At 43.1% G+C, this 72,089-nt stretch overlaps 2 protein-coding genes across 2 annotated transcripts; both read right to left on the bottom strand.

The window, feature by feature from the left end:
* Positions 1-20,581: 20,581 nt before the first annotated feature.
* On the bottom strand, positions 20,582-26,384 carry IL17F (interleukin 17F; the record flags this gene model as incomplete). The annotated part of the gene is made up of 3 exons (XM_082664612.1): positions 20,582-20,846; positions 22,031-22,236; positions 26,358-26,384. The coding sequence occupies 3 exons, from the start codon at positions 26,382-26,384 to the stop codon at positions 20,582-20,584; spliced, it is 498 nt and encodes a 165-aa protein (XP_082520738.1).
* Positions 26,385-41,772: 15,388 nt separating this feature from the next.
* On the bottom strand, positions 41,773-59,449 carry MCM3 (minichromosome maintenance complex component 3). The gene is made up of 17 exons (XM_082664398.1): positions 59,180-59,449; positions 58,068-58,180; positions 57,434-57,642; positions 56,833-56,963; positions 54,408-54,646; positions 53,836-53,944; positions 52,995-53,148; positions 52,524-52,655; positions 51,713-51,921; positions 49,556-49,730; positions 49,088-49,214; positions 48,134-48,284; positions 45,556-45,696; positions 44,961-45,064; positions 44,369-44,454; positions 43,870-43,939; positions 41,773-42,488 (listed from the first exon to the last, which is right to left on the bottom strand). The coding sequence occupies exons 1-17, from the start codon at positions 59,255-59,257 to the stop codon at positions 42,290-42,292; spliced, it is 2,427 nt and encodes an 808-aa protein (XP_082520524.1). The 5' UTR covers positions 59,258-59,449; the 3' UTR covers positions 41,773-42,289.
* Positions 59,450-72,089: the final 12,640 nt, after the last annotated feature.

The raw sequence follows: 72,089 nt of genomic DNA, 5'->3' as shown, positions 1-72,089 counted from the left end.
TGTCACTCGAACAAGTTTGGGAACATCTGCCCAGGCAATCCCTGTGTCTATGATACCAAAGTTTACCTTCTCTTCAAAGTATCAACCCTACCCTCATTCCCCTCCTACTCCCAGAACCTGCTTCCTGAGCCCAAAGCCTTCAACATCCACCCTTTTCCTCAGTTATAAGCTTTCCTTGTGCCTCAAAGATAGTGATAGCAGTAGGGAGGGGGGGGAGGGGGAGAGAGAGAGAGAGAGAGAGAGAGAGAGAGAGAGAGTGAGAGAGAGTGAGAGAGAGAGAGAGAGAGAGAGAGAGAGAAGTATTTGGTGCCCAAAGGCAAACCTTTCCAGTCAGTTCAGGGCAGAGCCACCTGGAAGAAGGAGATAGGCCATGAATAAGATCAGAAGGTCCTGAGAGCAGCACCTAAGAACACAGGGGACTGGATGAACCTAAGATTCTCTCCAGGAATCTCCACAGGGAGGAGGGGAGGGCCCTCTGGCTGTCTGAACCAATTGTCATCTAAATTTCAATAGACAGGAGGACCCCAGCTGACCGGGGCCATCTTTGCTGACTTGTTTCTGTCCCCCTTGTACACCATGAGCATCACAGTGGAGAGAATGGCACCTTTGTGATCTCTGATTCCCCAGTAGCTGACACAGTACTAGACCTTAAAAGGAGGGTTTTCGGAGGATGACTGGAAAATTGAACCTACCTTACCAGTTCAATGTGTCAATCTCCCAGAGGTGTGTATTTTTCAGTAAAGTCCTCAAAAGTGATGTTTCAAAGAGAGGGTTTCAGCAGAGCACAAAGATATAGTTTGCCGGCAGAGTCTCTTCCCATGGCCCACAAATTACAGCACAGGGAATGTAGTCTGTCTTGCTAAGCCTGAGACCCAACCATAGCTGACATTCCTGGAGGAATCCCACATGAGGATGAGAATGAAGACTGAGAGGCTGTGGAAGTGGAGGAACCAGGTTTTCCTAAAAAACAGCATGCCCACAAAGACTAATAATCATCCCCCCAACCATGTTGCCCTACTGCCCTTTAATCTATCAGATTCAAAGAGTTGGATGAAACCAAAGGATTTCAACTAATCCTTAGATTAAATGTGATTGTCATGCACTGTTTACTTTTGTTTAAACTTGAACAGCTACAGGTATAGTGAAGGTCATTTGGGAGGCTGAAAATGTAGGTCGGGTTCAAGTTCGTGGAATGAGCACCCCACCAACACTGACTTCCTTCCCCTGAGGTTACTGTAAGAAGTTGCCTGTTTCAGTCAGATGGTGAGAAGCCAACTTCAGGTCCCAGAATGCTCTTCATGCATCTCCCACACAGGGCACTCAGCAGTCAAACTGAAACAGCATCCCTCTGCATCCTTTCAGACCTACCACATGAGTGAGTCAGAGGCATTTCCCTCCGAGGCCTCCACCTCCTGCTCTCATGGTTCAATAGAACGGGCCACGGGATAAAGCAAATTGTCCAGAATACACTAAAAAGAGGTCTAAGCACATGAACCTCGATTACTGCTCTGAGGCATGAACAGTGGCCAGGAGATTAGAAATGTCTAGATCATAACCAATAATTTCTAGAGTGAATGTTCTCCCAGCCCCGACATGTAATTCTTATTTAGGCTAATCAAACATCCAAGTTGATGAAGAATTAGCCATGCAAGAAAGATGTCAAAGAAAAAGAAAATCCAATTCGTTTCCTATCACTGCTATAACAAATTACCGCGTGCTTGGCAGCTTAAAGCAGCACACATTTATTCTCTTACAGGTTCACTGGGTCAAAACCAAGGTGTCAGCAGGGCTGTCCCTCCAGAGGCTCTAGGGGAGAACAGTTTCTTTGCCATTTCCAGCTTCTAGAGCTGTATTCCTTGACTAGTGGCCCCTTCCTTCATCTTCAAAGCACATCACTCCAACCTCTGTTATCAGTCATCACATCACATCATCCTCTGTTGTCAAATCTCCCTCTGCCTCCCTCTTATAAGGACATCTGATTACATTTAGAGTCCACCATAATAATGCAAGATAATCTCCCCATCTCCATAGCCTTCATGTAGTCACATCTGCAAAGTCCCTTTTGCCATTTAAGGTAACAGTCACACGTTCCAGGTATTAGAGTGTAGATATCTTTGGGGGCCATTATTCAACCTACTATTCCATGCAAGAAAGATTTTCAGAGAAGAAAACAATCAGACACACCCTACCGCACTCTTAACACAATTGAACATAATATCTCTTGATTATTTAGGAAACAATATCTAAGAACATTCTCATTATGAACATCAGTTCATCACCATATTCTAGGAGCACAGAAATGCTCGTTAGTATAGAGTTCTGGCAAATAAACGAAACCAGAGATTCAGCTCTATTTGACTTCAGAATAAATTATGAGGTATGGAATCATTTTCGTTCAGTAAGAGTGCCCTAAAATCTTTGAAACCTTAGAGCAAATAGTAGAATTTGAGAATTTATTTCCAAGAGGCAAGCAAATTTTTTGCTTTGCACTAGAGGTATCTTGAAATCCCCTATTTTTTTCTGAGAAGTGCCAACAGTTGGGCCATTTAATTATGCAAATATAAAATACAGCAACTTAGGAACTATAGTTCCTGGGGATTAACTTGCTTTTTGTAAAAGGTGGTGGTTAAGACTCCACACTTCCACTGCAGAGGGCACGGGTTCAATCCCTGGTCAGGGAAGCTCCACATGCCACGTGGTATGGAAAAAAAAATGTGGCTGGGAAAATTGGATAGTCACATTCAAAAGAATGAAACTAGACCCCTATCTTATACTGTTTACAAAAATAATCTCAAAACAGTTTAAAGACTTAAATATATTATAAATTTTTAAAAAGTTTAAATGTAAGGCCTGAAAGCATTAAACTCCTAGAAGAAAACATAGGGGAAAAACTCCTTGACATTGATCTCGGCAATGAATTTTTGGATATGACACCTAAAGCACAAACAACAAAAGCAAAAATAAATAAGTGGGACCACATCAAACTAAAAAGCTTCTGCACAATAAAACAATCAACAAAATAAAAAAGCAACCTATAAATTGAGAGAATATATTTGCAAACCACTTGTGTGATAAGGGGTTAATATCCAAAATATATAAGCGACTCATACAACCCAATAACAAAAACAAATAATCCAATTTAAAAATGGGTAAAGAACCTTATTTTGTGTTCCAGTACCACAACTGCACCATCTGGGCATGGGGGTTTCCCCCACATGTCTAATAAGCAATTCTCAGACACCAGCTGGTTGTCCTATAATTCAACTCAATACTGACAACACCTACCCCGAGATAGCATCAGATTCCACAGGGTAGGGGTTCAGTTCTAAATGACTCCCCCCAACCCCCCTTCAGATGACAGTCACAAGCGCTGGTTGTTACTTGTGCTTCAGACCAACTAGCTACAGATTGGGGGTTCCCATGACCTCCTTCTAGGGTTTGATTAATTTGCTAGCGTAGCTCACAGAACTCAGAGGAACATTTAACTTACCAGATCATCAGTTTATTATTAAAAAAATGTAACTCAGAAACAGCCAAATGGAAGAGATGCATAAGGTGGAAACAGGGCAGAGCTTCCATGCCCTTTCCAGGCTCGCCACTCTCCCCAAATCTTCACCAGTTCACCAGCCCAGAAGCTCTCCAAAGCTAGTCTTTGGGGTTTTTTATGGAGGCTTCATTACATAGAATGGATTCAATCTCACAATATATACGTATATCAAATCATTGTGTTGTACACCTTAAACTTCTACAATGTTATATGTCAATTATATCTCAATAAAACTAGAACAAAATAAAACAACCATTTTATTTCAATCACAAAAATTTAAGAAGGGCTCAGCTGGGCAGTTTTCTCTTGGGATCACGAGCAGGCTGATTTCCTGGGTGCACAACCTGTATAGTCACATAGGGCCCTCAGCTTAAACAGGTCCTATTGTTGGTTTAACTCTCTGCTCAACATTCTGAATTTTTTAATGAGGAGTTGTGCACTTTGTCACTAGGCCCCATAAACCATGTAGCCGGCCTTGCTCACGAGGTGCCTTCAGATACTGGCTGGGGCTCCGGCCTTTGAAGACTCAGCTAGACAAAGTGAGCAAGATGGCTCCCTCACATGGCTGTCGGCTGGGAGTGCCCTGGGACAGTCACCCAGAGCATCTACACATGGGCTTTCCGGCATGGCATCCTCAGGGTGGCTGCGCTTCTTGAATGGCAGTTGGCTCTCCCCAGAATGGGTGTCCCCAGAGAACCGGGTGGAAGCTGCATAACCTCTTGTGACCTAGTCTGGGAAATTGTAGAGCCTGACAGAAATGACCAGGCCTCCACCTGCCGGTGGCTGGGCGGGGCAGAGATTGGCTGTCAAAAACCAGAAAGTTGATCAAGGTAGTGAGCATCCTCGGGGAAAATTGGAGGGAAATGAGGATGTTGCTCAGAGATTCCCAGAAACCTGTGAGGAAGAGGGCCTGGGAAAGAACTGGCCTTCCTATACACAAGCAAGATGAGGGCCACTACAATCTGAGGTATTTATGGAAGCTGGCACAGTTGAGAATCTATTGGTTACATTTCCAATGAGCTTTCCATAAGCTTAAAATTCTGCAGTTGCATGACTAAGCAAATACTGAAATTAACGTGCTCTCTCTGAACACTCACAGTGAGAACGATCCTCAGAGAAGACGCTGTGATTCAGAGATTCCAGTACAGGCAAGGGATTCCCAGTGGACCGCCTACAGCAAGGCAATGTAGCTGAGGAACAAAAGACAGGATAAGTATTGTCACCCCAAGGAAGGCACTAACTCAGTCTCTGTCTCAGTGTTCCCATCTGTACAGTGACACGAATTAATAATTCCTAATTGTAGAGTTATTACGACAAATGAGTGTGTGAATGCATATAAGTTAGAAGAGGTCTATTCTATTGTAACCATTCAACAAGTGTCAGCTTTCATTAAAAAGGGTTTCAATACTAATGAGAATACTAGGGAATCCTTTGGTATTCATCACTAAGAGTAATTAAATCAATTCTGTTTTTACTTTTATTTTATTTAATTTTTTATTGAATGATTCTTTAAATTCTATAATGCTTTACAATTTTCAAAAGTTTCACACACATGATTCTATATAATCCCATAATAACCCTTTTATCCCCCTACTTCTATATTGCCCCTCCCCCTGCCCCTCTCCCAACTGGTAACCACTAGTTTTTTCTCTGTATCTGTGAGGCTGCTTCTTTTCTGTTATATTCACTGGTTTGTTATATTTTTTAGATTCCACATATAAGTGATCTCATACAGTATTTGTCTCTCTCTGTCTGACTTATTTCACTTAGCATGATGTCCTCCAAGTCCATCCATGTTGCTGCAAATGGCAAGATTTCATTCTTTTTTATGGCTGAGTAATATTCCATTGTGTGTGTGTGTGTGTGTGTGTGTGTGTGTGTGTGTGTGTGTGTGTATACATACATATACCACCTCTTCTTTATCCATTCATCTGACGATGGACACTTAGGTTGCTTCCATATGTTGGCAATTGTAAATAATGCTGCTATGAACATTGGGGCGCATGTATCTTTTTGAATTAGTTTTTGGATTTTTCGGCTATATACTCAGGAGTACAATTCTTGGGTCATATGGTATTTCTATTTTTAGTTTTTTTGCGAAACCGCCATACAGTGGCCGTACCTAGTAAAATTCATTCTCATATGACAAGAACTTCAATTCATCTAAATTCTCAAACCCAAATCATAGTACTTAGTGGATTTCACAAAGCTAAGCAACATAGAAAGAGAAAAGACTTGTTTGCTTTTATACTTAATTCAATGTCTATGTGTTTTCAAGTACAGTCACCAGAAGTTTGGCATCCCACATGCAGACACAGTCAAAAGCAAGTGGCTTTCTTAATGGACCTCACTTGAGGTTTGAGGTAACCACAGAAGGCAGTCAGGCGTTTGACAAGTGGTCTGTGGGAAATCTGGGTCTTTTTTCTCTTAGAGGTCTCTTAGGAACCTGGGAAACTCTTGCCTCATGGATTAGTATTTTCAGAATTTTTCATGAATAGCGTGTCCCTTCCAGGGAGGCTCATCGCACACAGACCCCACTCCAGCTTCAGCACTCACAGCCCATCCAGAGCTGTGCCTTCCAGATCTGGTTTCTGTCAAAATCACGAGACCATGGTTGTGGGAAATGGTTACATGGCTTCTGGTGGTGTTACCACCACAAACAAGGTCTGATCCTTGCCTTCAGGCCATGCAAAGGGCTGTGGTATGTCACCTACAGACAGCATGTAAGGAAACCACAGAGGTAAGCTAGTGGAGTAGGAAGTCTCTGAGAGAACAGAGAGAACGCACATAGAATTTTAACATGGAAGGCAGCTATACATATATAAAGACGTACACTCTTCTGTCTGTAGTGTATATATCACATTAAAAAGTTATTAAAACAGGGCTTCCCTGATGGCGCAGTGGTTGAGAGTCCGCCTGTCAATGCAGGGGACACGGGTTCGTGCTCCAGTCCGGGAAGTTCCCACATGCCGCGGAGCGGCTGGGCCCGTGAGCCATGGACGCTGAGCCTGCGCGTCCGGAGCCTGTGCTCCGCAATGGGAGAGGCCACAACAGTGAGAGGCCCGCGTACAGCAAAAAAAAAAAAAAAGTAATTAAAACAGGTATAAGCATTATCTAATTTTTCTAAGCAAAACTAGTTAAAGGTTCACAAATAAGGAAATACCCAAATTCTGATTTGTCAACTTGAAAGAGTAGTATGTAGCCACTAAAAATCATTGTGAACCATATGGAAACAGAAAATGTATAAAATATAATATTAAGTAAAAACTATAGATCACACATATGTTGCAGTTACAGCCTTATATGAAGCATGTATCTGTGAGATGTATGAGCAGAAAAGAAAGCAAAATATTAATCTAAAAAACTACAGATGAAGTTGTTTACAAAATGAAAACAGACTCACAGACATAGAAAACAAACTTATGAGTTGGGGGGGCTTCCGGGAAGATGGCGGAAGAGTAAGACGCGGGGATCACCTTCCTCCCCACAGATACACCAGAAATACATCTACACGTGGAACAACTCCTACAGAACACCTACTGAAGGCTGGCAGAAGACCTCAGACCTCCCAAAAGGCAAGAAACTCCCCACGTACCTGGGTAGGGCAAAAGAAAAAAAAGAAAAAACAGAGACAAAAGAATAGGGACGGGACCTGCACCAGTGGGAGGGAGCCGTGAAGGAGGAAACGTTTCCACACACTAGGAAGCCCCTTCGCGGGCGGAGGAGAGTGCAGCAACAGGGGTGCGGAGGGCAAAGCGGAGAGATTCCCGCACAGAGGATCAGGGCCGACCAGCACTCACCAGCCCGAGAGGCTTGTCTGCTCACCCACCCGGGCGGGCGGGGATGGGAGCTGAGGCTTGGGCTTCGGTCGGAGCGCCGGGAGAGGACTGGGGTTGGCGGCTTGAACATAGCCTGCAGGGGGTTAGCGCGCCACGGCTAGCCGGGAGGGAGTCCGGGGAAAAGTCTGGACCTGCCGAAGAGGCAAGAGACTTTTTCTTCTCTCTTTGTTTCCTGGTGCGGGAGGAGAGGGGATTAAGAGCGCTGCTTAAAGGAGCTCCAGAGACGCGCGCGAGCCGCGGCTAAAAGCGCGGACCCCAGAGACGGGCCTGAGATGCTAAGGCTGCTGCTGCCGCCACAAAGAAGCCTGTGTGTGAGCACAGGTTACTATCCACACCCCGCTTCCGGGGAGCTTGTGCAGTCCGCCACTGCCAGGGTCCCGGGATCCAGGGACAACTCCCCCGGGAGAACGCACGGCGCGCCTCAGGCTCGTGCCTCAGGCTCGTGCAACGTCACGCAGGCCTCTGCCGCCGCAGGCCCGCCCAGCACTCCGTGCCCCTCCCTCCCCCCCCCCCCCCCCCGGCCTGAGTGAGCCAGAGCCCCCGAATCAGCGGCTCCTTTAACCCCGTCCTGTATGAGCGAAGAACAGACGCCCTCCGGCGACCTACACGCAGAGGCGGGGCCAAATCCAAAGCTGAGCCCCGGGAGCTGTGAGAACAAAGAAGAGAAAGGGAAATCTCTCCCAGCAGCCTCAGGAGCAGCGGATTAAAGCTCCACAATCAACTTGATATACCCTGCATCTGTGGAATACATGAATAGACAATCATCCCAAATTGAGGAGGTGGGCTTTGAGAGCAAGATTTATGATTTTTTTCCCCTTTTCCTCTTTTTGTGAGTGTGTATGTGTATGCTTCTGTGAGAGATTATGACTGTATAGCTTTGCTTCCACCATTTGTCCTAGGGTTCTATCCATCCGTTTTTTTCTTTTTTCTTAATATTTTTTTATTTTAATAACTTTATTATATTTTCTTACTTTATTTTACTTTATCTTCTTTCTTTCTTTTTTCCTTCCTTCCCTTCTTCCTTCCTCCCTTCCTCCCTCCCTCCCTCCCTCCCTTCTTTCTTTCTTTCTTTCTACTTCTACTAATTCTTTCTTTCTACTTTTTCTCCCTTTTATTCTGAGCCGTGTGGATGAAAGGCTCTTGGTGCTGCAGTCAGGAGTCCGTGCTGTGCCTCTGAGGTGGGAAAGCCAACTTCAGGACACTGGCCCACAAGAGACCTCCCAGCTCCACATAATATCAAATGGCGAAAATCTCCCAGAGATCTCCATCTCAACACCAGCACCCAGCTTCACTCAACGACCAGCAAGCTACAGTGCTGGACATCCTATGCCAAACAACTAGCAAGACAGGAACACAACCCCACCCATTAGCAGAGAGGCTGCCTAAAATCATAATAAGGCCACAGACACCCCAAAACACACCACCAGACGCGGACCTGCCCACCAGAAAGACACGATCCAACCTCATCCACCAGAACACAGGCACTAGTCCCCTCCACCAGGAAGCCTACACAACCCACTGAACCAACCTTAGCCACTGGGGACAGACACCAAAAACAACGGGAACTACGAACCTGCAAACTGCAAAAAGGAAACCCCCAAACACAGTAAGATAAGCAAAATGAGAAGACAGAAAAACATACAGCAGATGAAGGAGCAAGATAAAAACCCACCAGACCAAACAAATGAAGAGGAAATAGGCAGTCTACCTGAAAAAGAATTCAGAAAAATGATAGTAAAGATGATCCAAAATCTTGGAAATAGAATAGACAAAATGCAAGAAACATTTAACAGGGACCTAGAAGAACTAAAGATGAAACAAACAATGATGAACAACACAATAAATGAATTTAAAAACACTCTAGATGGGATCAATAGCAGAATAACTGAGGCAGAAGAATGGATAAGTGACCTGGAAGATAAAATAGTGGAAGTAACTACTGCAGAGCAGAATAAAGAAAAAAGAATGAAAAGAACTGAGGACAGTCTCAGAGACCACTGGAACAACATTAAGTGCACCAACATTCGAATTATAGGGGTTCCAGAAGAAGAAGAGAAAAAGAAAGGGACTGAAAAAATATTTGAAGAGATTATAGTTGAAAAATTCCCTAATATGGGAAAGGAAATAGTTAATCAAGTCCAGGAAGCACAGAGAGTCCCATACAGGATAAATCCAAGGAGAAATACGCCAAGACACATATTAATCAAACTGTCAAAGATTAAATACAAAGAAAACATAGTAAAAGCAGCAAGGGAAAAACAACAAATAACACACAAGGGAATCCTCATAAGGTTAACAGCTGATCTTTCAGCAGAAACTCTGCAAGTCAGAAGGGACTGGCAGGACATATTTAAAATGATGAAGGAGAAAAACCTACAACCAAGACTACTCTACCCAGCAAGGATCTCATTCAGATTTGATGGAGAAATTAAAACCTTTACAGACAAGCAAAAGCTGAGAGAGTTCAGCACCACCAAACCAGCTTTACAACAACTGCTAAAGGAACTTCTCTAGGCAAGAAACACAAGAGAAGGAAAAGACCTGCAATAACGAACCCAAAGCAATTAAGAAAATGGGAATAGGAACATACATATCAATAATTACCTTAAATGTAAATGGACTAAATGCTCCCACCAAAAGACACAGACTGGCTGAATGGATACAAAAACAAGACCATATATTTGCTGTCTACAAGAGACCCACTTCAGACCTAGAGACACTTACAGACTGAAAGTAAGGGGATGGAAAAAGATATTTCATGCAAATGGAAACCAAAAGAAAGCTGGAGTAGCAATTCTCATATCAGACAAAATAGACTTTAAAATAAAATGAAGACTATTACAAGAGACAAAGAAGGACACTACATAATGATCAAGGGATCGATCCAAGAAGAAGATATAACAATTGTAAATATTTATGCACCCAACATAGGAGCACCTCAATACATAAGGCAAATACTAACAGCCATAAAAGGGGAAATCGACAGTAACACATTCATAGTAGGGGACTTTAACACCCCACTTTCACCCATGGACAGATCATCCAAAATGAAAATAAATAAGGAAACACAAGCTTTAAATGATACCTTAAACAAGATGGACTTAATTGATATTTATAGGACATTCCATCCAAAAACAACAGAATACACATTTTTCTCAAGTGCTCATGGAACATTCTCCAGGATAGATCATCTTGGGTCACAAATCAAGCCTTGGTAAATTTAAGAAAATTGAAATTGTTTCAAGTATCTTTTCTGACCACAACGCTATGAGACTAGATATCAATTACAGGAAGAGATCTGTAAAAAATACAAACATATGGAGGCTAAACAATATACTACTTAATAACGAAGTGATCACTGAAGAAATCAAAGAGGAAATAAAAAAATACCTAGAAACAAATGACAATGGAGACACGATGACCCAAAATCTATGGGATGCAGCAAAAGCAGTTCTAAGGGGGAAGTTTATAGCAATACAATCCTACCTTAAGAAACAGGAAACATCTCGAATAAACAACCTAACCTTGCACCTAAAGCAATTAGAGAAAGAAGAACAAAAAAACCCCAAAGTTAGCAGAAGGAAAGAAATCATAAAAATCAGATCAGAAATAAATGAAAAAGAAATGAAGGAAATGATAGCAAAGATCAATAAAACTAAAAGCTGGTTCTTTGAGAAGATAAATAAAATTGATAAACCATTAGCCAGACTCATCAAGAAAAAAAGGGAGAAGACTCAAATCAATAGAATTAGAAATGAAAAAGGAAGTAACAACTGACACTGGAGAAATACAAAAGATCATGAGAGATTACTACAAGCAACTCTATGCCAATAAAATGGACAACCTGGCAGAAATGGACAAATTCTTAGAAATGCACAACCTGCCAAGACTGAATCAGGAAGAAATAGAAAATATGAACAGACCAATCACAAGCACTGAAATTGAAACTGTGATTAAAAATCTTCCAACAAACAAAAGCCCAGGACCAGATGGCTTCACAGGCGAATTCTATCAAACATTTAGATAAGAGCTAACACCTATCCTTCTCAAACTCTTCCAAAATATAGCAGAGGGAGGAACACTCCCAAACTCATTCTATGAGGCCACCATCACCTTGATACCAAAACCAGACAAGGATGTCACAAAGAAAGAAAACTACAGGCCAGTATCACTGATGACCATAGATGCAAAAATCCTCAACAAAATACTAGCAAACAGAATCCAACAGCACATTAAAAGGATCATACACCATGATCAAGTGGGGTTTATTCCAGGAATGCAAGGATTCTTCAATATACGCAAAACAATGTGATAAACCATATTAACAAATTGAAGGAGAAAAACCATATGAACATCTCAATAGATGCAGAGAAAACTTTCAACAAAATTCAACACCCATTTATGATAAAAACCCTGCAGAAAGTAAACGTAGAGGGAACTTTCCTCAACATAATAAAGGCCATATATGACAAACCCACAGCCAACATCGTCCTCAGTGGTGAAAAACTGAAAGCATTTCCACTAAGATCAGGAACGAGACAAGGTTGCCCACTCTCACCACTATTATTCAACATAGTTTTGGAAGTTTTAGCCACAGCAATCAGAGAAGAAAAGGAAATAAAAGGAATCCAAATCAGAAAAGAAGAAATAAAGCTGTCACTGTTTGCAGATGACATGATACTATACATAGAGAATCCTAAAGATGCTACCAGAAAACTACTAGAGCTAATCAATGAATTTGGTAAAGTAGCAGGATACAAAATTAATGCACAGAAATCTCTGGCATTCCTATACACGAATGATGAAAAATCTGAAAGTGAAATAAAGAAAACACTCCCATTTACCATTGCAACAAAAAGAATAAAATATCTAGGAATAAACCTACCTAAGGAGACAGAAGACCTGTATACAAAAAATTATAAGACACTGATGAGGGAAATTAAAGATGATACAAATAGATGGAGAGATATACCATGTTTTTGGATTGGAAGAATCAACATTGTGAAAATGACTCTACTACTCAAAGCAATCTACAGATTCAATGCAATCCCTATCAAACTACCACTGGTATTTTTCACAAAACTAGAACAAAAAATTTCACAATTTGTATGGAAACACAAAAGACCCCGAATAGCCAAAGCAATCTTGAAAACAAAAAACGGAGGTGGAGGAAATAGGCTCCCTGACTTCAGACTATACTACAAAGCTACAGTAATCAAGATAGTATGGTACTGGCACAAAAACAGAAATATAGATCAATTGAACAGGATAGAAAGCCCAGAGATAAACCCACGCACATATGGTCACCTTATCTTTGATAAAGGAGGCAGGAATGTACAATGGAGAAAGGACAGCCTCTTCAATAAGTGCTGCTGGGAAAACTGGACAGGTACATGTAAAATATGAGATTAGATCACTCCCTAACACCACACACAAAAATAAGCTCGAAATGGATTAAAGACCTAAATGTAAGGCCAGAAACTATCAAACTCTTAGAGGAAAACATAGGCAGAACACTCTATGACATAAATCACAGGAAGATCCTTTCTGACCCACCTCCCAGAGAAATGGAAATAAAAACCAAAATAAACAAACGGGACCTAATGAAACTTCAAACCTTTTGCACAGCAAAGGAAACCATAAACAAGACCAAAAGACAACCCTCAGAATGGGAGAAAATATTTGCAAATGAAGCAACTGACAAAGGATTAATCTCCAAAGTTTATAAGCAGCTCATGCAGCTCAATAACAAAAAAACAAACAAGCCAATCCAAAAATGGGCAGAAGACCTAAATAGACATTTCTCCAAAGAAGATATACAGACTGCCAACAAACACATGAAAGAATGCTCAACTTCATTAATCATTAGAGAAATGCAAATCAAAACTACAATGAGATATCGTCTCACACCAGTCAGAATGGCCATCATCAAAAAATCTAGAAACAATAAATGCTGGAGAGCGTGTGGAGAAAAGGGAACCCTCTTGCACTGTTGGTGCGAATGTAAATTGATACAGCCACTGTGGAGAACAGTATGGAGGTTCCTTATAAAACTACAAATAGAACTACCATATGACCCAGCAATACCACTACTGGGCATATACCCTGAGAAAACCATAATTCAAAAAGAGTCATGTACCAAAATGTTCATTGCAGCTCCATTTACAATAGCCCGGAGATGGAAACAACCTAAGTGTCCATCATCGGATGAATGGATAAAGGTGTGGCACATATATACAATGGACTATTACTCAGTCATAAAAAGAAACGAAATTGAGCTATTTGTAATGAGGTGGATAGACCTAGAGTCTGTCATACAGAGTGAAGTAAGTCAGAAAGAGAAAGACGAATACCGTATGCTAACACATATATATGGAATTTAAGAAAAAATAAATGTCATGAAGAACCTAGGGGTAAGACAGGAATAGAGACACAGACCTACTAGAGAATGGACTTGAGGATATGGGGAGGGGGAAGCGTAAGCTGTGACAAAACGAGAGAGAAGCATGGACATATATATACACTACCAAATGTAAGGTAGATAGCTAGTGGGAAGCAGCCGCGTAGCACAGGGAGATCAGCTCGGTGCTTTGTGACCACCTAGAGGGGTGGGATAGGGAGGGTGGGAGGGAGGGAGACGCAAGAGGGAAGAGATATGGGAACATATGTATATGTATAACTGATTCACTTTGTTATAAAGCAGAAACTACCACACCATTGTAAAGCAATTATACTCCAATAAAGATGTAAAACAACAACAACAACAAAAAACTTATAAGTTGGGGCAGGAGGAGGAATAAATTAGGAGTATGGAATTAACAGCTATACACTACTTATATAAAATAGATAAACCACAAAGACTTACTGTATAGCACAGGGAAATATATTCAATATCTTGTAATAACCTATAATGGAAAAGAACCTGAAAAAGAATATATATACATACATACATATATATATATATATATATATATATATATATATATATATCTTAATCACTTTGCTATATACCTGAAACTAACACAATATAGTAAATAACTATACTTCGAGAAAAAAAGTGATATGTTGTTATTGTGGGATAATGGATGGTTTTTCCCTTTCTTAATAACACACCAGACAACACATGCCAGGTACTATGCTAAGCACCTTATATATATTATCTTATTCTAGCCTCTCAACAATCCTGTGAAGTAGGCACGGTGATCATCCCCATTTTACAATTGAGAAAAGAGGAACACAGAGAGGTTAGGTGACTTGCCCAAGATTATTAGTAATTGGTGCAGCCAGTAAGTGTCAGAGCTGGCATTTGGCTCCAACACCTACATGCTTAGTCATTATGGTGTGGTTTCCGATATTGCTATGATGCTCATACAACTTAAAAGAAGAGATGAACATTTTGCAGGTAAGAAGTCTTCGTGCTCTTTTTTTTCTTTTTAGTTTTGAAATATTTTCTCTTCACTACTGAGCAAAATTCTCAAAATCAGCACGGGTAAGTAGCTGCTAGTGTGCCAGCAGTAGGTCACAATTTTTAAAGCATACATTTCACACAGCCCCTGTTATAAAATTACAAGACCGAGGTCACACACCTGCTACTAGCAAACAGAGGTGTGTTTCTAGAAGGACATCAAGAAGTGCTATTTGTAGATCAAGGGTTAATCCTGAGACCCTCCAGTGACCTATGTAAGAAGCATGTTAATCAGTCTTCATTTCCAGATAGGAAAAGATTCCAGTGAAGAAATATTAATACACTTACCGAAGTTTACCCAGATAAACTGATTAGATGATCAGGCAATAGGAGATCCGATCTGTTGTCCAAGATACCGGAGTTTAAACCTTGAGGCTAATATTTTACTAGCTCTTGTGACCTTGGGTAAGTATTTAATTCCACAGTTCCCTCATCTGTAAAACGAGGATAATAATATTTCCAAACTCACACCACTGTTGTGAGGACTAAGGTGCGTGTAAAACAGCACAGTGACTGACACACACAGCCAACACTCAATGTATACAAGCTGCTGTCATTGTTATCATTTTCATTCTTTTTAACAACCCTCGATAGAATTGTTATTGGGTTTAGCTTCCTGGGTCATATTAATACTCCAGATACGAAAAGTAAGATTCCGTTACAAATACCATTAAATCCTATCACAAACATAAGAAGATGCAGAATTATGACTTGGTAAGTACAACCCCCCTGATTTTCAGATTCACAGATATAAGGGATAAGCGCTTCTCCCCACTACCCCACACCTGATCTCTCACTGACTGGAGGGACTCGGTTTTCCTGGGTACTCTTTAGGGAAGAAGGAATGTTTTTGTAGTCTGTTATGACACTTGGAGATGCACAAGCAAGGCTTAGAGCTCGTCAGCTTCAGAAGCTACCTTTTTTCCAAAGATTCTTTCCTTGGCACCAAAGAGGGTGCCAAAAAAAAAAAAAAAAATGATGTCTCAGTGTTTGAGAAAATGTGTGCTCCTTTGTAACCTGAGGGGAGTCAGGCTGAACAGGTACCCTTTCCGCAACTTACTGAACCAAAATGCTTTGTATCTGTGGAATAGGCTACAAAGTCCATTTGGGACAAAGGGGAATTTTTTTAATGTATTAAATCTATAGCTTCCTCCATGGAGAAAGAGATCAGATTTGCAGTTACCAGGAGGCGGGGGAGAGGGTGGGAACTGGATGGTAGTCAAAAGGTATAAACTTCCAGTTATAAGACAAATAAGTACTAGGGATGTGATGTACAATGTGATAAGTATAATTAACACTGCTGTATGCTATATATGAAAGTTATTAAGAGAATAAATCCTAATTTTTTAAAAAATTTATTTATTTTATTTATTTATTTTTTGGCTGTGTTGGGTCTCTGTTGCTGCGTGTGGGCTTTCTCTAGTTGCGGTGAGCGGGGGCTACTCTTAGTTGCGGTGCGCGGGCTTCTCATTGTCGTGGCTTCTCTTGTTGCAGAGCATGGGCTGTAGGCATGCAGGCTTCAGTAGTTGCAGCACACAGGCTCAGTAGATGTGGCTCGCTGGCTCTAGAGCACAGGCTCAGTAGTTGTGGCGCACGGGCTTAGTTGCTCCGCGGCATGTGGGATCTTCCTGGTCCAGAGCTCGAACCCGTGTCCCCTGCATTGGCAGGCGGATTCTTAACCACTGTGCCACCAGGGAAGCCCTTAAATCCTAAAATTTTTTATCACACACAATTATTTTTCTATTCCTTTAGCTTTGTATCTATCTGAGATGATGGATGTTCACTAAACTTACTGTGATAATCACTTCGTGGTGTATGTAAATCAAATCTTTATGCTGTACACCTTAAACTTATACAGTGCTATATGTCAATTCTATCGCAATAAAACTGAAAGAAAAAATCTATAGCTTCCTCTACTCTTTTCAACTTAATTTAAGGTGTTTAAACAAACCATCTTTATAATAATAACATACTAACAATATATAGCTCATTGGTTTAAACTACCTTAAATTATATATTGAATACATGTGTACACAGAGAGTAAATAGTATAAATTTAATAACCACGAGGAATATTATAACTGTGGTGTTTAAGCATAAAAGTTGGTTGTGAGTTTCCTGGGGCCAAGCAAAATGGGAAACATAAGTTCTGTGCCTCTTGGGGTAATGACTACCGGTAACTAGGTGCCTACCATTTCCTGGGTACTCAATTGTCTTTTACGTTTTTTGTTTCGATTATATTACACTACTCTTTAAAATAGCTATTATCCCCACTTAACACATGAGGAAACTGAGTCTCAGAACCACTAATTGGCCTAAATTTATACAACCAGAAAATAGTAGAACCAAGATTCAAAATCAAGAGCTGTCTAAATATTAAACGCATTTTTTCTACCTCTCCTATTAGAAAAAAAGACAAACCAATTTCATAACTGTTTTCCTCACTGTAAATTACAAGCGAAACTTCTCCCATGTGACGTCATAAATATAGGTGACTTCTATCCATGTTTGGGGAGGAAGAGAGAGGGAGAGAGAAAGAGAGAGGTTGAGAACGTGTTTTTCCCCTCAGCCAAGACTTCGTAAGTATGAACTGGATATCAAAAGAAAATTCTATATGCTTTCAAGCTGCCATGTGGAAAGAAAAGTTCCTCTCTCCACATACTATATGGTGATTGGATTTGGACGCCTGAACCATTCAACTTGACCACTTCTCCTACAGGCAAAACAAGACACCTCCAAATCCCAGAAAGCTGGGCGCAAAGCTAAGGAGCACAGAAGGGTCTCAGGTGGCTGCCAGGTCCCCCAGGAGGGAGCCATCATTCCCTAGGCACCTATGCTTAGGGAATCTGGGGACAAACTGATGCAGTGTGCCACTCTGTGAGTGGGAGAAGACCTGCAATTTCCTGAACAGCAGCCAACCGTGGAGGGAAACTGTAACTCAGGGCTCCAGGCTCCAGGAGGCGCCATGTACAATGTACCTGGAGATGTGGGCTGGGGAGGTCCTTCGTCAGGGATCCCAGAGTCCTTATTGGAAACGCTATAGAACCAACATGAAAAGTCACGAACTTGGAGTCAGTGAACCTGCTTATGTCACTAACTACCCAAGTGACCTTGAGCAAGCCATCTAATTCATCTGGGCCTCATCTGCAAATAAAAAAGGTTGACAGGTGATCTACAGGCGCCCCTCCAGCTCTAACTACGTGTATCTACCACAGGAGAAATTGCCTTCCCTCTGACCTTGTAACCAGCCTTCTGGTTTCCATCCCTTTTATACACTTACCACCAAAATTCTCTTATGAAATACAGCTGTGCTCTTATAACATCTGTAATGGAGCATACAAAACCATCCACAAGGGGGCCCTCTGCCTACTGTCCTTTACCTACTGCCATGTTCATTCATTCACTCATGTTTTCAATCGTTCTCTCAAGAAATATTTATTATGTATCCTCCACTGTGTCCCCGTGTCCACATTATCCCAAGCATATGCTGTTCCCTTAACACACCAAGCTTTTTTGTGCCTCTGCACTTTTGTTTATACTGTTCCCTTTGCTAGGAATGCCCTTCCATCATTTTCCTCTAGAGCAACTCTTATTTAATCCAGTGCAAAAGTCATCTCCTTTCTGAAATTTCCTGGTGAGCTATCATCCGCTGCGTCTTCTTTAAATCTCAGACCTTGATCATGGTACTTAGCACATCGTTTTGAAATTACATGTGACCACATGTAACAAGATAATATCTTGATACATTCAGAGGCACAATTATTCCTCTGCAATGTCCTTCACCTCTATACTTCTCTCACCACTCAGATTGAGGCTTTTCGTGTGTACTACCTTCAGGGTAAAGCTATTACTGCCAAAATGAACAGGGAAAGGAAGATTCATTGCATGGATTTCTGCACCAGTAGACTTATGGGATTCACAGCAAACTTACAAAGCTGATAACTAGGAGAGAAAATGGTTTTTAGATTCCAAGAGGCTGAGCATTTTAAGTACCAACGTCAATGTTTATACCATAAGTGAAAGACTCTGAAGCAAAGAGAAGAGCCCACTTACAGCTCCTCCATCCCCACCGTCACCTACAGACTAGGTAAAAGTTGCCCCCACTAAAGAGTTAAAAATGGGTGCCAGGCTCCTGCCCGCTGCCCATCCTTAAGCCAAGTTGCAGGTGGGAGTGAGAACTGATGCCCCATCCCCTCTCCGGAACTGAAAGGCAGCAGAACACAGATGTGCCTTGAGCCGGTAGTATAACAGTGAAGGAGAAAATGTGGTGCATCTGGGCGAGAGAGGGACCAGTGAGCCTCTGAGTGGTAGGGAGACCAAAATCTGGAAGCCCCTGTGTCCTCAAGAAGCACAAAAGATTCATGAAAGACCACTAGTGATTCCAGATGCAGAGTGACTGCCATGGCCCTAGTGACCAGGGGGTCTGCAGGCGGCCACTACCAAGACCATGGCCCCCGCCATGTGCATGTTACTTTTCTTCGTGTCTCCAGTAGCTACCACAGTGGCCAGTAGATGTTCACGTTGTAAAATAATATAGCCAGGAAGACAGAGCAGTAAAGAGTCATAGGGAACACGAGCCCTGTTTGCACCATTTTCTTTAACTCTCCTCCTAACCCCCAAGAACCATTAATAATAGAGGAACCCTCCAAGGCGTGGAAACAGAGATGAGATTGCTGGTTGCCAGGGGCAGGGTGTGGGGGAATGGGGAGATGTTGGATGAAAGGGACACACTTTCATTTATAAGATTAATAAGCTCTGGGGATCTAACGTACAGCCTGGTGACTATAATTAACAATACTGTATTGTATTCCTGAAATTTGCTAAAAGGGTACATCTTGAATGTTCTTATCACACACACACAAAAAGGAATTATGTGAAGGCATGGAGGTGTTAAGGAACCTTATTGTGGTAATAATATATACATGTATCAAATCATTACATTGTTATCACTTAAATTTACACCATGTTATTTATCAATTATGTCTCAAGAAAGCTGGGGGGGAAAAGCTAATATCACCAAGATCACACACAAATAATAATAATTCTGACACTAGCACTCTGATGAAATACGAAAAAACAGATGACAGGTGTATAGAACTTCATAGTCTTCAGGTCCACAAGGTTCCTGAGTACAAGCTGAGACTGGAAACAAACAACTAAAGTATTTTTCAATCATCAATACTTTATTAATTAGTACTTGATATATTAATTTTTCTCCTACAATTTCATATAATCAATATATCATAAATACATGAACAGTTTCCCTAGAGGTATAAATATCAGGCCAACCTCATCTATATTTAGCAAATGCTTAATAAACAGGTGCTGGATCCTTATCTCCATTCTTCCCGCCCACCCCATCCTGCACAGACCCTCCCACACACTCTTACATTGTGCTTATTTTATTTGTTGCCTTTTGTGGAGCAGAAGCCCATTTTACCAACAGGGCCCCCATCCAATGACGGCATGGCTGGTAGGTGGTCATGATAGCACATAAGCAGAGTAGGTGAGGGTCCTGCATTCTCCTCCATCTATTTTCAGGGGGGTGGGACATTGGAACATCTCAGGACCGTATGAAGATTCTGAAGCCCCAGAAAGTTACTCTATCTAATACAGAGCTTTGAGAGTCCCATGCAGATCTTATGAAGAGACCTGGGAAGTGGAGAGAATTGGGAACCACACAGGACTCATGGCAAAGTGCTGGGTAAAGAGGGGCGTTTCTACATCTTCTTCAGCTGAGCTGATCTGCCGCCCTCAAGCCACGCACGTAGCGGACGATGGGGGTGACACAGGTGCAACCAACAGTCACCCGCACCTTCTCCAGCCGGAAGGAGCGAGAGCAACCCTGGGACTCCCTCCGGAGGACCAGGAACTCTTGCTGGATGGGGACGGAGTTCATGGAGCTGTCTTCCTTCCCCTCGGCGTTGATGCAGCCCGTGTGCCTGCACCGGGCCTCTGCGATCTCGGAGGGGTATCGGTGGGGGTCCCGGGTGACGCTGCAGGAGGAGCAGGGAGAAGCCGATGGTGAGACCGGGGGTGGGAGGCGGGGAAAGATGCACAAAGGATGGGGGCCCCGCGGCACTGGGCGCCCACTTGCAGGGAGGCGGTGCCGTGCAACTCAGAGCGGCAGCGCAGGCGCGGAGCAGACAACCTGGACTCAGACGCAGGCCCGTGGCGGGTGCTACACTCCTTAGGCCTCAGTTCCCTCAACTTTAAAATGGGGGTTCGCAAATTCGTTTCCTGTGGGATTGTTACCAACACTCGGTGATACAAATGCGTATGAAACGCCACACCGTAAAACGTTGGCATTCCATACATGTTAGATCTTTTAGTTCATTTTCCTTTTCCTTTTTATTATTATAATCATCATTCATCCTTTGGTTAGAGGCTGAACATCACTAGGAGGTCCCCCAGTACACAGTCTACAAAGCCTGCTGCTTGGGAAAGAAAACCAAAGCCCCGGGGGGTTGGTGAATCCAACGCCTTCTTTCAATTTCTCCCTGAATAGCCCCCTTGCCGGGGGGAATAAAGGCAGCAAAGCCAATCAAGCCAGCTGGCAAGCGTACACTCTGGCTTCCCAAGGCAAGCAGTGCGGGCAGCCCTGGAAGCACTGCTAATGGCCCTCGGGCTCTGTTTTCATACTTATATTTAGAGCATATAAATGAGTGCTTCCTCTTCCGAGAACCTCCATGTGAGACAAAATCCCAAGTCTGTACCCTGACCATCCTCAGCTAGCATCCCTTTCCCAAACTGGCCTTTCTCCTCCACTCTGGCCTCCTCCACACTCCTTGAAGACTGAAATCCAATCTGAGTGGCTCTCTCTGAACTGACTTTTCTGGTTCCCACTTATCTCCATGCAGAGACCATTATGTGAGCTGCTTTAAAGAGTCCTCTCTTCCAGCACAGAAAGTTTGTAAATTCCAAATCCAGGGCTGCATGAAGCAGAAAAGGGCAAAGCGTTGATGAGAGTTTGGAAGCAAAATAGACCTTCGACCACATAGGAGGACTTAGCCCAAAATAGCAAGAAAATGTGAGCACCCAGGGAAAGGGGAATTTCCATTTTTCAGAGTGAATGTAAGGACTATTATTTTTTCTATATTTTTGAAATTTTCTACTTATGGTTAGAATAAATTAACATGTTTTTCAAAAGAACGTGGAGGTCAGTCTCCTTGGCACATACTTGTAATCCCAGGGGGTGCTGGAGCGGTTCTGGAAGCCGTGTGAGAGGGGAACGCCCTGATTCTGCCTGAGGATGCGGATGTCAACCCTCACAGTGTGGTCCTCCGGAGGGGGGCAGAGGGCAGGATCCCCAGCTTTGGGGGTTTTCCGACCTGCCACCTCCCCCAGGAGGGTCAGCCCCAATGTCAACAGCAGCAGGGACTTGACCTGGAAATAGATGAGAATGGAACTGGTTAGGGACTCTGGTGCCACTTGCTGACAAGAGACAGGTCATGCTTCAGCTGAACTCAGCATCCCTGGGATGGGATCAGGGCTCCTCTCTGAACCTCAGATCCTCACCTGACAACAGGAACAGTCATAATAAGATACCAGCGTACCAGCCTGAGAACTAAACTCATTAGCCTGGTGATTGAGCCCTCCACAGTCCGAGAGCTCCTGAACAGGGAGAAAGACAGATGTCAGGATCTGGGACTGGGTTTAAATCCTGACCTGGTCTCCTCACTGAGCCTCTGCTTTCTCTTCTTTCCAGCCAGAGCATAACACTTGCTTCATAATAATATTCCCAAGATTAAATAAAACATTCTTTGTAAAGCACCTACAATAAAAATAGGGGCTTAAGAAATGATAACTCTTGCTTTTAATTTCCAACCTCACATCCATGAATCCTCCACAAAACTCTTTGTCCCAGCCATCCCTCCACCTGAAATACACTGCCCCACCCCTATCCATCCAAATCCTCCCCTTCCATCAGGGCCCCACTAGGACTCCGTCTCCTCCAGGAACTGTCCCGAAAGTAGTTCATTCATAAAGCTTTTACCATCTAGCACTCAAGCAGCCCTTCTTTATTGTCTGAACATGCAGTATTTGTGTTCATACAGATCTACACTTATTAGATGGTAAGTTCCTGCAGGAGAACATGCCATAGAACAGGTGTTCCAAAATACTTTCTGGATGAATGAAAGAGCGGGTGAGTGAATGCATGAACAAAACAATCCATTTAAATTAACAACACAGTTAAGCTCAATGCATTAAGAAAAACACCATGCAAAACCAACTATAGCAGAGTTCCAGTGACCCGTGCTGACTGAAGGAAGCAGAGGCACTAGGGATGCGCAAGAGAGAAATGGAAACTATTTCTCTTTAGCTCCAGAAAATATATTTTTTATACTTACATTGAAATACCCATTTATCTGGTATTACAGGAGTGCACAAAGAAAGTGTTCAGTGAAGACCTAACTAAAATAAAGGAAGAGCTAAAAATCTCTCCAGCTTCCCTTTCTCACGACCTGCTTTGCTCACCCCACGGTGACCACCGACCCTCTCTGGGGATGGACAAGCCTCATCACCAATACTCAACATAATGCAGACCCAGGGCTGAAAGTGAGTTACTTTCATCCTCAGGGCTCAGTGTCGTTCAGGCTCACACCTTCCATGAGTTAGGGTTGGGAAGGTGCTTAGACATGTTGATTTAAAGGACCTTCTTTTTATCTTTTGCAAGTGCTGGAGGCAAGAAATGATAAGAGTAAACAAAAAGGTCATGGTGTCAAGTGCTGTACTAATGTAGCTGATACTAAAAAGAAGCTGAAAGCAAGATTGACCCAGATAAGCCTGAAAGAGGCTGATTTCCCTCCAGATAATCAGCAGGTGTCTACCTTTGTCTCTTGCAATCATTCATTCATTCAACAACTCTTTCCCGTCTCTGGAGTCAAAAGTCCTGGGTCCATAACTCAGTTCCAGGACTCTTACTAGCTGTGACTCAGTTTCCTCCACCAGCAAATGTGGAGATTAAATGGTAGGACCCATATATAGCATGAAGAGCAGGGCTGGGACGTGGAGAGTATTCAGTATAGGTACTATTGTTAAGTCTACATTGTCCTAATGATACACAGTGGACGGGAAAGATGTGGAATTTGCCTTCACGTAACTTCTGTCTAGACAAAGCACTATGACATTTTAAAAAGTAAAAGGATGCCTGCTTAGACAAGACAGTCCTTAGCTTCCCAACATGCTCAGCTCAACCTTTTACTTACTGCACTGTGAACTCCCGTAAAGAGAACATCTGAACACTTGTCTCCTGAACTCACCTGTGATTCATGCTCACCCCATGTAGGAACATGCTCCAGAACCCGGGCAGCTCCTAGCCCATAAGAGTTTGCCTTACCACCGTATTGAGGAGGTCCTGTGTGCCTGCACCTCCAATTTCTAATCCTATTCTAATGTCCTTTGCCCTGTCATGTTTCTTGCTGACAGTACAACAGATTTCTTCAAAGAAACCAAAAATAGACGTGGCTTTAGAACACAAAACTATCCAACAAATTTGTTTAAACACAATGGCTTTAAATTCAGAAATCTTGCTTCTGAACCATTCAAGGAAAAGAATATTACTTGGAGCCAGTAAACCTAGATTCATGTCCTCATTCTTGGGCATACAGTATCCAGTGATGTTAAATCACTTAAATTCATTGAGCTGTTGTTCATCTGCACAATGGGGAAAGTCGTCCCAATCCACTCCCCTGGATTGGTGCAAGACTCAGAGGTAAAAATAATGACATCATTAATATTAATATTTAACATTCTAATTCGAAAAGATACATGCACCCCAATGTTCACAGTGGCACTGTTTACAGTAGCTGAGACATAGAAGCAACCTAAATGTCCATGGGCAGATGAATGGATAAAGAAGATGAGGGGTGTGTGTGTGTGTGTGTGTGTGTGTGTGTGTGTGTATATATATATATATATATATGTATGTATATATAGTGGAATACTACTAAGCCATAAAAAGAATGAAATAATGCTATTTGCAGTAAAATGGATGGACCTAGAGATTATCATACTAAGTGAAGTAAACCAGAAAGAGAAAGACAAATACCATATGATATCATTTATATGTGGAATCTAAAATATGATACAAATGGACATATTTACAGAACAGAAACAGACTCACTGACATAGAGAACAAACTTACGGTTACCAAAGGGGAAAGCGGGTGGGTGAGGGATAAATTAGGAGTTTGGGATTAACATATAGACACAACTATATATAAAATAGATAATCAACAAGGACCTACTGTATAGCACAGGGAACTATATTCAATATCCTGTAATAAACCATAATGGAAATTATGGTTTATTTATTCACTTATATATAACTGAATCACTTGCTATATACCAATGTTGCTAATACAACATTGTAAATCAACTCTACTTCAATTAAAAAAAATTTATTGAATGCTTTCTCTATCCTTATTGGTTGTTATATTAAAATGGCCAAGTTAACTAAAAGCCATGCCTGCATATATCTGCTATTTCAGAGAATAGGTTTAGTCATTCTCAATGATATCAATTAATCCTTCCATAAGGGAGATACCGTTATTATTCCTCTGTACAGATAAGAGGAATAAGAATGCACAGAGAGGCTAAGTAACTTACCGCAAACCCCACACTTGGTAAGTGGTGAGGCCAGGTCTGTCTGACTCCAAAGCCCATGCCCCCTAACTACTGCACTTGGCTGCATTTCTTACCATCTCTAAAACAATATATGAATATAACATAGTATTATCATCACCATATGCCATGACCTCTTATGAAATCCAATCTCTTTTAAGTTGCATGGCTTGTAAAAAGAGAGAAGAAAAGGAGTATTTAAACCAATAATATGGTGAGTGGTTTCCCAAGCCCTGCTTTCATGCTGCTGTATTTTAAATTCTTCGAAGGTCTTACCTGACGAATGCCAGGTGAGATTCTAGACCCAGGGGATGCAGATTTCCATCACATTAACATCTTCCTCTCCTCCAGGAGGAAGGAGACAATGCAAAAATGATCAGCTCTCAGAGATGTGTCGAATGTCTCTCCCATAGGAGCTGTCCAAGTGCATCACCAGGTGGTTTCACTCCCTGCATCCAGGGCACTCCTTGTCATCTGCTCATCTTGGGGGAATCATTACCCCTATTGGGGCCCCAGCTTCCTTGGTTAAAATCAACATGTACAGATCCTAAAAGTCTGGCTAAGCTCCCCCATGAGATGAGGGCCAACTTAACTCTACAATGGTGGCCACAAGAGAGACCATGTCCAGTTTGTGATGTCAAGAACTTCAAAAGCTAACACCAACTATGCCAGAGCCATCGGTGAAGAGCTATGGTTTTACACCCCATTATAATTTCTGGTTATTTTTTCTTTTTCTCCACCAGACAAGGATCAGCGTTAAAGTCAGCTCTGTTTTTTAAAGAAATGACCCCCCAAAAGACCCCAATCTAGCATCATTCCTTATAAATCTGCTTTCCTGAAATCCTAGGGATGACCAACACAAGAATGATCCTGACTACTCACCACGGCCACGTCACGCAGGAATGTCATTGTCACTTTGCTCTGGTCACCTGTTTCGTGCAGGAAGCTCTTTCTGTGCTGTGTTGCCTTCTGTGTGCCCGTGTGGTGTCAACGAGAGCACTGTTGGTTTTATAGCAATCTCTGTCCTTGTTTCAGTTGACCTGCTTACTGTCTAACTTGTGGTTGCCCCAGAGTTACTGACGAATGTAGTGTTTTTTTTTTTTCTATTCCACTTCCTGAAGGGGAATCGAAGGGGGACCCTAAAAAGGGATGATGAAAAAAGAATCAAATCTTCCTCTTCTTCTGCCCCACTCCCACCCCCATTGTCCTCACACTACAGCAAATTTTCTTATGTACTACAGAGATGAACCAAGTGACAAACTGCTGTCATGATCTTTCATGTTCTTCCACAAAATGGCTAAGAACTCTAGTCACGCACCTTACATTCTACTTTCCAGTCATGCAATGTAAACTGAGATTTAAGTGGATAAGTCATCCTTCGAGGAGGCTCGGTATTAAACAGAGGACTATCTTTAGCTCCGCTTCATGAATGGAAAAAACAAAACCAGAGAAATGAATGGCATCAGTGAGAGATTCAGAAATTATATCCCAGGCAGTTAGTTTCATGGTCTCCCTGAACTAATTCTGTTTTAACCCCATGGTTAGACTCCTACCAGTGTTTGATAGATTGATAATCATTACTTATACAACATATAAACAACTATTATCTTGGCTGTGTCTGACTGAAGATGGTTTGATTTTTTAAACTAAATGGATTAGCAAGTAGAACCTTTAAATGCTCTGATGTGTAATTTTAAATGACTTGCAAAAATGTTAATTTATCTTAGTTCAGTTCAGGTCAACATTTATTAAGCACTTGCTGTATGCTGGGCATTATAGCCTAGGGATACACAGACATTTCTGAAATAACAATAACTTACTCTTTTTAATGCCCATTAAGATCAGGTAAAATTACCATGCTCTGTTAATAAGGCAGGGCACATTCTAGCAGGGTGAGGTTACTCTCCTCCATCACGTGTTTGAACAAGTTTGCCCCATTTTCTTTAAATGTAGGAAATAAAGAGGAAACAGCTCTTGGGCTCATGAAGCCCCTCCAAGATTGATCAAAATTCTTCTGTGATCATGAGTCTTTCACCCGTGTTTCTCCTCCCCATGCCTGTGCGTCCTTCTCTACACCTCTCCTCTGGGACAATCAGAAATGTAACCCCCCTAAGAAGACCTCCTTGAATCACCGTTCCCTCCCTCATTACTCTGTGCTCATCTTTAGTCTACCTCACACTTGCTTATATGTTTTAGGATGGTTCTCTGGGGTCTTCATGGACTTGGGGTAACTTCAGTTCCCCCCAGTAATCTCTGCCAGCATCCTTCTCTAAATATATATCCCCAAGTATACAATCTAAATTAAGACAGTGTATATATACAACAGAATATTACTCAGCCATAACAAAGAATGAAATAATGCCATTTGCAGCAACATGGATAGACCTGGAGATTGTCATACTGAGTGAAGTAAGTCAGAGAGAGAAAAACAAATATATGATATCACTTATATGTGGAATCTAAAAAAAAAAAAAAGTGGTACAAATGAACTTATTTACAAAACAGAAATAGAGTCACAGATGTAGAAAACAAACTTATGGTTACCAAGGGGGAAGGGAAGGAGAGATAAATTGGGAGATTGGGACTGACGTATATACACTACTATATATAAAATAGATAAGTGGTAAGAACCTATTGCATAGCACAAGGAACTCTACTCAATACTCTGTAATGGCCTATATGGGAACAGAATCTAAAAAAGAGTGGATATATGTATATGTATAACTGTTTCACTTTGCCGTACAGAAGAAACTGACAACATTATAAATCAACTAAACCCCAATAAAAATTAATTTTAAAATTAATTAATTAAGACAGTACATTTTCTATGCATACACCAATTCAAGACAAGTCCCCTAGGCAACCCCTTCAGGGGGTTTCCCTGAGCCCATCTTATAGAGAATTTTCAAGGCCTCTCTGGATACATTCTTCCATATACTCCGTGAAGCTGACACCGTGAAATCAAGAGTCATGTTTTCAGATTTGCTTGTATCACACAAGCTATCAAAGCAATATGTGCAATAGACCCTTAAAAGCCTATTAAGTTGAGTGGGCTGAATCACTCACTTTCTGCAGCAGTCTCTTCTCCATGCAGAGCCATACCTCAATGCAGAGAAGACCACAGCAGCTCTCCTGAAAGAAGAAACGAGGAAATCACCTTGAATTAAGAATGCCTGATTCAATACAGAAGGATTTGCTGGTTGCAGAGAAAATTAAATAATTTTTTTTTATGTAAGAAGGAAGCAACATTGAATTTTTATGTGCCCAGTGGTCACAAAGTTTTCCCCCATCAAGGTAAAACTAACTAACTTATCAGGATGTCAAACTAGTAATCAACCATCACCAAGTTTGAATTCCATCAGTGGATCCAGATCATTCTTTCTTCTAACAATAATAAACCCTTCTTATTTGGGGACCCAGTAATAAATATACGATGAACACACAGCTGATTATGGTGGAAGCCCTTCACTAACTGGCCCTGTACCACTTGTGGCCCAAGCTGCTTCTGGCTTTAAGAGTTTCAATAATCCAAGTGGAGCTATCATTCAACACACCAACAGCTACCGCACTCTACACACAGTTCCAAGGGCCCACAGAAAAAGACAGCAGGAAGCTCCGTAGCGGTATGAATGAGCTACACACAGCCTCCATGTCGTAAAATATTACAGCTGTTCAAACATTCGATTAAGCAAGATTTTTGTATGCCCTCCCATGTTCTGGAAGCCGTGCTGCATTATAGGTAATAGACTGTACTAGTAGAGTCTCTACCTTAATGAGTTTAAAATATAGTTATGGAACGAAAGCAAACACACGTATATTAACCAATAAGATAACGACACGGGATTGTTGGATATACTGAGAGCTAAATGAACACATTTAGTTTTACAAATCCAACCCTCAAGAGGTTTCATCTTCACTCAAGAAAGGGGAGTCTAAACATTTGCAAATATTTAATTTAATGAGGACATACATTCATAATTAAAATCTTTTTACACCGTAGTTTGAATTAATGTATTTTATATTATTTTGCAGTAAAACATAATTCAGATTTCTATCGGCCTTAAAACCACAGACAGTGCTTCCTATTTGAATTGTCTTCTGTAACAGATTTCACTAAAATTGGACCAACTTGAAAGAAAGAAAGGAAGGAAGGAAGGAAGAAAGAAAGAAAAGGGAGTCTAATCAAGAAGTGTTGGCACAACCTAGCAGTATACATGTGGATACAGAAATCAATGCCTAGAAGTGAGGGGCTTCCACAGCAAAAGGCTGAAATGGTGGCATTGTCCATGGTGGTCAGGTGGTAGGCTGTGATGACAATGAAATTGGAAGCTAGATAAATGATGACCAATGTTATGAATGGCAAAACATTTGGTAACCCCAATAAAGATGTTAAAAAAAAAAAACATTTGGTAAAATTATTGCCTGCAGTAACTTGAGAGGCAGATATTGTACCTAGAGGTCCAATAAGAGCTCTAAAGGAGGACACTGGGAACAGAATGCCAGCTATGTGTGTTGGAGGTTATTGTCTGCATTTGGTGAGGTAACACAAGAAAGACATGAGCTCAGGAAAGAGTAGGCAGGTTTGCAAACAAAAATAAAGAGAATGAAGAGAGTCCAGAAATTCAGAGCCTTGCAAGGTTGGAAAAAAACCAACTATTTCTATCCCCCCAAAGCAAAAGATACGATTGGAAAAGCCTCTGAGGTAGAAGTGCCCAGTAAAACCTTTCAACCAAATACATTTCCTACAAGCGGGAATCAAAATGAAGCATCTGGAAATCCCTTTACGTAGGTAAGAGGACTCAGGAAAAAACAGTGTAAGGGTAGAGTTCTGGTAATCTACCATTAAATCAAGACAGGGAGAGTTATACTTGCCATCACTATTTCAGATGCAGCCAAAGAGCATATTGGGGGGGGAACCTCCCAGCTGGGTGGAGCCAGCAACCACAAAGAGTACTGGGGAGGTGAGCCCTGCTCAAAAAGCGGAATCTGGGTCTGATCAAAGCACATCCCACATGCCCTGGCTAAGGGAGCCCCACAATGTTAGCCAAACAGGATTCCAAGGTTGTAACAGATCAAACCTACTGCATGCACCTCCCATTCTTTCTCTCTCTAAATGGAAGTGTTTCATCCTAGTCTAAACTGACTGAGAGAGACCTTAAAATTTTTACAGGATTTTCTGCTTATTCTCACTGTTTATCAGAGCTCTGACTCCTTATTAAAATAGCCAGTTAAACAATGTTATCATATAACAGGTTTAAAGAATATTGATAAAGAATTAAATGCAAAATATAAATTATCACTATCTCATTATCATTCTTATTATCATTCACTATCTTATTCACCAAACAAAAGCTATTAGTATATAATTTACTTTAACTCCAGTCTTTTTTCTAAATGAAATTAAAACACGCCTTTCTAATTTCCCTGAAGCACTGATTTATGTTAGAGTCAGACCTTCTGAATATGGGTTAAAACATTAGGTCAGAATGGCCTCAAAGCATTATGGCTTTTATTCCCAACCTTCTTGCAGCTCTCCTCATCATCAAGCACAAAAATTCTTCCCCCTTTTAGGCTATTCAAACTAATTAAATATAAGGTTTATTTGCCTTTTCAGTCCCTAGATCATTTAGAAAGTCCATGTCCCATTCCCTTTCATAACCCTACTTCTCCGTCCCCTATTGAAGAAAAAACATGGAGCATCCTTAAAACTATAAAGCCACAGACCCTACAAATCCACATAATTCTTTTTTTTTCCCCCTTTTAATACAAACGACTGTTTCCAGTTTCAGGATTCTTTGCATCCATTACTTCATGTTTACCTATTTGTTTGAGTCAAATATTCAAACCTATTATGTACTTAATAGAACCTCCATAAAATCACACTCCATAGCAACCAATTCTTTTTTTTTAAAGGTCAACATATTTCCACTGTGAAAAGATTTTCAAGAACAAAACAGCTTTACTTTTGGGTTAAAAATCAGAGTTCATTACAATGATTATTTTTCAGATGAAAATGCTGCGCCAGGGTCTTCACATGCCGAGGTTTGTGGGCATAGGAATTATTTGGGGCTTAGACACAGAAGCCTTCTCTCTCTCTCTCTCCCTCCCATCCTCCCTCCTTCCCTCCCTCCCTCCCTCCCTCCGTGGGGGTGTGTGTGTGTGTATCTGTCTATCGTCTAAAAAACAGTGTAATTCCTGATCTTCTGATGAAAAGGTGAAGAATCTATGAAAGAGTTACAGGGAACAGAAATGAAGGGAGGGGATTGGAGGCAAAAGCTGAAAAAGAAAAAAAGTATCAGGTTGGGGGAAGACTTAGGAAAGCAGTTTCCCAGAGTGCTGTGTGAGAACCCTGGATGGAAGAGGGTTGAGGTCACTGGAGAAAGTTCCAGAACAAAAGCAGAACCCCTCAATTCTGAATCTATTCTATGAACCGTGGAGCTGTGTGCACCAGAATTTTATCTCCTTATTAACAAAAACACCATTTATTAAATGCCCACTCTGCGCCAGTCGCCATGCTGGGTACTTAACATGGATAAGAAGAAGAAAAATAAAAGTACTATCCATAAAAGAAGAAAGTCATCATGACAGTGTCCTCCATCCAGCAGTGCCGTGAACTTCATGTTAGACAAAATGACACTTCTGTTTTGGAGAGAACTTACCTTAGGCCTTTTTGGAAGCACAAAGATAGAGCCTATCTCTATCCAGGGTAAACACAGAGAGGGAAGTTCTATTCTTCCACGGTGGAAACACAGAAGGAAATCACTCTACATACAAATAACAAGAACTTGAGTTATCATCAGAGAGAAGAGAAATGAAGAGAGATACCAGTTAGAAACTTCAGTAGCTGACACAGCAAGGGAACTTTAAAGAGTCATGAGCCTAGTATTCAAATTGTTTCCATGTCTACATTGTGCCTTAATTCTCTTCCATTATTACCACATCTAAGATAAAATTCTTTACATGCAGAACAGTCCTATGATGTCCACACAGCAGCAAAGAGATGTGGAAAGAAAAGGCAGCCTCAGGAGAGGAAGCAGCAGAAATGGGTCAACAAGAATTTGGAATGAGAAAGTAAGCACCAGCCCCACCCCTGCCATCTAGCTTGCCAGAACCTGGGAGCTTGTTAAAAAGGCACAATCGCAGTTGATGGTTGTTAACCAGACTTATCGTGGTGATCATTTCACAATATATACAAATATAGAATCATTGTTTTATACCTGAAACTAATATAACAGGTCGGTTACACCTCAATTTGAAAAAAGAAAAAGTAGCAAAGTTTGCATTAGAAGAAAATAGATAATAAATATGTGAAAAAAACCCCAGTTTAACCTCAAAAGCAATCAAAGTAATGCAAACTAAAATAGAATTCCATATTTAGGCTATCAAACTGGCATAGATTTTTAACCATGAATATTAATAGGAGAATAGGAAAAAGGGGCACTTTCAGGTATTACAGCTGGGAGTGTATTGGTACAACTTTTGTAAGGTATTTAATAATATGAAGCAAAAACCTAAAAAAAATGTTCTACCCCTGGGAATTGTTCTGAAGAAATAGAGAAGTACCCAAAGACCCACACACAAGGACATTCAGTGTGGGAAAATTGAAAACACCCTAGATTTCTAACAGTAGAATAATGTCGATAGTTCAGTGAATTGTTAGCATGTATATATGATAAAACCTATGTAGCCACTAGAAACTGCTTTCCAAGAAAATTTAATAACTTTAAAAATACCTTTTTTGTAACAATTTTTGAAAATATTAAGATACGGTTCTTCATATAAAGCATGACATTCCTTTGATGTAGATACAAACACACTATGTACATGTATATGTATATTTGTATGTGTGTGTATATGTGTAAATAAATGTACGCTCAGAAAAAAGCCTGAAAATATATGCAAAAAATAAATGCAGAATCTCGGGCCCTCACCCCAAACCTATTGAATCAGACTCTGCCTTTTTACAAGATTTCCAAGTGATTCTCATCACATGGAAGTCTGGGCTGCGCTGCTTTAGGGAACATTAAAGAAAGTGCGGGATTTCCTATAGAATTACAGCAGGGCTCACTGGACACATTCCGTTTTCCGAAGCTGAGAAATTGAGAGTCAAGTACACTTGAAAAGTGATTGGGATAAGAAAATCAGAGCCTTAAATCTCAGAGCTGCACTCCCTCGAAGCTAAGAACCATACCCCTCTTCTACTCTGCAAGGTTCTTTGGCAAGGGTGGGGACGGAGAGACCAGGAAATTGAGGTCTTTCCATGTCGAAATTCAGCAGCAGCTGCTTTGGGTTGACCTGATCGAGCCACCCACAGGCGAGCTACAGGCAACTCAGGGTTTCGTGCAGACTTTCACTTACTCATCAGCCAAGCTATTCAATAATTTCCTGCATCAAGGTGAATGGAATTAGTCAACTGATGACCAGAGCGTCATGCCCAGGGAAAGCCCAAGTGGGTGTCTGTCAAATGCTGTCCCGTGTTACTGGCTTCCTCCCACGAAAACCCTCAGCTGTTTCCACCAGTGTTGTACAGGAACCAGGGATCAGCAACGTTTGCTCCTGGACTTTCCCCCAGTCCCATGCTGACAACCCACAAAGTTCTGGGGTGGTGAACTGGGACGGAGGGTCTTGCCCCAGAAAGATGAGCTTGTACTCTACTCTTGCCTCTGGGTTGGATGACCAATTCCTTAGACATTGGCCTAAATCTGATGCATGGCCCCAACCCAGTTTGTTAAAGGAAGTCACCCTCCCAAACCTTCCGCATGAAAGAACCTCATTTTCCAGCTTCTGCTCCACAAAATGTGTGGTATTTCTGAGGCCTCATCCTCTGCAGGCCAGGTCCTTTTTCCTGGAAAGTTCATTTCAGTTCTTCTGCTCATTTAGGCTCTACCCAAACTCCTGGACTGTTCCTCAAAGTCTGTGTCCTCTGACCCAAAACCCACTAGTGTCTGTCCCTCTTCTGAACTCTCCACTTGCTCTCGTGGAATTTCATTTAGCAATTACTAGAGACAACTTTTCTACCATCCACTTGAACAGCTATTTGTGTGTGCTTTGGCTTTTTACGTTTTCAAATGCTTGTTCCTAATCTGCTCTCTGGATCTTAAACTCTTTAAAGGAGACAGCCGTGGCTTCTGCACACCCCCATCCCAGCAAGTACACTACCCATGGCTGGTGCTCAGTGAAGACTTACTCACTTGACCCGATTTAATTTAATGTTCATACTAAGTTCTTAGTATGAATATTAATTAATTTCTTCTTCCACCCACTTTCTCGCTAAAGAGGGGGATCAGAATATGCCACCACAACAGGCGCCACTTTGGCATAAGGATTCATCTGAGCTGAAGGCAATTGAGAAACAGCAGACTCAGGAAAAGCTCTCGGCCATCCCCCTTTCTGTCTAAAAACCAGGCATAAATTTCCTTTTGTAAAGGTAACAACTTTCCATTTGTAAAGGAAGTTTACATATTAGAAAGAGGGGGACAACTCTTATGGATGGAAAAGGCACTAACTTGAGTCTGCATAATAAACCTTACTAAATAACCCTTATCTTTGATTAGCTTCCCCCATATACTTATCTTCCCTTAATCTACTTCCCCTAGAAGTTCAACACTCCCTCCTTCCTTTGTCTAGTTATCTATCCACAGTTTATGACTCTTTGTTAAAATGGTATCTAAGCTGCTGGGTCTAACTGCTTCTTTGAATCTTCACTTCTTTTCTACAAAGGCCTCTGTACGCACACATAATAAATTCTTTCTCTGGTGATCTGGTTTTGTCAGTTTAATTTACAGGACCCCAGGGACTAAACCCAAGAGGGTAGAGGAGAAAGTTTTTCCCCTCCTTCATTACTTTCAATTCCTAATAGATCAGATAACTTTTAAAAAATCTTATTTAAAGGGGGATATTTTGGAGAAAAGAAAACTTACAGACACAGAATATTATTTTCAAGTATTTAGAAAATTTTTAAAAGGGAGAGGGATTGGACAGTCACCAGAAGGTCACACTAAAGCTTGATAAACATATGGTAGTGACATTCCAGAGAGGAATGGTACACCAGGGGGCTCTGTTTGAACGGGACCATCTCCAACTTCTCTTTCAATTTGGGGATCCTATGAAAACCAAAAAAATATGTATTGATATTTTAATTAAACACACCCACAATCTCAGACTTAGGAGTAGAGGTGTGTGTGCATATCCGTTTTTGTGTGTGCATATCCGTGGGAGATAGAGACTAACATAGCTTCAGTTTTCTCCTCTTTTACTGGAAAGCAGTCGCATGACTCAATTCGAATAATTCTGTGTCATCACTGCATGTTTCCCATGAAAATACAGGCTAAGAAGAGAATAAAATGGAGGGGAGGAGGACCAGAAAGAAAGGCACTGAAACAAGCACACTTCTGAGAAATGTGTCACTTTCACTCTTGCGTGGACTGACTCAGAAGGACGAATGAATCTCGGGGTTCTCCTACTGTTCCTAGAAACGCTGTAGAACGACAGGATGAAATGGGTTTCCCGTGAGAGGTAGTTCTTCATCCTTGCTTGCTGAGGCAAGGGGATGAAGGATGCTTGAAAGAGAAGGTGGAGGAGAAGGAAATCAATATCTACCTTACATGGTAGATAAAGCCACACAGCTTACAAAGCATTTTCATGTCCACGATTTTATCTGATTCACACAACAAACCCATAAATCTCTCCATTTCACAGGTTAAGAAATTGAGACAGAGTGCATGGAAACTGTCCAAAGCCACACAGCGATTAAATAGCAGAGCTGAAATTCAAACCCAGGGCTTTGATTCTGAGCCCAGAGAAGGATAAATAACTTTCTCCAGATGCAGGCTGGAGAAAATTTGAAACACAGGCACCCAGGCCATGGTGGAGAGTGAAGAGTTGTCAGAGGACCAGACTTGCAGGGTGAGCAGCATCTTCCAAGCGACGCCTGCCCTGGAGTCAGGACACCTGAGCCACTCTGCCCATCCTTTGAAGAGGATGGGAAATGAAACCAGTCTTCTTTTTTTGATCCTGAACACTTTTTAGCCTTTGCACATTGTCTTACGCACATTTATCGGTGTTTTAACAAGATAAATGAACAAGCAGCCAGATGGTTTCAATGACAGCTCTTAAGATGCCTCACTCTACCAACTTTTTACCTCTGGTTCTCAAAGATTATATAGTGGTAGAAAGTTGCCTTTTCTGCATTTGCTATGTGTAATGATAGGAAGAATTTCTAAGCCACTTACATATCACTGAATTGCAAGTGTTACTGAAGGTATGATATGAGAAGTGAATGGTATGAGATCATAAAAATTAATTTCAAATTCTAACCAGAGTAAATTTGGCAATTTTAAAAAGGTGAGAGTGGGAGTGGAAATGATATCCAATAAACTGTAATGGAAAAGAATATGAAAAAGAGTGTATAGGGACTTCCCTGGTGGTCCAGTGGTTAGGACTCCACGCTTCCACTGCAGGGGGCACGGGTTCAATCTCTGGTCAGGGAACTAAGATCCTGTAAGCCACATGGCACAGCCAAAAAAAGAAAAGAAAAAGAATGTAAATATATGTATAACTGAATACTGTGCTGTACAGCAGAAATTAACACAACATTGTAAATCAACAATACTTCAATAAAATTTAAAACAAAAATCAAATGGCCTTGGGTTTAGATCTAGAATCCACCATCAACTAGCCATGAGACCCTGGGCAAACTATGTAATCTTACTCTAAACCTATTTCCTCCTCTGTAAAATTCGGATCATAAAACCCACCTCACAGGATTGCAGGGAAGATTTATGGAGATAATTTATGTGGTGCCTAGTCTATAGTAAGCCCTTAACCATGATAGTTGTTATTAGCAGGGCCAACCCCTTCCCACCTGTCCCAATCACCAAGTGCACAAAGAAGCTGTTTCTGGGAGTCAGAGTTTGCTTGGAACAGCATGCCTAGGTTAACTCTAACTTGCTTAATTTTTTTTTTTATCAACAAAGTTCAACGTGACAGGTTGAATTTTTGCACTTCTTCTGTAGTAAGATTTTTAGAAATCTGACTTTCAGTTCAAAGTTTTAAAACTACTCATCCCTAAATTCCTGTGGTATATGAATCTCAGTCTCAAAACAACTGATCTCTAACTTGCTGACACCACTGGATATGTTGTGAAGTGTCACCTTTAAAACTGGTTTTAAAGTTCACCCAAAGTAAATTATAGTAGTTATATTAGGGTATGTTGTGAAGTGTTATGTTGTGAAGTGTCACCTTTAAAACTGGTTTTAAAGTTCACCAAAAGTAAATTATAGTAGTTATATTAGGGTGGTAAGATAATTTTTTGTTCTCTGTTTTCCTAAATACTCCATGTTGTTTTATTAGTCATAATTATAGTTTTTAAAAATAGAACTATGCCCATAGTTCTAAATTCCAACTTTAGGCTATGTTTTTGGAGATTTTACCAGCTCTGTCATCGCTCTCATTCAGGACTCCATCTACTTAAATTAGTAGAATAGCAGCACGAGCTGACCTTTCTATGTCAAGGTTAAATGTTGGAAACTTAAATGTAAGAAGGCTTAGCTTGCTACAAAAGTACTTGCTGGGAGAACTATTATCAGAAGGGTAATTCTTAGCAGAGGCTAATATCCTCCTACAGGCTATGGAAAAATACTCAGAATTTCATAGTAAAAATATTTAGGAAAAGAATTTAGAATCTTAATTCTCTCCCTTGAGGAATAACTGAAGAGAATGAGGTAGGATTCCATGCTGGTTAATAATGGACCAGGCAGAAACCAGCATTCATCACCGAGGCAGCAGACCCAAAAAAGAAAAGGAACTAGGTTTATATTTCAGCAAATTAAAATGGGGTTAAACAAAAATTAATTTTATTCTAAATTTTTTCTAAGAATTAAATACAATTCCTTGAGATAATTGGAAACATACTGGAGTTCCACCCACAAAATCGAGAAGCACAAATATTACTACCCTCAAAAAGTGTGTTTAACAGGATGGTCGACTCATTCTGACCTGCCTGCCAGGGCTAACATGTCTTCTGGGTAGAACTGACACTGGGTGTCTCATGCATTACCAGAAGGGACCTCAGAAATCACCTAGTTCAACCACCTCCTTTTCCAGATAAAGAAACCAATAAGGAAGCGGCTTGGCCAGCCTGGCACGTTAATCAGCCACTTACTGCCAGAAAGGAACTCAAATGCAGGGCCCCTGCTGCCCAGCGCAGGGCTCACTTCCTCTGCCAGCGTTAGGCTCTCTGGCGAGATTTCCTGCGCATACAGAACCAGGGCAAAACGCCCCACCTCCCCTCTCCCCTCCTGGGGAGCAGAAGTGGTGGCACGTGGCTCCTGGGGAGGGCGGGGAGAAGATGCGGGGAGGGAAGGACTCAGAGCTGGTGTGAGGATGGAACAGCCGGGCAGCCAGCACACAGGTGACCCTGGCACCTGCCTGATTCCACGAACTACACCCTTTGGGGAAACTTCACCCCAGAAAAAGTCTGGAGTCAGTAGGACAGCTGGTGTAGTTTGAAAACTCAGGGAAAATGAGGACAACCTATTGATTCTTTGGTTTCGGGGAGCCCTTCTCCTCTTTTTTTTTTTTTTTGTGGTACGCAGACCTCTCACTGTTGTGGCCTCTCCCATTGCGGAGCACAGGCTCCGGACGTGCAGGCTCAGCGGCCATGGCTCACGGACCCACATGCTCCGCGGCATGTGGGATCTTCCCGGACCGGGGCACGAACCCGTGTCCCCTGCATTGGCAGGCGGACTCTCAACCACTGCACCATCAGGGAAGCCCCCCTTCTCCTCTTTTTCTTCCTCCTCCTTGTTGTCCTGATGACCCCACCTTGCAGGGCTCTTCTGAGGTCTGAGGTGACACTGCCCACCCGGGGCAGGCTTCTGTCCCTGGGAGACGGCTCAAGAGCCCATTGTCACAAGCCGAGGCAGGGGTCCTCCCTGCAAGACGGGCCTGAGTCAGAGCCACAGGGACCATCGAGGAAAGCGTGGAAAGGCAGGGAAAGGGACCGAGCTCGCGGATTCAACACAGGGAAATCGTTTTAAATGGTTTTGATCAAAGGATTGTGGGCTTTTTAAAACACATCAAAATGAATCACTTTGAAAAAAAAAAAAAGAATCACTTTGTTTTAGTGGAACCAGGAATTTGAGGTGATAATGGCAGTACCATGGAGTATTTCCCTGCCGGCTAGCACCTACCAGCTGCCCTCAGTCACCTCACAAGCACCCTGCAAAGGCAGGAATTATCCCCATTTTACAGATGAATTAACCAGCAGTTCAACACTTGAAGTTATTCGGTAAGCGGCAGAGGACTAGATTCCTGCCACACTTACCAATTGTCTGTTTTGACAACTCTCTCATACTGACACTTCATTTATCCAGGAGGGTTAAAGAATAAGGATAAAATTTTTCAAGATACAACTGATTTCTCAAAGCCCCACAAATTATTTGAACTCTTTCAGATGGCAAACCTAAATGGAAACAGACTTCTCCTTTGGAAGGAAGCACGTGGATAAGGAAGCGTGTATTCCGCCCCCCCCCCCCGTGAATCGGGGCCACCACCGTGATCTCTGCGAAGCCACAGTGATGCCCTCAGGGGGCACTGACCCGCAGACCAGTTCACCCCTGCCCAGCAGCCTCGTTCATGTTCCTGCAGCAGGAAGATGGGGCCTCTGGACATGAGTAGGAATATTTCCTTTAAACGCTTAGCAACCTTCTTATGTTGCTTAAGTTGGGAAACAACACACACAAGTTTTTAGAAGGTCAACGTGAAGATTCACTGAGTTCCTAAGAGTCAGGTTATTTAGTACAATTGACATCCCTTTTGACGACTGAATACAGTGTGCTACCTTCCGTTCTTGTGGCTAAACGTGGCATTACAGCTGTTGCTGAATCCGGTATGCACCTAATTACTCTCCCACCCTGTGCCTCAGTTTCTTCAGGTGTGAAGGAGAGAGGACAAAAGTCCTATTGACAAAGCGTTTAGCCTTTCAATAAGGAAATGCTCATCTGAGGGGACCCTAAAAGCCCCTAGCTCTTCTTCCTACAGCACCCCATCGGAAGCTCCCGCCTCTTCCTGATAGCCTCCCTCATGGCCCCTCAGTTCCTTCCGCTCTCACTGTGTGCACTCTCCTTTGGCATATAAATCATATTTTGTAGTTTTCAACTTTTCACTGACACATTAGACGTATATATACCCCCAGCCTGGAGGTCTCCAGAGCATCAGGTCCTCCATTTGCACCCAGCACAATGCAGGACTCGCTGCCGGTGTGCAATTGCGTCCAGTTCCTCCGCTGGCACCACTGCCCACTCCTTGGACTGTACTCTCTAGAGCTCTCCCGACAGGACTTGGATTTCACATCTGTGGAAAAACCAGGAAGATGACCCTGAACTCTCACCTACTGCCTCATGGCCTCAGGGTAACAGGCTGCCCTCAGCAACAAGGAAGCAGCTCCCGGATCTTATGGCTGGGAACCTGCACAGCCTCTCCTCAGAGCAGTTCCAATCCAGGTGACCCAGGCCCGTCATCAAGTCACACTTTTTTTTTCTTTTTATTTAAGTAACCTCAAAAGTTCTTCAGAAGCTACCTAAACCATACAGAGGATAGAAGTCCCGCCCTGGCCCCTCCACAAACTTCTGTGCAAACAAACTAACAAACCCTAAGGGCTGGACAACAGGTGTTAAGAGGTTTCATAAAGGGACTTCCTTGGCGGTCTGGGGGTTAAGACTTCGCCTTCCAAGGCAGGGGGTACAGGTTCCATCCCTGGTCAGGGAGCTAAGATCCCACATGCCTCTCAGCCAAAAAAACAAAACATAAAACTGAAGCAACACTGTAACAGATTCAATAAAGACTTTAAAAATGGTCCACATCAAAAAAAAACCTTTAAAAACAGAAACGTTTCATAACGCCCCTGTAAGGGGATCTCTTAACGGGCAAGAATTCACATGATTTTGAGGCATCTGATGTATTGGGTATTATTTCTCCATGAAGGGGCTTTGATTCCTGCTCAGAAAAGCCTGGCAAAGGGTCAACTCTCCCGGACTTTCACTCACTGGCCTCCTGCGGCTGTTTGGGTTTGCAGCTTTAACCAATAAATGCTGGCATCCCTGAGGAAGAAATCTGCCCAGAGAAGGCCTAGCCCCCAGAGTGCAGTTGCCTGCTGCCACCTTGTGGTGACTCAGGCCAAACACGGGCAGCCCATCCCGCAGGGCGGAGCTTTCAAGGAAAAAAAACACAATTAAATATGTCCATAAAATCACACAGTATTAAGGTCACGATGGGTAAGTTTATTCAACGTCTTGGATATTTGAGTCTAAAGTACGTATAAGTCAACTAGTGCTACTGCAAAGCAAGCTTTCTTGGCCTTAGGACTTGCCTCAGAGCTTCTCTCCATCAGCACAGAAACACCCAAAGTCTGTTCTAGACCAAAGTGCTCGGGGGTGGGGGGATAAAAAGCCAACACAGAAAGGATGAACAGAAACCAGCTGTGCCCCCCAAAATACTCAGAAGTCATGTTACCTACAGCGAACAATGGTGTGGCTTGTTTGGGGAGGGGCCGTGAGGAGTGTGGTCCAGTCTTTTGCAGTGAAGATGCATCGTCTTCATCCTGCGCACCTTCTGCTTCTCTTAACCCTGAAGCAGCTTTCATGACCCATCCCCAGGCTTCCACCAAGCACTGCCTCCGCTTGGTCATCCGTCCTCCACTTCAGTTCAATTCAACACTGACATTCAGGGAATGAACGCATAGGCTGGGGGGAGGGGGAGGAGGAAATGGGAAGAAACTTTCTTGGCCGAACCCCACCGTCCACAGACAAGGGCCCTCAGATGAGGAAGACGATGCCCTCGGAGACCATGACCTGGTTGTCATCCTGCATCCTGCTCAGCGCAGCCTGGATCTCCGCAGAGGAGAAGGGCTCTTCGTTGTCCCGATTGATGGATTCTGTGAGGCGACTCATGCCCACCGACTGTGCGTGAGCTTCCTGGAACACCTCCAGGAGGGCCGCCTTGAAGGCCTTCAACCTGCCCAGGACAGGAGAGACAGGGTGAAGGAGCAGGAAGAGGCCCACGTGCTCTCAGGCCAGATCGATGCTGCGGTCCATCAGCACAGGCATCCTCCAACTGCACAGCCTGCCCCGGCTGCTCCACGCCCAAGCTTCCCCCTTAAAGCTAAGCTGTTGTAGTACAGAGCTTCCTGCACAGTGAGAAATAACAGCATTTTAAAAACCAGAGGCCTCTGAGCATGTGCGAAACTGGCATCCATATACCATCGGCAGAAACGCAAACTTGGATGGCATCTTTGGGAGGCGAGTTAGTCACATGTACTACAATTTTAAAGTGCATCTCCTTTGACCCCAGGAATCCATTCCTAGAAGCTAACCCCACAGCTCTTCCCCCACCACTGCACAGTGATAAATGTTAAGAATGTTTTACTGTCAACAGCAGTCTTATGAAGGGTAAATGTCCACCATTAGAAAACAAAAATAAAAATTTACACATCCATACTATGGAAATCCTGCAGTCATTGAAAAGAGATCTCCATGTGCTGATTCAGAAAGTGCTTTAAGATATAGTTCAATGGGGCTTCCCTGGTGGCGCAGTGGTTGAGAGTCCACCTGCTGATGCAGGGGACACGGGTTCGTGCCCCAGTCCGGGAAGATCCCACATGCCGCGGAGCGGCTGGGCCCGTGAGCCATGGCCGCTAAGCCTGCGCGTCCGGAGCCTGTGCTCCGCAACGGGAGAGGCCACAACAGTGAGGGGCCCGCTTACCGCAAAAAAAAAAAAAGGAAAAAAAAAAAATGTACTTCAATGGTTGTCCTGGGGGATGGAATTATACTTGATCTTAATGTTTTTTCCTAAATACTTTTCAATTTGTTCAAACTTTTTTCAGTGAAGACACTGTTTGAGTCTGTTAAGGTATTAAAAGAAAACAGCAAACCTTAGCCGTGGACTTACTTTGAAATCCAGGAAACAAAATTTATAGATAAAACTTTCTGAACCTCTAGTGGTAAAAATTCTTTATCTCAAAACAAATGACAACAGTTCAGTGAGGAGAAAAAAAAAAAATATATATATATATATATATCTCTTACTGAGAGGAACCCAAGGTTACAGTGAGACACAACTTGTCCTTGCTCTACGACCCTTCTTCCTGAACTCACAAGGGTATTGATTTAAAATTCCCAGAGAGAATTATTTATAAAGCAAATGGTAAAACATAAACAACTGGGGATTCTGAGTAAAGAGTGTAAAGAATTCTTTACACTATTTTTGCAACTTTTTTCAAGTTTGAAATTGTCATCAGAGTAGAAACTGTTCTAAAAACCCTCGGGCCTCTAGTTCTGAGCTCCGTTGATAACAGCTTTTTTTCCTACCATCCCGGGGACAGGTCTTCCCTCCTCACCTGGATTCACTCAACTCCGCCTTCTGGGACTCCTTGGTCTCCTGTGAGTCTGTCGCCTTTGGAGTGTGCACTTGAGGGGGAAAGGGTGGCAGAGAGTGGGAGGACGACAAGGTGAAGCCATGTCCACAGAGCCCAGAGGCCCCTCTCCAACCCCGCCCTCATGAGCCTGCAACACTCACTCCTGGGGCCCTCGGGGGCCAGCCAGGGCAGGCAGGGAGAAAGGCCTCAAGTCAGACGGGGGACCCTCAGCACACGGGATCTGGGACGCTCACACCAGGCTTGGCAAGGAGCACAGTTCACCGGGGAGGAAGCAGACAAGGGGGCAAAGCTTATTTCCAAAGTTCTGACTGAGTTTCCTGGGATTCTCGTGGACAGACCTCTTAGACACAGGGTCCCAAGTGGGGAGCCCACTGGGAGCCCACCAGCAAACGCAACAGGCAGAGCACTGAAGGGTCAGCAGTCAGCGACCACCTCGTACCACTAGGGGCCGCTCGCTTACCCTGAGGCATCTCCTCCTCCGTGTCGCTGAAGTCGTAGGGGTCATAGGAGTCCCCATCCTTGGCATCCGAGTGACGGGTCTTCCTCCTAAAGTGCCCACAGCAGTTAAGGGACGGGCTTTGGTGAGCTCCGTCCTGCACCTCTGACCACAGAGAACCATCTACATACAGTCCAAATGGAACACTAGGCCCAGGCCTGTACAAACTGCTGCCTTTTCTGAAAGAGACCAAACGTCTCTGGACTAGAGCACGAGCAGGCCCTGCTTCCCAACGCTCTTCTCTGTCGCCCACCCTCATAAATTCAACCACAGGTGTGAGAGGAAAAGATAACCTGGAGGAAAGACTTCTGAAATGTGGACTCAACAGCCTCCGCGCGGGTTACTGCTCCTCTACTTAGCCCTTCCCTAGCAGGAAAGAGGCCAAAAGCTTCACACCGAGGACAAAGGGGCTGTCACCCTCTCTGCTCGAGTCACCTTCACACTCTGACTCACTGCAGCACAGGTCTGGTCACCCCTCCCCGCAGCCTTGACCCCCTCCGCCCCTCCCCAGCCCTAATCTAAGTCTTTCATCTCCTTCCTCGGTGCCTCATCCGACCTCTTCCTCTTCTGCTCTTGGTCCTCCTGGCTTTTCTCCACTTCATCTTCTGTCTCCGATTCATCCTCACTTTGCTTCTTACGTTTCTTCTCCTTCTCGAGAACCTAGGACACCAAGCCACACATGGGTGTGCAGGAGGGTCACAGATGCCAGAGACTGAGTAAAGAACAGTCCTTCCTGCACCAACGATAGCAGTGACTCCCTGGGTCTGATGACCTGGACTCTCTCATTCCTGAGTCCAGGACCAGGGGCAGGGGTTGGCTGCGACCCATGCTTGAAGCTGCTGGAAGCTGGGTGCCATACCCTTCTCACAGTATGGGCTCAAGGAGCGTTCACTGAATACAGAAATGAATGGAAAAAAGTCTATCCCGTAATGGTTAAGTGAAAAACAATTCATTTCTTTATAGATCAGGTGTTTAGTTTAAATTTAAGACAACCCCCATGCTAGCAAAGAGATTAAGTCAGGGGAAGGCCAGTGGAAAGACGCTGCTTTCCGCCAACAACCCAGATACAGGTGTCAACCGTGCACAGCTGTGAGGCACGAGCTCCGACAATTCATTCAGAGGAGCCTCAGGCCCAGCACCTGGATGCTCACCTTCTTGAAGTAAGCGTACTGGACCAGCTCCACAGCCTCTTCTGCATCCTGCATGTCCACGGTCTTGCTCATGCGGGCCTTGGCGTGGGCCGTGGCCAATCGAATCAGAGTTTCCAGTGTCCGGGCTGTCACTGGAGACGTCTGGGGGAGAAGACAAAGGGGCCCACTCATCCAAGTCCCCCCACGGCATGCCGGTCATGCCCGTCACTCCCACCGCACAGAGAGGGAAAGACTCCACCAGAAAAGCTCTGGAAAAACCAAGCCATGGAGCCAGAAAAAAGTACGTAAAATTCAGAAAGATAAAAACAACCAAGGAAACATGACTGAGGGCTGAGGGAGGGAGAACGAGGTGAACAGGGAAGAACACCATCCAGCATCTTACAGCTGGAGAGGAAAGTGAGGAAGAACCTTTGCCGCAGGCCTGCAACGCGCCAGGATCCTGCTTTTATGTTCACTGTGTCAGTCAACAGCCTTAATAACCTGGAGCAGCTTTAGAGATGAGGAAAATGGGACTCAAAGAGCTTCCAATAATTTGTCTAATGTCATACTACACGGGGGTGTGAGAGAGGTTATCTGAGGACAAACTTTCTAAAGTTGGGTAAACCCACTTAGGTCCAGAGGAGAAGCACAATTCTGACATGTTCTTATCAAGCGGTTCCCAAAGGGGTGGGTGTTATCCCAAATGGGGGGGTGGGGGGTGGTGGAGGGTTCATCTTTTTAAAATGCTATTGTCTGAATGGCATCCCTGGTCTAATGGATCAGAATGTCTGGTTTAAGAATTCATTCCCTGTTGGTACAGTGGTTAGGACTCCACACTTCCACTGCCTAGGGCACGGATTCAATCTCTGGTCGGGGAACTAAGATCCCACAAGCCGTGCAGTGCAGGCAAAACAAAAAAAGTTTCAGATGATTCTGATGTGCCCTCCTAGGTAAGCAGCCCTGACATTATCCAACCTTCTCATTTTATGGGTTGAAAAACTGCGACCTGGGAGGTGAAAGGATGTGCACAAGTTGCAAACGTTACTGAAGCCCTGGGGTCAGAGCCCAGGGCTGGTCTTTCCACCACACCTCCCGTCCCCCATCCTATGATGCTTCAGGGATGTATCTGGTCACTTCTGCTTTCTAGTTTTCTAAATGATCACTTACAGCCAATCTGACATTCAAAAACAAATACATTCATATTTAAATAAATTCACCAATTTTTTTAATGATTTAGAAAGCTACCAGAGTATGTAGCTTATACATTCCATCGTAAACTCCAATTCTTGAATAACTTAAAGCTGATGAAATCCTAGCCTACACGAGCAGAACTACAGAGTCCAAACTGAGAGATTTACCAATCCCACTAAGACCACAACTAAGATAGTGTATTGTATTCAGTGAGAGGGCCTTTGACACACTGGAACATGTTCATGTGACAGGAAAAACAATTAAAAAGACAGGGGGCTGTTTAATCTGAAGAAAATAAGTCATACACAGTCTCCAGAAAACAAAATTAAGGCCCATGGGTAGAAGTCATGGAGAAGCAGGTTTAAGCTCAATAAATAGAAGAATATTCTAACATTTCAATGCAGTGATTCAATGTAGTGATTCAATGCAGTGATTTCAATGCAGGCATGCTGTCACTGGAGGTGTCAAGGAAGTCCCAGCAGGAATTCCAGAAGATGGAATTCTTGTCTGGGTGTAAGTCTGGAATAGATGATCTGGGGTCATGTCTGAATCCAAGAGTCTATGTCTCTATCACATCACGATGGTTTGGGACTTGGGTCTTTCTGCTGTGAAATCCTACCTATATAAACTACACTGCCCCAAAAGACTTCGATAAATTCACGGGCAGGTGTATTAGGTTTCTAGAAATAGCCTTGGATGATCATCATGGCTACGCAACTCCTAATTTTTTTCGAAGTCCAGCCCAAATATCATACCCTTTGGGAATCCTTCCCTGACATTCATATCCCTTCTGGAAAGTCTAAAGGAAAAATTAACAGCTTCTGCATCTACACTCCAACTGTCTTTCACATTCATTCCCCTTTGGGTACTACACTGTGGTATATAATTATAGGTATATATGACCTTTTCATCTACTTTCTGCCTCCCGGGCCCAGGACTGAGCTCTTGGGGGGACTGCACGTAAGAACAGAGACTCATTCAGTTCCCAGAAGTCGCTCACGTTTGCTGAATGTTTTTTTCTTTTTTTGGCCATGTGGCACGGCTCGCAGGATCTTAGTTCCCCAACCAGGGATCGAACCCGTGCCCCCTGCAGTGGAAGCGCGGAGTCTTAACCACTGGACCACCAGGGAAGTCCCACATGTTTGCTGAATAAATCACAGCTTCTGGAGGCCAATGTCATCTGAACTCATGAGAAACACATTAGCTCTGGGGTTCACATTGCATTTTCCTTTGTAAAAGGAAATGATTACAGTAGTGTAACAGGAAGCCCTTCAGGCCACAAAGAAAAAGGTAAGGAATCACTCAGTTAAAATGCTTCCAGTGCTCCCAGGGAGCAGGGACTCCCTCCCCAGCCTCATCCTGAGGGGCTCCGGTCACCCTCCGGTCACTGTCCCACAGGCAGGCTCACCCTGGCGGTGTCCGAGCTCATGCTGTCCTGGCTGCGCAGGCATGAGTACTCCTCTGCGATGTAGGCGGCCGACTCCTGCGTCAGGATGGGCTTGATGATTTTGGCCACGTGGATGTATTTCCTCATGAAAGCTGCACTCACCATCTTCTCCCTGGACCCGCACACGGCAAATTTCACTCCCCTGCCACAGCCCAGCACCTGCCTGGGGTCGTAGCCTTGCCCCTCCTCAGGGAAGTCAAGGTCACGTGACAGAGCAGAGCTACAGCCTGGAACCCAGTGTCACAAACCCCATTCATACACAGCATGTACAAGACCCTCTCACATACTTTTATTTAATTCTATGGTGTTACTTAGGTATTACTTGTGAAGTAGGTAGTTTAGGTACGAAGTGTAGGTGTTATCTGTCCTATTTTATCAGTGGGAAAACTATGGCTCAGAGAATCTTAAGTGGACTCAAATTTCATTTTCTGACTCCAAATTCCACATTCTTAAACCAACAGGTTTGAAGATTACACTATGCTTCCAACTGCACCAAGGCCAAAAATAGAGGAATGGGATCTCACATGTCAGGCACTGAGCACAAGTCTCCTTTATCCAAATCCACTTGCAACATTTCCAGTGCTTGCGATCTACCGCCCCTTCAACAAAAGCTCACCACGAATGGCCACGAGACTTGTGCAACACTTCACGTACACGGGTAACATGACACACCCACCATCAGTTAGGTGGGCGTCAAAGCCTTCCATTTTAGGAAAAGACCAGAACCTAAGCTTGATCACCCACGAACATTCACACGGCAAGTGGCCATGAAAAAGGGTGCATCTGTGGATCCAGAAGAGAAAACAGGCCCCCATGATTACGACCCCAAGCATGATCTTGGCCTGGGCAGCACATATAAACATGCTCTACACAAATCTCAGGTTCCCTCCAGGAAGAGGTGTGAAGAACGCTCACTTCTTTTTCTTGGCCCCATGCAGAAGGCTATCATGCTTCTCGTAGATCTGGGTGTCCTGCTGGTCTTCCTGGCTAAAGTTGGGATCCTCCGTGGCCAGGATATCCACGGCACTCCCTAGAGGCATAGCTGGAAAACCAAGTCAGGAGAAAGAATAAGAAAGAGCTGAACCCAGGGGAAATCGCTTCTTCTGAAGAGATACAAGACTCTCAAAGCAAGGACCCAGAAGGAAGCAGACACGTGAGCCCCACAAATAAGGAGGCAGAACCACCTGGCCCACAGAAGAGGCTCAAAGGTGTTCCCAGACCCTGAAATGGACAAGAGACACACCGTACGAACCAGGGAGGCGAGGGCACCTTCCACATCACCCCAGATGCTACCACGCCCACCAACGCCAGGCTGGGTCTGAGAGTGCGGCCTGTGTCTAGGTGCCCTCCCCTCAGTCAGGTTTCCTCTTCCCCCGGCCTCACCGTCACCGTCCTGCTCGCCAGGTGCCCGGTAGCGGTGCATTCTGAGGACGTGGTCTGAGATCTCCCTATCGTGCTCGGGATCCATCTGATCCAGCATGATGAAGAGGAGGTCGAATCGGGACAGCAGTGAGTCCTGCAGCCCGATGTTCTCCATGGGGGTCTTGTACTGATCGTACTGGGTGGGAAACACGAGAAAAAAGGAGAGTGGAGACAACATCAATGCGAAGAAAGAACAAGGAGGCCGGATCGGTTAGGTGAGTGAGAACAGAAGACCAGACCTTCAAACGCAAAGCGAATAAGCAGTGAAGATGTAAAGCATTTCCAGGCTACTAAGAAACTGAATTCATTTCCTCTATGTGCAGCCCTCCTCTGACGCTCAGCTGACCTGAGCAAGCTCAGAGCCCCACGCCCTTCCTTCCAGGTAAACAGAGCCCCACCTCCTCGCTCCATTGCCTCTAGCAAACTGACTGTGGGTCTCAAAACCAGCCTTCTCCTCCCCAAGCTTCACTCTGCTCCTCAATCAGAGGCAGGACTAGCTCTGGAAGATGAGTCCCTCTTCCCTACTTATTATGAAGACATGACAAGCTGGCTAAGCCAGAAACACCTGGAGCCTCTGGCTTCCTTACTCAGAAGGTACTGGGTAAAGTCTCAACAAAAACGCGTGATAATCTATAAACTATAATGTCTTAAGGATCAAGGGAGGTTTTCCTGGGACTCAAGAACGCCTATACTCTTATCTTTCAACTCCCAGGCCTACGAGCTGACGCCTCCCCACGTCAGTCAGAGGCCTGACAACCTCGTAGGTAACATTAACGATTCTGGCCACGTTCACATTCCAGGACCTGCCATCTTCTCCCTACGTTCCCCAGAGAAATTCTTCAGAATGACGTAACACGTGTTACCATTAATCTAAAACTGTATGGTTCTCAACCCACACTATGCATTAGAACTAACCTACGGAGCCTTTCTAAACCATAGCTACCAAGAGCCCCAACCCAGAGATTTGGATTCAGAAACTCTGGGCTGGGGACTAGGCACCCGTATGTTTAAAAAATGCCAGCAAAACAGGTATTCTCATTCATTGTGGGATCATAAGTTGTCAGAGCACAGCATGGGCTCTGGGTTCGAATCCTCTCTGCCATTTTCTAGCTTGTGACTCTTGAGTGAGTTACTTAACCTTTTATGCCTTCATTTTCTCATCTGTAAAATGAGGATAATACCTACCTCACAAGGTTATTGTGAGAGTGAAAGGAGTTAATAAATATAAAGCATCTGTAAGTATTAGTTAATAGTATTATAATGGTACAATCTTTAAAAGGGCAATTTGGCAATCTCTACCATAAAAATGCATGTAACTGTTAATCCAATGATTCCATTGCTAAGTATTCATTCCCAAATGCTTAACAAAATGCACATAAAGGGATGTTCACTACAGTTTCATTCATAATAGCAGAGGGGAAAGGGAAAACACCAAATGCCTATCATTTGGAGACTGGTTAAACAAATTATTATAAGTCCATACAATGGAATACTAGACAGCTGCTTAAAAGAAAACAAAAACAAAACCCCTAAACTCAGCAAACCCGAAGCTGGATAAATATAGAAGATTACACCTAAGCACATCATAGTCATACTAAAAAACAAAGATAAATAGATTAATTCTTAACAAGGAGATAGTGTATTTACTGGCACATGCTAAGTTTTGTTTTTCTTTTCATGCTAAAGTTTTTGTTTCCTGAAACACTCAAGAGCCGTCAGTGGTCATCTCTTGGGAAAGGAACAGGAGAGAGAAGGCAGGCTATTCATTTCCTTATTATATCTCTCTGCTCTGTTCATAAATCCTCCGACCATCTGCATGCAGTACTTTTATTTCAGTGTCAGTGTAGGTTACCTGGGTTGTGAGGCTGCAGGTCACTTTTGTTTTCTTCTTTGTATTTTTAAAAACTTATTTTAAATAAATAACTTTCCAGGGGATCCTGACATGGATGAACGGGTGAGGAACCACTGCCCTAAACCAGGGACAGTAACAAGATGACAAGCTTACTTTGGTCTGTGGCCTGTTGCTCCCCAGGTCACCTGGAATAAACTTTGCAGCCTAGTCACTCAGCAAAACCAAATGAAGGTGAGGACAACAGTTGAGTGCCTGATTCCACTCACCCTGCCGTAGACAGGGTTGGCGGCTGCCAGAACACTGCAGCGGGCATTGAGCCGAGCGTGGATGCCGGCCTTGGCGATGGTGACTCGGCCCTGCTCCATCACCTCGTGGATGGCCGTGCGGTCCATGTCAGACATCTTGTCAAACTCATCGATGCAAACCACACCTCGGTCAGCCAGGACCATGGCCCCCGCCTCCAGACGCCGCTCCCCTGGGAGGTGGGGAGGGAAAAACACACACTACCATCCAGGTTGTAGGGGACGGGACTAGATGTCAGTCTCCTTCCTAAGCACCTCGCACTGCCATACATGAGAACGAGAGTGTAGTTAAGAGGTGTCAGCACCTAGACTCAGAGGAAACCCTGAAGAAGCTTGTATCTGAACAGTATTCCTTGTCCCACTTTGATATCTAAGCAGCTAGCCTCCAACACACTTCCTTCACAGATTTCCTCTCTTTATCCTCATCTTCAAGCCATTTCCCAACTAGATCTCTGTTCTCTTTTCACTGGTCTTCAAATCCCTTCCTCTAACGTATAAAGCAGTACAATCTTCTTTTTTATTTCCCTTCAAATGTCAAAAGTTGCTCCTTCACAGCTCTTTCCAACAGCCTTCCAGGAGACATTCTTGTCACTAGAGGGCCACCCAAACATTTCAATAATTCACCCATTGTTGCCAGATACTTGGTCCTCTCCAATCTGGCCCACACTAACCTCTCAAGTGTATCTTCCCAATACAGGCCAGCGCCTGGAGCAAGCTCAAACCATCTATGCTCATCTCACTGCTGGACCTCTGCCAAGGACCCTTCCACCCATACCTGTTTCCTGGTCTGTGGTGACAGCGGCCGTGAGACCCACTCCAGACGAGCCCCGGCCGGTGGTGGGGATGGCCCGAGGTGCGGTACACAGTACGTACCGCAGAAGCTGGGACTTGGCGACCGATGGGTCTCCTGTAATGGGACGGGGCAGCAGTGACTCTTGGAAACTCCCTTGCCCCCCAGCAAGTGCTGCTTTTCTAGCACAGCTCTTGACACAATAGAAATGTATAGTAACAGGTTGTTAATATTATTTCTTTCCCTTTCCCTTTCCCATTCACAGAAGAATATATTTTAGACATTATAAATCAGGAACCCCAGAAATAATAAAAATAATTTTAAAAATTCATTTTAGACTTTTGCCCTTTGATGGGACTGAAACACAGCCAGGTACAGACACACAATTTGACAGATGATAGATTCCTGCAACCACACCCCACAGGGGGAGACCAGGAGACTAAACCAACACCGTACCTATTAGAAGGATATTGATGTCCCCACGGATGTGGCTGCCATTCTCTAGGTCTCGTTCCACTCCTCCCAAGAGCAAGCAGAGGATTGCCTTTTTGACATAGTCATGCCCATGGATGCTGGGGGCCAGCGACCTGGCCAGCTGGTCAAAGATATCCTGGAGGAAGAACAACCATGGAGTGAAAAGCCTAAGGAGCCTCCATGGGGTTGGATGAACTCACTTCAGCCCACAGAAGATGATTGAAGAAATACACTGTTCTTAACTGTAAAAGCTTCTTCTCTAAGACTTTCACACCGATCAGAGCATTATCAGAACAGACACAGAGGAAGCCTGGATTCCAAAACCTGCTCAGAGCTTTAATCTTTAGGAAAAAAAGTGCTTCCAGGCTCAAAACATTTTAGTTTTAATAAGACTATGTATTGTGCTTCAGCAGTAACCTCTGTCACACATGCATAGATTTTGTTCAATTCTGAATGAGAACATTCTGTCTTTAAAAGGAGAAATTTTTTAAAGAAAAATAAATTAGAGAACTAAAACAAAAATAACATATTTTATCTTTAAGTAACCATGTATCACTGGTGTATTCCGTATAGACTCCTTGGTACACTAACATTCTAACTCCTAATATTTGTATTAGGTTCACTTAGCAGGTAGCACAACAGAAATATTAAAGAAAAACAGCAAAAACACCCTTTTGCTTACTGACTCAAAACTAGAAGCTGGCACCAAATACTTCCGAGAAAAAGCCTTGACCTTCCTCCTGATGCAGTACAAAGATGGCCATGCCCAAATACGACCCTAACAAATCCATCCCCACCCTCAAATCCTCAAAGGACGCCACACCTTGGAACGGGTTTTACTGAACTTCTTGATCTTGGCTATGTCCTCAGCAGAGAAGGAAGGCTGAACGTCCTTGCTCATCTGCTTCACGTTACAGGCAATCAGGACAGTCCTGGGACAGAGAGGACAGTAAGAGGCTATTTTCAATTCCTAACACCAAAGCCTTCTTAGGCTCCTAACCTAGAACAGCAAATCAGAAAAAAATAAAGAAAAGAAAAAACAGAGAAGCAAAGCTGTTCCGAATTCAACCACTGATTCTCTTCATCTATGACACAAATATGTTGATGGTGCCTCACCCTGGGAATTTACCTCCTGCTGACCCACAGAGCTTGGGACAGTGTATGGGAGGGAGGTGGGAACATGCAAGAAACCCCCAGGTAAGCCAGGAGGCTGTAATATGTGACCAGTAACTCCCACTTCTAGCATAAGACAGTATGGCGAGTTTTATCTCCCAGGCAGGTAGAGTGTTTCACCAGTCCAATGTAACTCTGGGGAAGATGGCAAACTGGAGAAAGACTGCTACCAGAATGTACTCTGCCAGCAGCATTCCAAACACCTCAGGACGAACCATCTACCTGAAGGTCCCTGAGGTGTAGCCTCCCTTCTTTCCAGGAAGGCAGCGGTAGGTCCCCACCACCTGGACCCGGTCACCGGGCTTCACTCTGTCCACCAAGTCATTATCCAGTATGACGTCCACGGAGCGGGGAAGCTGGCCAGCGGGAGCCTTCTCTGGCATCTCCTGGATGGTGATGATCTGGTGGTCTTTGTAGACAGAAAGGCCATATTCTGTCTCAAGGGGATTGTTCTCCTCATCCTGGAAAAGTCACACAGAGAGGCAGTCATCTCGACCATGTCTTAGAATGCCACACTCGTTTGTTGTAGGAAACAAATATAATTTGTAGATAAACCGCACGAGATTAGTATCCAGGAACAATAAACGCCAAATATCTTCTCCAGTTTTTTCCATTCCTGTCTGTTCTAGTTACAAACCATCTAATGGAAGGGGTGATCTACAGCCAGAAGGGACCATGGCTGCATTAACATCTATACTGAGATCCTTACTTCCCCTATGCTATGACTCGGTATTTCTACTCCTAGGTAATACCCAACACCAACGTTCACCCAAAGCCACACACTACAATGTTCACAGCAGCACTATTCCAAATAGCCAAAATCTAGAAAATATCCTAATGCCATCAACAGAATGGTTAAATAAGTGTGGTATAGCCACACGAGTGAATACTACACAGCAGTGAAAATATATGGAGTACACCTATACACATGGATGAAACTCAAAAACGTATGTTGAACAAAAGAAGCCCAACACAGATGAGCATTTAGATAAAATATAAAAACAGGGAAAAGTACTCGATGCTGCTAGATGTCAGGATCTCGAGAGCAGTGTGGCTTCAAGAGGGACTTCTGAGCACTAGTAAGGTGCCGTTTCCTGGTTTGGATGCTGACTTTATATAGAGCTTGTAAAATTTCACTGAGCTGTACACTTATGTAAGCTTTTCTGTATATTAAACTTCAATAAAAACATTTCAAAGTTTTACTTCCTTGCCATTTGAATTTTCTAGAAACACAGCAGCTATCACTTGTGGAGTGCCTACTATGTGCAAGGCACTGTGCTGTAACTTCACAAAATTATCTCATGTAATCATCACAACTCAGTCCCAAAAGCTGGTATTTTCCACATTTTACAAACAAGGAAACTGAGGCTGGGAGAGGATAAAGAAGTTCTCCACGGTCCACCAAAGCCCATGCTCTTAAGAACCACACTAGACAACCTCCAGGAGACCTGGTCTGGTGTATTTCAGGTCCTGAGCAAAGAAGCTTGGCCACAGCAATCAGCAGAGTACCCCTGAGTAATTCCTGGAGAATAAATTCTAGAAAGTAGCGATCTTAATGAACAAGAGAGCCAGGTGACTGAGGAAATGCAACTGGCCTGAGAGGTAAAAGACAGGCTCCTGTCCTCAGGGCCATCACTAACTGGAACATAAGTAGTTCTAACTGGAGGCTCGCTGAGCTTCACATTTCACCTGAGATAGACTAAATGGTTCTCAAGTATGACTCAGTTACAGTTCTAAGAAACTCAGTCTTGTTTATGTTACGAGTCCTCCACCAGTTGATAAAACTGTAGACAAGGACTGGGTCTTCTTTACATCTGTGTCCTCCTCAGTGCCCGACAATCCTTTGGATACAGTCGCTCTCAATTAAAATTTGATGGCAGGGGCTTCCTGGTGGCGCAGTGGTTGAGAGTCCACCTGCCGATGCAGGGGACACGGGTTCGTGCCCCGGTCCGGGAGGATCCCACATGCCGCGGAGCGGCTGGGCCCGTGAGCCATGGCCGCTGAGCCTGCGCATCCGGAGCCTGTGCTCCGCAACGGGAGAGGCCACAACAGTGAGAGGCCCGCGTACCGCAAAAAAAAAAAAAAAAAAATTTGACGGCAGGGACACGCAGAGATAAAATGTGTTCAGACATCAAGTAATCAGTATTAGTCATCTTCTCTTGTCTCTAAGAAGACTTCGCACCGTCCTCAATGCAGACCAATCTGAACACCAAGACTAAAGCCATTCTCCATGTCAACCTTCTCTCAAATCCACAGTAAAATATTTGCAGAGATTTCAGAGATTTCAGAGTAACATTACTGCATAAGTATTTTTCCATATTACTCTAAGTAGATTACAAAATCATATGATATTATAACTTTGCTAAAAGATCAACGTACATTAGATGACTTTTGTTCCTTCTTTCAATTCTTCCATAATTTTCCAAGTTTTCTAAAGAGAATATTTTTTCTTTAAAAAAAAAAAAAGAATTGTGGGCTTTCCATATTAAACTCTGACTAGCAATCAATCTTTCCTTCAAATTAATCCTTACTTTTCATCTTATTCACATCTAGAAGAAAGACTTCAGATATTACCCAATTACTTGCATTAAAACAGACATCTTTGAGCCCAACCTCTAAAGAGGTCCAATCAATTCATTCTCCTCACCTTGGTAGGATAGACAGAGCTGGATGGAAAGGCCACCAGGGTGGTGAGATCAGAATAATGTCGCTCTATGGTCTTCTTGGTAGCAGGACAGTAGTGAACACTGCGGACGACTTTGGGACGAACTAGAGAGCCTATAGGAATGGAAAGTCACCCAACTAGACAGTGAGAAGGAGGATGTAACCCTGGCAAGCCCACGATGACTCCAAATACTGTGTTCTTCCAACTAGTTGAGCAATTTCAATACTACTTGTCATTAATTCACCTTTATACCTAGAACAACACCATAATCCAAGTAAAACTTCAAGTACAGCTGATCCTGACTGAGAAGTAGTAGGAGTTCACGGTCAGAATGAGGAGACTGCCAAGAGCCACGACTCCTCCACTCTCAGCCAACTTCATCATTCTGCTGGCACAGGTGGTCACTCAAAGTCCCCCTAGTTACTGTGCAATACTTGAGCTCCTCCAAGTTTCACCCCGTAATTTCAGTGCTCCACCTTTCTGAAGTCATTAGCTCCCCAACTCTACTCCACCTCTCCTGCCTTCCAGCCCCCCAAGCCTATGCCACCTCCATTCCGTTAGTCCCCCACTTTAGCCCACTCACATTTAGTGACAATGCCCTCCACACAGACGACACAGCTAAGGAAGCAGGAGGTAAGAGTCCGGGGAGAGACATGCTTGGAGCCAAAGCTGCCCTCCAAGCCTATATAGAACTCCTCATACTGCTTGGCATATGTAGCATCAATGGAGGCCACAAAATCCTTCAATGCCCGCTGGAAGGCAACCAGCTCCTCAAAGGCATTGCTCAGGAGGCTGCAGACGGGCGAGAGAAAGAATCATTAGGCAGACACGGCAGAACTCAAAAAATGACCCACAAAACAGAAGTGGACATTCTTAGATCATCAAAGCTTTGACGGCAAAATCTAGCTTCTACTTTCTCCTGCCATCCTACAAGGCCCAGTACAATACATCAGAACTGAGGGCCAACTTTTAATTCAATGATGGAGAAATGATACTCAGTTAAACATGGAACAAGGAGCTCTTGAGAAGAAAATGTCCACCACCTACTTTGGGAAGAGAGGTAAAAAACATAGGAGCTGGTGAGACACTAAGGGCTTCAGGGTCAAAAACATTTCATCCAGGTCCTCTCCTGTGAAGCCTGCTCCAATCCAGGGAAGAGAGGGGAGCCATTCTCACTCAGGGCCAGGATGTGCCCTTGGAGACCCCCAACCACTCACCGGTTAGCCCTTTTCTCGTTTTTCCTACGCAGGTCATTCACGTTGACAATCAACCGGTACTGGTTGTCACTGATCAGCTCCCGAACTTTGCTTTGATAAATTCCCTGGTCTTCCTGCAAAATAGCCACCGCATGCCACAGCAGCCACAAATTCAAAAATCAGATGTTTTTAAACAGAGGCAGCTCTCACAGCAAGAAAAATATATCCATCTCTGCGGCACATCTGAACCCCAATTTCTCCCACGTTTTCACTCACTAGCCTCGGATTCCAAATACGCCCTAAGAGGCCAGTGTATGAATTATAATGACTTCCTCAAGGTCCATATTATTCCTATTATCACCAACAGCTCTTCTGTGTGCAGTCATTTCTCAACCTTTAATGGGGAATTAAAACGAGCTCGTAAGTCTACGAGGACAACAAATAAAAACTTTGTCAAAGTGTAAATTAAACGGACTTTTAATATGCATATCAAAGTGACTTTTCCTTGCAGAATTTTGTATGGAATGAAAATATTTCATTTCCCTATCATCTGTATAATATACAAAGAGTTCCTACATCCGGACCTAGGAGTAGGGAGCCTTAGCTACATTTACAAACAGCACTATCAACACTTCAAGATGTTTTTACCAACGTTCCACGGCTGTCAGTCTTAAATTGCATGTAAAACCCCCTTTATCTGCATACCAATACTCTTTCTCCGCAACCCACTAGATATGGAAAAAGATTGCGGCCAAATCTCCGGTTAGGAAGTCGGTCACTAAAACCTGGGGACCCTAAAATGCGGCGGGTCACTACCGTTTTCCTGCCGTCCTTCCCCTCACCCTCCCCTCAAGTTAAGAGAGCAGGGAGTGATCAACGTGGTCTTTGCAGCTGGTTTGCACTTGGAGGAAACCTGTTGCCTTTCGCGAGAACGGCCACCATTTGTACCTGGAAAAAAGTCACAGGATCGCTTTTAACCACTGACTCCGCCTCTAGGAAAGCTACGAGATAAGGGCGGAAGGTCCCGAGCCGCTGCCCCGCAGCCGCCGCCTGGAGGCCCGAGGCCTCCCTCGGCCCGTGCGCGGCCCTAAGGCTCCCAGCGCCCTAGTCTCGCGACGCGGCGCCTCTCTCACCTCGTCGTCCAGGAAGTCCAGGTAGTCTCTCTGCGCCTCTCTCAGCTCCACATCGTCCAGCACCACGGTCCCCGCCATGCTCGCCGCACGGAAACTTCTGCCACCGGAGCCGTGCTGAGGGCCCCTGGCTGACCCTGCCCCAGCGCTAAAACTTCCCAACTTTTCCCGCCAACAAAAGTAACCTTAAGGAAGGGGCGGGGTATCTTGTAGGGTATTTACATTCTGATTGGCTGAATCCTCTTACGCAAGAATAGAGAGTATCCAATCGAGAGCTGCTTCTTCTCCAAGTTTTCCGCGCGGCGCCTCGCTGTGGCGGGAAAAGTGCCATCCGGGGCCCTCTCCGCTCCGCCCTTACTGACGGGAAAGCTGACCAATAGGACGAGAGGATGCTAGCGGAGCCCGTTCATTGGGCAGCCGGAGGGCCGGCGAGACCTGGGAGCACTGCATTCTGGGAGTCATAGTCTTCCCCCTTATTTCCGGATGTTTTATAAGGGTTTTTTTTTTTTCAAGTTGTGGTTTCCTGACCTGCTGCAGAGTAAAGAAACTCAGCCCGGAGTCTGGGCTGAAAGTAGACTAGACGTCAGAGCATGGAGGTTTAGAACGCAGGGAAACAAAAACATAAAGGCAAATCGTTTTAAAAATATATTCAAATCAGGTATGTTTTTCAAACCACCAACCTCTAGTGGCATCCAGGGGGAAAAAGTGAATTTCGAGAATCTGTGGGTGGAAAATAGAATCACAGCATCTTTGGGAGAGGTTCTTTAGTTCAGTGAGACCCGTTTGCCATCTGAATACCGTGGCTTGAAGTACCCCATAAAAAACGAAAATCTGGACGTAATTACTACACCATCCTACTTGCCAACGGGTAAGTTAAAGGTTTTCTCGCCTTATGAGATCACAAGTTCATTTTGAAAAACTTAGTTTATTGAAAGATATTTATTTTTTTGCGGTACGGTACGCGGGCCTCACACTGTTGCGGCCTCTCCCATTGCGGAGCACAGGCTCCGGACGCGCAGGCTCAGAGGCCTTGGCTCACGGGCCTAGCCGCTCCGCGGCATGTGGGATCTTCCCGGACCGGGGCACGAACCCGTGTCCCCTACATTGGCAGGCGGACTCTCAACCACTGCGCCACCAGGGAAGCCCTGTTTCGATTTTTTAGCTTTATTTTTGAGGTGTAATTTATATACAGTAAGATTCACAAATCTTACATATACAGCTCAATGAATTTTTATTGTGTATACATCCCCGTAACCACCCAGTGCACAGTAAGGAGCAGTCCCATCGTCCCTAAATGGTTTTTTTGTTTGTTTGTTTTTTTGCGGTACGCGGGCCTCTCACTACTGTGGCCTCTCACTGTTGTGTCCTCTCCCGTTGCGGAGCACAGGCTCCAGACGCGCAGCCTCAGCGGCCATGGCTCACGGGCCCAGCCGCTCCAGGCATGTGGGATCTTCCCGGACCGGGGCACGAACCCACGTCCCCTGCATCAGCAGGCGGACTCTCAACCACTGCGCCACCAGGGAAGCCCCCTGCATGTATTTTTAATTTTACTGAACAGGACTAGACACCTGGTAATTCTATATTTGAAATTTAGGCCAACTAATTATTAAATTATGTTTGAGGGTCTCCAGGACTCATTGTGCTTAAAGTATTATGTTTGAGGGTCTCCAGGACTCATTGTGCTTAAGTACTTAAGTATTTTAAGTATAAGCTGCCTAAACAATATCAATATATATGCCTTCTATTTGTATGTGTATATATATATATTTAGTTATTATACAGTTTATAGTTAGCATTTTTTGTGTGTCATCCTAGCGGGCAGATACATCAATCCTTAGTCAAAGGAAAAAGGCTGTCATCTGCCTGCTCGCTTTATATATATATATATATATATATATATATATATATATATAAACAGGCAAAAAAAAAGAAAACAGAAAGAAAGGAATTCTAGATGAAGATTCTGTTTGCAATTATGTAGTAAGAGATAATTACTCATTAACTTGAGAATACCATTATCACTTGATCATACTGTCATTTTGTGACTGTATTGAAGGTAATGCTGACAATATTCTCTTCTCTGAAAACAACTTGAAATTAACACTAAAAGAACCTGGAAGCTTAGTTCAAACAAGAAATCAAATTATTTCCAATGGAAAGTCCAAAGGAGTAGAAATATGAAAACCAAACCTTTGACTCTAACACACTTTTCTGTGGGCTTTAGTTTTCTCATATAAAAGATGAGGAAATTAGAAAATCTGTAACATTCCATGAACCTATGGCAAATTTGGAAACTGTAAAGACAATTCCTTTCCCCCCCCCCCCCCCCGTGCCATGGGGCTTGTAGGATCTTAGTTCCCCGATCAGGGATTGAACCCGGGCCCCCCGGCAGTGAAATCACGGAGTCCTAACCACTGGACGGCCAGGGAATTCCCAACAATTCCTTTTAGAATTGTGGAGTTCAGCACATGGAACCATCCTGCCGTGGTTCTGGATAAAGACTTGATTTCCCTTAATGTCTTTATCTTCATCTGTGAAGGACATTCAGATTTATTTTAAATTTTTATTTTATATTGGAGTATAGTTGATTAACAATGTTGTGTTAGTTTCAGGTATACAGCAAAGTGATTCAGTTATACATACACATGTTTCTATTCTTTTTCAAATTCTTTTCCCATTTAGCTTATTACAGAGTACTGAGCACAGTTCCCTGTGCTATACAGTAGGTCCTTTTTGGTGACACTCAGATATTTAATTGGTATTTCTCCCTTTCATTAGGGCGTGAGATCTTTGAGCAGAGAAAGTGTTTCCTTCGTTATTCCCTGCTCCTCCAAACTGCTCAGAAAGGACAATCAATCAGGTTGCTAAAAGAAAAAAGTTAGGGGCATTCATATGTATGTCATAGAGTCCGGTGGAGCCAGCGCCCTCCTCTACCAGAATGAAGAAGCAGGTGTCACCTGATGAAGCACGGCATCTATGGTTTCCATATCTGCTTACATTCTTGCTTTTCCTCTGCATCCCTTTTCATTCCACCCTAGACCTAAACCAGTCTCACTCCTTGTAGAGCAAAAGTATGCAGGAAGCTGGTGAAAAATAGATTGCAGAGTATATGTAATACTTACAGTTTTCCATGTCCTCAAGGACCAAAAAGTCCCAAAGGCACAGAACAAACCCATAATAAATATTATTTATACTTACCAAATGATATATATCTTTGTTCAAACCAATGAACAATATTATAAGTTGCAGAACTTTTCAAACAACACCTGTGATTAATAACTAGTATTAACAGCACAGGGAATATAGTCAATAATACTGTAATAACTTTGTATGGTGACAGATGGTAACTAGACTTATCCTGGGGATCATTTTGTAATGTATAAAATGATCAGATCACTATGGGGTACACCTGAACTAATATAATATTGTAAGTCAATTATACTTCAATTTTAAAAATAAATAAATAAAAGTGAAAATAAAAGGAATATCTGGAACACACAAAACCCTAGCTTTAGGCACTCCGGAAGTGCCATAATCCATTATAGCTTTTTGACATTAAACTCAAAGACCACAAAATTTTGAAGGTCAAAAACTACACCTCTAGGTTTCAGAGCAGCTTAAGGAATAACCTACAGGTCCAGGCTTTCCCTAACCAAGCAGATCTGTTTTCTTCTGTGATATGGACCAATCAGAAGCTTCTCCCGATGCTGTAGCTAGGGTCAACAGCACCAAGACAAGCAGACCCATTTCTTTTTCTGACTGCTCTACTTACTAGCTGTGTGACTGTGGAAGCCCTCTTAACCACTCTGTACCTCGGTTTTCTCACCTTCAAAATTAGAACAGAAGTAGCATCCAGCTCAAAGAATGGTTTGCATATTCAGTGAAGTCATAGCAATTGGAAAATATTGAGAAAAATGTCTGGCATATAGTAAGCACTAAATAAATGTTAACCATTGGTGGTGGTGATAGTGGTGGTGTTGGTGGTAATTAGTGTTTGGAGAGGGGCCAAGAGACGTTGGGGAGAAAGGAGGGAAGCACACCAGCACATTCTGGAACAATTCAAACAGCCAAATTCAAGCCCCCTTTCCACTCCCACCCAAAGTTTACAGTGGAACCAGTTCACACACTTCTTTGAGTGAGACCGTCTTTGCTGCAAATTGGCTAAAGGAGTATTCATAGAGTATTGGTTGGCTCAGGTTCTGCCAGTGTTGAAAGCCATCAGAGGCGTTTACTTCATGCTTAAGGAACATTATGGAAGAAGACCAAATGGTCCCTGGAGTTAGCCAGCGTGTCTGGTAAAGACAGGAGAGCCCCATAGCCTCTGCCCCATCTTTTGCTTCCTGTAATCTTTTGGATTAGATATGCTACAAAGAGCAGGAAAAGCCAGGAACCAGAGAGCATCAGTGATCCGATTTGCCCGTTAGATTTGACAACATAGTTGACCTGCCAATCAACATAGTTGATTCATTGTCATTTGCCAAGGTTAATTTCAGCAGCCAGGTTTCTTAGTCCCTGAAAAGTCATCTTCGTTCTTTTGGGGTTTTTTTTTTCAGTTTTATTGAGGTATAATTGAGAAATAAAAGGTCATCCCCATTCTTAATTGCACAAATTTCACAGAAGCTCTGTTTGAAGAGGTTTGCTTCAGTCCTTAAAGACTTACAGGGAGAAATTACCAAAAACTTGCTGAGTGAATACAGCATATGAGATTCTCTATTAATAACTCCACTCTGTAAATCTGTCTAGATTTGTGTGCAGTTTTTAAAAAAAATAGTCCTTTAAGCTTTTAACTGTGCCAGTGTGATGAAATGAAGAGATTTAGCCATGTAAATCAACCAATCAAATATTAGTTGAGCACCTATATACCTAATTCTGTCCTTGACCAGAGACTTCAGGTCAGCACTGCCCAACAGAAATATAATGCAAGACACATATATAATTTAAAATTTTCTAGTACCTGCATTTTAAAAAGTAAAAAGAAACAGGTGAGATTAATTTGGCAATATGTTATTTAACCCAATATACCTAAAATATCATTTTAACATGTAATCAATGTTTAAAAAGTATTAATAAGATGTTTTGCATTTTTTATACTGACTTTTAAAAATCCAGTGTGATTTTTATACCTACCCACATCCCAATTCAGATTGATTACATTTCAAGGGCTCGATCACCACGTGTGGCTAGTGGCTACCATATCAGACAGCACAGCTTTAGAGTATAAAAATCTATCTCTTGAAATAGCTTATGATTTAGCTTGAAATAATAGCAATAATTTATTGAACATATACTCTATGCCAGACACTATGCTAAGTACTTTACTATGTAATCTTATTTAATCTTTTCAATACCTTGTGATGTGGTTATTTTTAATCCTCATTTTACAAGTGAGGAGACTACAGCTTAGAAGATCCCAGAATCCCACCAGTAATGGACAGAGGCAGGATTTGGCCGCAATCTATATGTCTCTATCAAATAGCATTTAAGAACAAATGAGTATGTTAAGATCCAAATGCAGAATCTAACCCAAAAGACTCAGTAGAATTTACTTAAATATTAAGCAAACAGATATTTTATATTTTAAAATACTTTACTTGAGTTAAAAAGACAGTGGATTTTATTTTTACCTTAGTACATTATAGTTTTTCTTATTCGTTTTACCGTTTAAGGTGTAGAGGGACCTTTCTCTGGACACGATGGATAGTTTAAGATGGCATAGCATCACACAACATTGTAAATCAACTATACTTCAATTTAAAAAAAAAGTTGGGCTAGCATCTGTATGTGTCTTGTAACATTTGTTTATTCATTCATTTAATCAATTATGTGTGAGCTATGTATGAGACAGTGAATTAGATATTATTTATAATCAGTTTTTATTCTATCTTATCCTTCAACTAAACTGTACATCATTATTTTGAAGTTTCAAAATATTTCAAATGCCTGTCTTTATTCATCCAACAGAGCTTTGAGATGCTGATATTTATTCATACTATAAATAATATTACTGGTATTTTATTGTATGCAAGATACTTAGGGGGATACGGAGATGAATAAGATGAAAAGTTTACAATCCAGTATGGAAAATAAGGCACAAACATAAATAACCATGAGGAAAGGCACATGTGTTCTAGGCGTGGTACAAGGTGCCATATGCATTAAAAATGGCAGATTTTTATGCGTATGTTTGTGAGGCATCTTGGGGTACAAGCTGCAGGCATAAATTTGCACAGGAGTGATGAGGGGAAGCTAAAGAAAGGGGGTAGTATTTGATTTGAGGATCAAAAGGTGGGCAAGGGCTTCCCTGGTGGTGCAGTGGTTGAGAGTCCGCCTGCCGATGCAGGGGACACGGGTTCGTGCCTCGGTCCGGGAAGACCCCACATGCCGTGGAGCGGCTGGGCCCGTGAGCCATGGCCGCTGAGCCTGTGTGTCCGGAGCCTGTGCTCCGCAACGGGAGAGGCCACAGCAGTGAGAGGCCCGCGTACCGCAAAAAAAAAAAAAAAAGGTGGGCAGTATTTCCTCTAGGGAAATGTGACAGCAGTCACATTCTAAGCAAAATGTAAAGGCAACAATGACCAACTCCTTGGGAGAGACTGAGGTGGCTGGAATGAAGGGTCAGTGGGACAGGTGGGTGCAAGTTAGGACTGGAAGCAATCAGGTGTATCGGGCCTGACTGTAGAAGACACTCACCAGCAGAGTAAAAGGACTGTGCTGGAGTTAGTAGGCAAAAGGGAGCCATGGATGGCTTTTGAGCAAAGGAGAGACAATATTAAAGTCGTGTATCAGGAAGTTTAATCTAGACAGAGAATGTGTAGAAATGATGATTTTAATAAGATAAAAAGAAAGGAGGCCTGGAAAGCGTATTCAAAGAAGGGACAGAAAGAAGAGGATGAGAGTGAGACATTCCAGAGTAAAAATGGACAGATCTAAAAGCTATTTGGATGGAAGTGGGAATGACGGGGAGAGAGAGCGAGAAATTACATATATGTAGAATAAATACATTCTCATACACAGGCCTCACACATAGTGCCTCAAGGGCTTACAAAAAGCATATAGTTGCTAATGATCTTTAGTTAGAGTGAATAATTATTTTGCAGTTAAGACACAGAAAAACCAACTTAAGAGACAAGCAGGTATCCTTAAAACACCAGTAGTTGGGAGAGGAATACAACTGACATTTAGTTCCACAACGTTTTCTAGGACAGTATGGAAAAGGAAGGAAATTTATATCTTGTTGAATTTTAAAACAAGGTATATATAAACTATACCTTAGTAAAGTGAAATATATATAAATTATGCCTCAAGCAAGTTTATTCTAAAAATCTAAACAAAGAAAATAAATCATTAAAGCACCATGACTGCGTGTGGTCAGCTAGTGGGCAGGAGAAGGGCCGGTGCTCTTTGAAGCAAGCTAAGTATTACTTTTAATTGGCTCCATGCCATTTGCCTAAAAACCCACAGTTCCAGTCCACAGCATTTAGAATCAGTTTGATAGACCAGAGGCCAGGGTTTGGAAAGACTGAATCTCATTGCATCCTCTACTCACTGAACATTCGACAACATAGGAGCAGAATCTGAAAGCTGTTTGTGAAGCACCCTGGTATACAAGCTTCAAAAATGGTTGTTCTGATCACTCATCTGCCCTTTACAGAAATATACTAAGATCGCCTCCTCCATGCCCCATCCCCCAACTCATACCCACAGTTCACTTCCAGTACCTTCCTACATTCTTCTAGCTCAGTTGTGGGAATCTTTAGATAAAAAGAAATACAAGCGTTAGTTATCCTTTTTCCAGCCGTGCACTATTCTGTTGGTTTTAGGAGTGTAGAAAAACCATTAACACTCTAATTTTATATGTTAAGTGCTACAATGCTCAAAACAAAAATCTATGAGAAGGTGAGAGGTTTAGTGTTCACTTCTTTCCCAAGCCTTTCATTGGATTCTTTGATAAGCCTCCAAAAAATATCTCTGATCTGAAACCAAACCCAGATGGATATTCTTCCTGGCCTGTGTTCATCTGGTTAGCCACCTGTTTCTCTCTGTGCTAATACAGGAAGGGGATATGAGAAAATGGAAGGTGTTGGCTTGGAGCCCTAGAGGTCTGGGGAAGGTGGCTTTTAAAATAATTATCCTTTATTCACTGCCACTTTCCAATGCCACCTTCATTAATGGAAATGCAAAGTGTGCCAACAATGTTCATTAAAAATAAATGAATATCAGGGTGTATGCTAGAATTGCAGAGCAGGAAGTCAAGTTAGAGGTCATTTAGTCTAAAGCCTCATTTTATAATCTAGACAACTGAAGTCCAAAGAAATCCAGTTAGATTCTAAAATCAATATATTAAGTAGAGATTTTTTTTAAAGGTAAAGAAATACTCAGGAGACAACAAGACCCTGAAGGAAAGGTAGATTTGAGCAAATCAAACATTTAGAATTGAACAGTATAGTTACTGAAAGAATAAATCAAGACTGGTTAAAAGAAGAGACACATCGAAAAGAGAAATAGTAAACTAGAAGACGGAGCTAAGAAAATTGCCATATGCAGCAGAATGGGGAAAATGAAAAATATTAGAGAAGTTAAGGGAAATGAATGATAGAAGGAAAAGGTTCAAATATATCTAGTGGGGATTTCAGATGGAGAAGAACAAAGGAAATAATAGCTAAAATTTTTCCAACATTGATCAAAGAATCCTCAGGTTAAAAAATCACAATGGATCCTAAGCAAGGAATATTAAATTAAACCTTCACTTAGACACACTGTAATGAAACCCAGATATATGGGGAAAATATTAAAAGCAATCCCAAAGAAAAGAGGAACATTTTAGACTGACAGCAGATTTCTCAACTTTAATAACAAAGGCCAGAAACAATGGAATAATATTTTCAAAGGTCCAAAAACAAAAAACCAAAAAAACCCTAGAATTCTATACCTTGTTAAACAATTTTTTTAATTAATTTATTTATTTTTGGCTGCATTGTGTCTTTGTTGCTGCACGCAGGCTTTTCTCTAGTTGCAGCAAGCAGGGGCTACTCTTTGCTGCAGTGCGCAGGCTTCTAATTGTAGTGGCTTCTCTGGTTATGAAGCACAGGCTCTAGGTGTGCGGGCTCTAGAGCGCAGGTTCGGTAGTTATGGCTCACGGGCTTAGTTGCTCCACGGTATGTGGGATCTTCCCAGACCAGGGCTCGAACCTGTGTCCCCTGCATTGGCAGGTGGATTCTTAACCACTGCGCCACCAGGGAAGTCCCTATACCTTGTTAAACTATTACTAAAGAGGCAAAATACTTTCAGAATAACACTTTGGGCCCTTGTTGAATGGACTCTGTATTTGTCTGCTAGGACTGCCATGGCAAAATACCACTGGCTGGATGCCTTAAACAACAGAAATTTATTCTCACAGTTCTGGAGGCTGGAAGTCCCAGATCAAGATCTGGAAGGGTTTGATTTCTGGTGAGAGCTCTGTTCCTGGCTTGTACATGTCCACCTTCTTGCACATGTCCACCTTCTTGCTGAGTCCTCACATAGCCTTTCCTTTGAGCATGTGCAGAGAGAGAAAGAGCTCTCTGTCTTACACTTCTCATAAGGCCACAAGTCCTAGTGGATTAGGGCCTCACCCATATGACCTCATTTAACCATAATTATCTCCTAAAGACCCTATCTTTAAATACAGTCAAACTGGGGACAAGGGCTTCAAGATATGAATTTTGAAGGGACACAGTTCAGCCCACAGCCAACTTCCAAAGGATACATTTCAGAAAGAAAGTAATTGAATACAGAAGTAGGGAATGGGATGCAAAAACAACAGTGAGCGAAGAAACTGGTAAACATAAAAGTAAATCTAAAGAAGTCAATACAAATCTAAATAAGTCAAATCTAAAAAGCAATAAGGGTACAAATGAACTTATCTACAAAATAGAAATAGAGTTGCAGATGTAGGAAACAAGCTTATGGTTACCAGGGGGTATTGGGGAGAGGGATAAATTGGGATATTGGGATTGACATACACACTACTATATATAAAATAGATAACTAATAAGGACCTACTGTATAGCACAGGGAACTCTACTCAATACTCTGTAATGGCCTATATGGGAAAAGAATCTAAAAAGAGTGGATATATGTATATGTATAACTGATTCACTTTGCTGTACACCTGAAACTAACACAACATTGTAAATCAACTAGACTCCAATAAAAATTTTGAAAATAAATACATTAAAAAAAAACAAAAAAATAAAAGCAATACTGATAATAATGACTAATTTGGAGGGGGCAAAAACTAGATGGAAATAACTAGCATTGTCCAATAGGACCTTCTACAATGATGTAAATATTCTATATCTGCTCACTTCAGTTTGGTAGCCATTAGCCACATGTGGCTACTGAGCACTTAAAATGTGGCTACGTAACCAAGGAACTGAATTGTTAACTTTACTTAACACCAATTAATTTAAATTTAAGTAGCCACATGTAGCTAGTGGTTACCATATTATACAGCACAACTTTAGGTATAGTAACATGGCAAATTCCTAGAGCTGATCAAAGTTAAATATTTTAAGGTCTTTATTTATTTGGAAGGAGAATGACATTTTGAAAGCAGTTAGGTTAAAAATTTAAGGGTAAAGACTAGAAAAATTGAAATAAAATTTATCACTGCCAAAGCAATAAAAGGAAAAGAGGAATAAAGAAAACACTGTTGATACACAGAAGACAGGAAAAGAGGTGGGGAAAAAAAGAAAAGCTGGGTAAATAGAAAGAATAAGAACTATTATAGAATAAATAAGAAATGAATTGGTTTATTCTTATAATGGAATACAGAAGTTCAATCAAGAGAATGCCGAGTGAAAAAATCAGGTAGCGAAAGATACGTACCGTACCTTTTATATAAATTATCTCCTGGCCTCTCGTTTAAGCCCTCCAAGCCTTTCCCTCTTGCTTCACCACCTTCATGGGTCCTCTCTGAGACGTTCAAAAATTGAAACCTTGGGGACTTCCCTGGCGGTCAGGGTTAGGACTCCGTGCTTCCACTGCAGGGGGCTCTGTTCGATCCCTAGTCGGGGAACTAAGAACCCGCATGCCGCGAGGAATGGCAAAAAAAAAAAAGTTGAAACCTTGAAGCCTTTTCTTCCTCCAGCCCTAAGCTGGGACACTCAAACTAACTTCTGGGGAGCTTTGTCAGGAAAACAAGGGAGACAGACTAAGGACAAAGTCTGGAAATGGGAACTTTTTGGGGGGCCCCAGAAGCACCACAGAATCCTGCAACTGACTTGTCTCACTGTGGGAGCCACGGCAGGGAGCCATGGTCAAGAGACTAGCAGAAAAGGATGTGGCAGTTCCTGACACCTAGGGTTCATGCTTTTCCTCCCCTGTGTCCCCGCTTGAAGTGTGGAGCCCCCAACAGCCTTTGCACACCCAGCCTTGGCCTTCCAAAGCCAGCCCTAACAGTCCTCTCTTTTCAAGAGGAGTCAGCTGGTGCTTACAGCTGTGGGAGGTATCTTAGCAGAGACAGCAGTCTGGCCCAGCAAGATATTTCTGTCAGCTGTGCTGCGGGAGCTGATCTGTCCTGTTTGATTTCCATTGAAGGGATTATCCAGCAAAGATGTTTGTGCAAACGGTGTGATGGAGGGTGACTGGCCCCACCTGCTTCCTCATTGGCCAGCCAGCAATTGACCAATTTTAGCCTGGCTTCTGCCTGCACTAGGCTGTGTCCCTAAAGGGGACCCCAGCCTCTTGCTGTCTTTGCTCAAGAAAATACAGTGCTGCCAAACCACAAGATATATATAGTCCCAACCTACATTGCCAAACTGTTTTCAGTTATTTTCCATTCACACCCCCTTCTGTAACTTTCCATTTCCCCATAGCCCCCTTTTTAGCTCCCACAGTTTTCCCTAGCCTCTTTTTGTTCTCCACTTTCACTTCCCTATAGCTGCATTTAGTTACCTCTGTTCTCCCTTTTAAAACTTCAGCCACCTTTGTCTTAGTTGGAGTTGAGCCCAGTTTATTTTGGGTCTCGCTTCCCTACTGCAGTAGTCTGAATAAAATCTGTCTTACGCCTTCAACAAGTGTCTGGTGCTATTTCTCTTTAACAGGGCCAGTCCAGGACTTCCACCGATGGCTTCAGCCCTCACACCCCCAGGCCAGGAGCCAGCAGGACATCCCAGGCACCACAGCACGATCCATCTGGGGTCCACTGGGCCCCAGCAGAGAGCTGACACCTGCTTGCCATCATGGAGGGGCCTGCTGTCAAGAGGTGCCTGAAGATGATTCAACTCAACACTTCAGTCTGTGAAGATGTGGCCGGGTGTCTTCCGGTGCAGAAATATGTCTCGTATACACACCACTGTCATATCAAGTTCAAGGCCCTCAGGGTGCCTACAAGAAGGCCCACATGGCTATTCTGTGCTCTGGGCCAGCCCCTCAGGACTGCCCCTTCCATGAAGAGATGGATTGGGTGCTGCAGATCAAGAGATGGATTGGGTGCACCAGCCCAGCCCACCTCAGGGAGCAGACCCGGCCATGGGATCTTGACCACCACAACCAGCTGACCCAGCAAAGAAAAAGAAAGTCATTAGCAGAAAGATGGGCCAGAAGGGTGCTCTCCTCAGCAGCAGCAGCAGCAGAGGCACCAGAACCAGAGGTGGAAGATGGAGACAGAGCATCAGTTTAAGCTAGAAATGGAAGTGTTGGAGCTGCCCACGACCTCCGACTTGAAAGCCCGGCTGGTACCCAGACCAACAAGACAACCGAGATGGAGATTAGCCAGGATGCCTAAGAAACTGGGCCAGGTAAGTGGCCAAATGTGTTCTACCAAAGCCCTAATGCCATGGGACTGGGTGGAGAGGGAAGTCACAAGTGATAAAACCCAGGTTGAGATCCCCTCAAAGGACCTGGAGCTCCTGAAAATTTAAGAAAGCATGGT

Source organism: Grampus griseus (assembly GCF_964374135.1).
Source record: "Grampus griseus genome assembly, chromosome: 10".
Lineage (NCBI taxonomy): Eukaryota > Metazoa > Chordata > Mammalia > Artiodactyla > Delphinidae > Grampus > Grampus griseus.
The sequence above is the reverse complement of the archived record's forward strand: the minus strand, read 5'-3'. Positions and strand labels throughout refer to the sequence as shown.

Coding starts and splice junctions, on each gene's coding strand:
- MCM3 (XM_082664398.1), bottom strand. CDS start 59,257: ATGGCGGGGACCGTGGTGCTGGACGATGTGGAGCTGAGAGAGGCGCAG. Junction 49,731..51,712: donor CCAACCCTGTCTACGGCAGG/GTGAGTGGAATC, acceptor TTTCCCACCCAG/TACGATCAGTACAAGACCCC. Junction 49,215..49,555: donor TGGCGAGCAGGACGGTGACG/GTGAGGCCGGGG, acceptor TTGGTTTTCCAG/CTATGCCTCTAGGGAGTGCC.